The 72,089-nt window shown below is 39.7% G+C and overlaps 4 protein-coding genes and 1 long non-coding RNA gene across 5 annotated transcripts; 4 read left to right on the top strand and 1 right to left on the bottom strand.

The window, feature by feature from the left end:
• The first annotated feature begins 967 nt into the window (after positions 1 to 967).
• LOC143621072 (pentatricopeptide repeat-containing protein At1g80550, mitochondrial-like) lies at positions 968 to 2,172 on the top strand. Its single transcript, XM_077092599.1, has one exon. The coding sequence runs from the start codon at positions 1,044 to 1,046 to the stop codon at positions 2,100 to 2,102; it is 1,059 nt and encodes a 352-aa protein (XP_076948714.1). The 5' UTR covers positions 968 to 1,043; the 3' UTR covers positions 2,103 to 2,172.
• A 19,234-nt stretch (positions 2,173 to 21,406) lies between these two features.
• Positions 21,407 to 21,940, top strand: LOC143621073 (uncharacterized). The gene is made up of 3 exons (XR_013151450.1): positions 21,407 to 21,540; positions 21,606 to 21,789; positions 21,844 to 21,940. It is a non-coding gene; the product is annotated as an uncharacterized LOC143621073 (long non-coding RNA).
• Positions 21,941 to 24,290: 2,350 nt separating this feature from the next.
• On the top strand, positions 24,291 to 24,989 carry LOC143621229 (uncharacterized). The gene has a single exon (XM_077092727.1). The coding sequence runs from the start codon at positions 24,291 to 24,293 to the stop codon at positions 24,987 to 24,989; it is 699 nt and encodes a 232-aa protein (XP_076948842.1).
• Positions 24,990 to 27,778: 2,789 nt separating this feature from the next.
• On the top strand, positions 27,779 to 29,432 carry LOC143621074 (uncharacterized). Its single transcript, XM_077092600.1, has 6 exons — positions 27,779 to 28,006; positions 28,251 to 28,292; positions 28,410 to 28,457; positions 28,585 to 28,668; positions 28,748 to 28,986; positions 29,066 to 29,432. The coding sequence occupies exons 1-6, from the start codon at positions 27,797 to 27,799 to the stop codon at positions 29,403 to 29,405; spliced, it is 963 nt and encodes a 320-aa protein (XP_076948715.1). The 5' UTR covers positions 27,779 to 27,796; the 3' UTR covers positions 29,406 to 29,432.
• A 2,942-nt stretch (positions 29,433 to 32,374) lies between these two features.
• Positions 32,375 to 33,268, bottom strand: LOC143621075 (zinc finger protein ZAT1-like). The gene has a single exon (XM_077092601.1). It carries the CDS (start codon positions 33,166 to 33,168, stop codon positions 32,464 to 32,466), a length of 705 nt encoding a protein of 234 aa, XP_076948716.1. The 5' UTR covers positions 33,169 to 33,268; the 3' UTR covers positions 32,375 to 32,463.
• Between the last annotated feature and the right edge of the window lie 38,821 nt (positions 33,269 to 72,089).

The following is a 72,089-nucleotide window of genomic DNA, read 5'->3' on the forward strand; positions in this document are numbered from 1 at the left end:
TTGAATCTAGAATTCACATCTACAAACGATCCAAACGAAAACCAGCACTTGAAAGTTAAAACCTTAAATTCAGCTTCTAGATACCAATTCACAATGACAAATAAGTTCTTAATGATTGTGCTTTAATTTATAAAATTCATTTTCACAACTCACAAGGAGCAATTACATATGTACCTTCTTTAAACCTCTTTAAATACATATATACACAACACTAAATTTTAATTGCATATTCCCATCTAAATTTAAATAATTTGCAATTTTATCCATTTTGATTTATTTTATAAAAAATATTTCATATAATGACTATTTTACCCCTACTTATACTAAAACTTTAAAAACAACATATTTACCCATGTTAACTTATGATGTTTTTACTAGTTTTGCATTTAAATAAGCACTTATTTATATTTTAATAATTTATTATTTTTCTTTAGACGTCAACAAACAGAAAATTGTCAAGGTATCCTGTACGGGTGACTCGGTGACAAAAGATCACCAACAGCTCGCGCAACTCATCCATACAGAGCTCTTAAGCGCCTCTAAGTTATCTACAGTTTCAAAGAAAACCCACTGATAATAAAACTCAGATACCCTTGAGATCAAACCTAAAATCATAATTCACAAAAATCTTAGTGTTTTTTATTGAATCATTCACGTCCTCATAATGTTTTATGCAGATTGCATAGATAAAACCGAATCTCCATTAAGAAGCACATACTTCCTACCAATAAATTATTATAATAACAAAAACCTGAACAAGAGACCAAAGCCACACTCGTCTTCATCACCTCACCATATTCAATTCAATGCTTCCATTAACATCCCGTATTATTACCAGCATCCGACCATCATTCATCCTCCAATTACACACTATAAAATCCAAACACTTTGATCGTCATCAACAACAACAACCCATTATCAACCAGACCACCATACTCGAAACACTAGCATGTTACACCAACGACTGGAAACAAGCAATAGATTTCTTCAATTGGGTCGAATCCGAACATGGGTTCCAACACACAACCGAAACTTACAACCACATGATTGACATTCTGGGTAAATTCTTCGAATTCGATCTTGCACACCAACTGCTCGACAAAATGCCCGAAAGAGACCACGCCACGTTCCGTGTCATGTTCAAGCGGTACGCTGCGGCACACCTTGTTACAGAAGCACTCGCGTGTTTTAACAGCTTAGGAAAGTTTAATTTGAAAGACGAAACGTCTTTCGTGAACCTTGTTGACGCGTTGTGCGAGTATAAGCATGTTATCGAAGCGGAAGAGTTATGTTTTGGGAAAGATAATGTACATAATGTAGCATGCTTTGAAATGGGTACGAAAGTTTATAATATGATTTTACGCGGGTGGTTTAAGATGCGGTGGTGGGGAAAGTGTCGAGGGTTTTGGGAACGAATGGACGAAGACGGGATTCATAAAGATTTGTATTCGTATTCGATATATATGGATGTTCAATGCAAGAGTGGGAAGCCGTGGAAGGCGGTGAAGTTGTATAAAGAGATGAAGAAGAAAGGGATTAAATTGGACGTGGTGGCGTATAACACTGTTATTCAAGCGATTGGTGTTTCGGAAGGTGTTGACGTAGCGGTTAATCTTGGTCGTGAGATGGTCGAGTTGGGTTGTGAACCGAATGTTGTGACGTATAATATTATTATTAAGCTTTTGTGTGAAAATTTTCGGGTTAGGGAGGCGTACAAGGTGTTGGATAAGATGTATAAGAGAAGGTGTGCGCCGAATGTTATTACTTATCATTGTATTTTTAGGTGCTTGGAGAAGCCGAATGAGATTCTAGCGCTTCTTGATAGGATGATCGAGAGTGGTGTGAGTCCGACTCTTGACACGTATGTAATGCTTATAAGGAAATTTGGGAGGTGGGGTTTTCTTCGACCGGTTTTTATAGTTTGGAAGAAAATGGAAGATCAGGGTTTGAGTCCGAATGAGTTTGCTTATGATGCTTTGATTGATGCGTTGGTGGAAAAGGGTATGATTGATATGGCTAGGAAATACGACGAAGAGATGTTGTCGAAAGGGTTGTCGGCTAAGTTGAGACCAGAGCTAGTGAAGGGCGAATGTGATGATTGATGGGCCTTTTACAAGCTTGAAATTACATGTATTTATGTAAGTCTCGAACGCTCAATAAGAATTAAAGTTGAGCCTTTACAAGCACGAGTTAGGCTTTCGAGCTCACTCCAATGAGCTCGAAGATCAGATAGCTAAATTAATGATTCTTAAACATGGTGTGTCTTGTTAACGAATTAATAAGAAATTGCTTCAATTTCCTTGTCTCTAATTTCATTTAAAACATTGCAGCAGAATATCAAAGTCATTACATAATAATCCGTCTTTACCATAACAAAAGATGTCTTCAACAAACACAAACTATCAAACTAAGATGCCCGTCTTGAACCATGCTGGGAACCTTTTCAGTAGCTACATCGGCCAATATCCTGAATATTTAAGGCAGCCCGTAAACTTTTCATTAGCTAATCTCATAATCTCATCTTTATTTTCATCATCTTTGAAACTGACTACAGCATGCCTACAATAGAAAGTTAAACATTACCAAGTGGACAAAAGTCACAAAACATAACTATATATAAATAATTTGAGAAAATAATAATGATATACAAACCCGTCATAAACCCCATTTCGATTATGCAAGACGCTAATTGTTGTGTATTCAAATTGATGAAATGCGTTCTCTAGCTCTATATAGGCCTGTGTGTAACCAATATTCGACAATTATGATTTTTTAAAAGAAAACATAAAAAATTGTAAACAATGTCGAAAGTGGATTTCTACAAACTTACGGCTTGAGCTGATCTGTTATTGTCATCCCTGTTAGATTTTACAAAGGGACCCGGCTCGAACAAGCGTTCAAAGTTTAAACGGTAACTTCCCAAAACAAATTCATTTTCATGCACGCCCTTCCTGTTAACAAAATGGCCACCACTGTTAATACGATTTGTCAAAACAATGATTACCAATATATTTAGATTCTAAAATAATTAGCCTACCCACGGAAACTCATTACTTGAATCGGTTTCCCATCAACAATATGCGGATCTTTTTTTTCCAAAATCTAAGTTAAAGATAAATAGCACTGATATAAATATAACACAACTTTATCGGAAAAATATAATTCAAAAGAAGAATTAAACCTTTGTGACCGATTCTGATAATTCCATTTCTACTTCTGCGCTCCTCGTATAGTTACCGTCTTTATGTATGAATCTAACTTCTTTTACGATGCCAAAATCACTAAAATAATTTTTCCTGCAAGATTCATATCAAGCTTCTATAAATATTAAAAAAAAAACAAAACATAAACGCTTCAAGGTGCTGAGAAAACTTACAAAGTAGTGTTTGATGAAAAAAACGGTAGATTTTTCACTAAAACTGAGCATTTATACTGCAACAACATAAACTAAATTCAGCAAAAGTAACATTAAGTAAAACTCAAAGCACAAAACATACGTTTTCACCGCTAGATGATTGCCCCACCGAGTTTGTAGACATGATTGCTATAACGGTTTGAAACTTTAATCTGTGTACACTTCCTCCAAATAAAATAGAGAAGGATAATATTAGCGACACATATAGCAAAATATACAATTCAAACAATTATTTATTGAGAGGTCAAATTATCCTAAACATTTAACTCAAAATCCAAAACTTGAAGTTAAAACAAAAGAAGTGTTCTTAATTCACTACTACATATTATAGAAGCCAAATTAGATAAAAAAAAATCATATTAATATTTATGTATTATAAAAGCTTCTATGAATATTCTTGTAACAAATACAAACATGGTTTAAGTCACAGATTCTAAAGTAATGAGGGTTACCTGTGGCGGAAGTAACGGCCGGAGATGGTTTCGGTTCACCGGAAAATATGAACTAGAGGAGTTTAAGGAGGTTGTTGGAGAGTTAAGTTTTTGTTTTAAAGTTGGAAGATTGAAAGCTATGAGGTTGTACTCGTACCTTTTATACACTTTTATGAGGATGTACAAAAAATCCGGACTAGAGAAAATGAAAGATGACATTTTTAACTCACAAGTAAGGTAAAACATTAGTTAAAGACAAATTGTAACAAATTTTAATTTTGTTTTAAATCCATTATTTTTTCTTTTCTATTGCTATCGTCAATTTCAGGTTAACTCCGTTAACTCAACTCCGTCAATTCAAACTTAAGATCACTGAATCTATAACACACACTTCATTACATTTAAACTAGGGTTTAAATGACGCTTAACACTTACTACATGTGTAGTCTTTCGGGATTTGCACCGAAACGCAAACGAGTTGACGCAAACGATTGATGAATAAACGAAAAACGTCAAAACAGTAATTATGTGATAATTATGTGTTAGACTTATGTGTTATGTGATAACATGATTATAAACGTTAACTTAAGATGTAAACTAGTTAGTTAAGTTAGAAAAACAACAATTGATAGTGGAGGGACTTGAGTGTAACTTATTATTATTATAAATATATCCTTAATAACTTAACCCTAACTTATTATCATAACCCACAAGTTCCGATCGGCCTCTCCCCTTGGCTTCACTTGGCTGCCGTCCACTATACACACACATACAATCAAGAAATCAAGTGTTTGATTGAGGAACTAGGTGCTAGGAAGGTATAATTGATTATCCTATACATTCTTATTACTTGATTTTGATGTTTGTTGGGTTAATTGTAAACCCTAAGCTGCCGATTTCATATATACATGTAATCAATATGATTGTTGTTGATTGAGTAATGATTTGATGAGTAGAATTGATATTGTAACATGTTGATTGTTGTGTCTTTGATTTGAGTTCAAACAAAAACCCTAATCATGTATGTAATGGGTAATTGATGTGCATGGATGGTGTTTATGGAGTTTAGAGTGTTATATGAATGCATGATAGTTCATAGGTTGTTAATATATTGAGTTTGGATGCAAACAGTTTCTGGACAGAATGTGTATTTGATGTTTAAGTGACTGTAACGAAGTGTAAATGTAAAAATTGGTTGGGATTATTGGTACTACAGTAAACTAGGTTGAGTCTAGTTTCTATAGAGTATAAATTTGTAATTTTTGGACAAGTAAAGGTTAACTTTTATGATTTTACAAAAACGTTGTGCAAAGCTGAGCTGTTAGACCTGCTGTTAGGTTGTTTTGTAAATGTTATATCTCATGAACCACGTGACCAATTGGGTTGGTTCCACTTCTGGAAGTTGACCCATTGAGTTAGGAACCTAACCCAAGTGGTCTTGCATTTATTGGATTTTTCGTTTAACGGGAATTGCAAATAACATTCTGTTGCGTATGAATTTGACTGTTATGAGTTTGCTGTAATGATTTGATGATTGTGAGAAAACTATGTGGAATAAAAATATAATAAAATATGTTCTGGAAACGTAAGACATATATACTTCTGTGATGATTTTTGGTAAATTAATTGAGATTCTATGATCGGTGAAATAGTAGAATCTTTCTAGTAGGATTTCTGTCTCGGTGAAACTAGCTGCTGAAATGTGTGAAAATGCATGAAACATGATACTTGCTATATAATTGTTATGTTTTGACCAAAATACCCTTGCGGGGAATAACTGCTAATTGATTGTCATAATTTGACCAAATTGCCCTTATGGGGAATAGTTGCTACTTAATTGTTATGTGTTGACCAAATTGCCCTTACGGGAAGTAATTGCTAGTGATGTACTTTATGAATACGTGACACGTAAATGATTGCTTACACATGTAACGTATCACAAATACATTGTTAAAGTCACACACGATTCACAAACAAAACACGAAACATGTTATGTGCATAGGTATTATGTGCCGGGTCTAGAGACTCGATAATATTCCGACACTTAGAAAAAAATCTCTTTGTTGTTTTAGAACGCTAGAGAGAGTTTTTCTGTGACGCGCATCTTGGTGATTTAATTTGGGAAATTCTTCGCAAACAGTGAGTTTCACTTTCCCCTCTTTAAACTGTTTTCAAACGCTTTTCACTTGGGGGAGATAACATACTCCACAACGCATTTAAGATTTTGTTATAAATTATATATCACTTGTAAAGGCTAAGTGGCAAACGAAACATTTGAAGTCCTACACATCGAACCGGTTAATATTTAGAATAGCGAGTCACTGTTGAGTAGTACTACTGGGTTTGACAAACCCCACCCAACGCTAAACTCGACTGGAGGTCGAGCGGGTGTAATTTTGGCTAACACGTACCATGGTCTGGAGGACCTGGTGACAAGGCACTTAATAAACGAGTCAGCTTCGGTGTCGAACACTTAGTAATACTTGCTTTATAGGCTAGCTACCTATAGATATGTAATTGACGTAACACGCTGTAACGCAAAACGCTGTAACGCAAAACGCTGAACGCAAACGCTAAACATTTATTTTTACATAACTTGTGAACTCACCAACCTTGTGTTGACACTTTTAGTATGTTATTCTCAGGTAGCCGAGGCGGACACGCTGTTTAGGACATGCATTGCTTGAAAACGCTTTTATTATGCAAACTTATTTTTAACGGTTATCATTGGTTTTAAGTCGTCCTGCGTGACGCAACTTTAGATTGAAGGTTTTTACGCTTTCGCATTTAATTACTCGTAAACGTTCTCATGGTTTTGAAACTTTATTTTATGGTTTGATTATAACTGATGATTCCGATCCTGTTAGTTCACACCCTCTGACGGTAAAACTCCGTTAGTGGATTTTGAGGGTGTGACAGATTGGTATCAGAGCCATTGGTTATAGCGAACTAGAAGCTGCATGCATACTAGACTATAACCGCGACGACCCATTAGTTATAATGATACGCACTGCATAGATTTGTGTAGTCTTTGTTATCCTATCTCTTTACCTCTTTCACTCATACGCGCGCGCATACACGGCTTACCTGTAGGAATGTCGACGCCACCCTCATCATCATCCGATCCGATGACTCACGCTCATGGGAAGGAACCGCAATTACCTACCGCATCGCCACCCCGAGTAGTCCCGGAACTCGAAACTCCCGCACCGAAGAGGTACCGCTTATCCGGAGGCATATACGAAAACGACGTTAGCTGGGATTGGTACCCTAACATGATCAGACGTATGGTCTATCGCGAACAAGTTCCCCCGTTACCTCACCCGAACCATCCTGCTTATCCCAACACCCTACCACCCATAACCGAACCTGTAGAGCGAGTTCTCGCAGCTGTTGTTTCATGCTTGGAGCGTGACGTGGGTTACATGCGCTATACGAGAGCGAACGTTTCCGGACTGTTAAAAGACGGAACCGAGACTAAGGAGGAGATTGCCCGCATGGCAGCGGCAATGAAGGAAATGCAAGAAGCTAGTGATCAACAAATGAAGATTATGAGGAAGATGCAAGCCGAGATGATAGACTTGCAAGAGCAACTCCAAGTAGCAAGGACCCGAACCGAGATAGCTCTAAAGCGTTGCAATGTCTTACAAATGCAACTTGCTCAGAACGCAGCCGAGCCTGAGGCCGAGCCTGAGGCGAAGCCTGAGGCCGAACCTGAAGAAGATCCCGAAGAGGAGCCTGAGGAGGATCCCGAGGAAGATCCCGAGGAGGAACCCGAAGGAGAACCGGAGGAAGAACCGGCTGAGGAGGAGGCACACTCGGAGGTGTCCTCAGATGATGACATCTAGTGATGATGACACCTAGATGGAGGGGTTGTCTCCATCCGAACTATTATTTTTCTATGATTTTAAGGATTGATTGGAAATACTTTGTAGCGAATACAATGGTTTTAATCATGAATTATTAATTAGATTAATATGTGGTTGTGATGTGATGTTGTTTCTTATTTCTTTCTTACCTATCTTTTTATACATGTATGGTGTGTTGTATATGAAAGAAAAATTCATGTTTAACATTTTATACTGTGATTCTAGGAAATGGCTGGAAGAAACGCTGGACGTGGACATGGTAGCATCAACTTGACTGCAGCTGAACTCCAAACTCTGCTGAACGACCATGCAGCGGCCGCTTTAGCCGCACACGTTCAGAATCAAGCTGGAGGTCCAAGTGGAACGTGTACATTCAAGAACTACCTTGACTGCAAGCCCAGTACGTTTAAGGGCACTGAGGGAGCTATAGGCTTCCTGCGTTGGGCTGAGAAGGCTGAGTCGGCATTTGAGATGTGCAATTTTCCCCCTGCCAGTAGGGTCAAATTTGCTGCTGGAACACTTGAGGATTCTGCCCTCACTTGGTGGAATTCAAACGTGCAGATCCTTGGATTGGAACTGGCTAATGCTATGAACTGGGAGGAGTTCAAAAACATGATGCGAGAGGAGTACTGTCCGAGAGAAGAGATTTCGAAGTTAGAGTCAGAATTCTGGTCACTGAAGATGGTGGGCTCGGAAATTGAAGCCTACACTACTCGTTCTCACGAGTTGGCTGTGATGTGTCCGCGGATGGTGGATCCGCCGAGTAAGAGGATTGAAATGTACATCGATGGGTTAGCACCGCAGATTCAGGGCATGGTGACGTCTTCCAGATCAGCCACGATACAACAAGCGATCCGTCTAGCTCACAAACTGACGGATCAGGCTGTGACCCAAGGTGCGTTACCAACTAGGGGTTCAACCACTAAAGCCCGTGACAACCCGAGTAATGACAACCACAGCAACAGCAATCCGAGCAGCGGAAAGAGAAAGTTTGACAACACCAGATCCTCGTCCTCGAACCTCCCACCGCAACAACACTACCGTAAGCCCGAATTCACTCGGAGCTTTAACAATCAAAGTCACAACAACAATAACAACGGTAGCGGGCAGGGTTCGAGCGGATATGCTGGGAAACATCCGAAGTGCAATAGGTGCAACTATCATCATGTTGGCCCGTGTGACCGTGTCAAGTGTCAAAGATGCGGAAAGATGGGTCACCAGGCGAAGGAATGTAGAGGAGACCTTGCGGCAACGGGTGCTCCTAAACCACCTATGACGACGAAGGGATGTTACGAGTGTGGGCAGGAAGGTCATTTCAGGAAAGATTGCCCCAAGCTGAAACAGAACGACAACAATGGAGGTAATGGAAGTGGCAGTAATGGTGGAAGCAATGGCAAAGGAAGAGCTTTTGTGATTGGGTCGGGTCAAGCCCGCAATGATCCGCACGTGGTGACTGGTAAGTTCCCTGTGAACGATTGTTTTGCTTCTGTATTGTTTGACACTGGAGCTGATAGGAGTTTTGTGTCGAAAGCCTTAGCCAACTCTTAGACTTAACTCCAACTCCGTTAGATGCTAAGTTTCCTGTTGAATTAGCTGACGGTAAGACTATAGTAACGACTCATGTACTTGCGGGATGTAAGTTAAAACTGTCAGGTCATATTTTTGATATCGACCTTATTCCTTTTACGCTTAGTAGTTTCGATGTCGTTGTCGGCATGGACTGGTTATCCGAGAACCGAGCGGAGATTATATGTCACGACAAGATAGTTCACATTTCTACCCCTTCCGGCGAGATCATTTCGGTCCGAGGTGAGAGGAGCGGCATGACCACCAGCATCATTACCCTTATGAAGGTGCAGAAGTATCTACGAAAGGGTCATCCGGCAATTTTGGCGCAGATTTTTGAGAAACCCGCGGAGGAGAAACGAATTGAAGATATACCGGTTGTGCGAGATTTTCCGGAAGTTTTCCCGGAGGATTTGCCCGGACTCCCTCCTATTCGTCAAGTCGAATTCCAAATCGAGTTGACACCCGGTGCAGCACCCATAGCACGAGCCCCGTATCGGCTCGCACCGGCGGAACTTCAGGAGTTGTCCACTCAGTTGCAAGATTTGTTGGATAAGGGTTTTATCCGACCTAGCTCATCACCATGGGGAGCCCCTGTCTTGTTTGTCCGAAAGAAAGACGGGACTTTCCACATGTGTATCGACTACCGGGAGTTGAACAAGGTGACGGTCAAGAACCATTATCCTTTACCCCGAATCGATGATTTGTTTGACCAGCTTCAAGGATCGAGTTACTACTCGAAGATCGATCTGCGATCCGGTTACCACCAACTGAGAGTGCGCGAAGAAGATATCTCAAAGACAGCTTTCAGAACACGGTATGGTCACTACGAGTTTTCGGTTATGCCTTTTGTCCTAACCAACGCACCAGCCGTATTTATGGATCTCATGAATCGAGTATGCAAGGCGTACCTCGACAAGTTTGTGATTGTTTTCATTGATGATATTCTCGTCTACTCCAAGAACGAAGCTGACCACGAAGAGCACTTAAGGGTAATTCTGGAATTATTGAAGAATGAACAACTGTATGCTAAACTCTCGAAGTGTGAATTTTGGCTTCGCGAGGTTCACTTTTTAGGGCATGTGATCAACGAGAATGGTATCAATGTCGATCCCGGTAAGGTAGAGGCCATCAAAAACTGGGAAGCACCTAAGACTCCGACTGAGGTGCGACAATTCCTAGGACTGGCCGGCTACTACCGGCGTTTCATCGAGGGATTTTCAAAGATTGCTCAACCCCTCACCGCTTTGACTCACAAAGGTACTAAGTACAATTGGGGTGATGCGCAAGAATCCGCTTTTCAACTATTGAAAACCAAACTCTGCAGCGCCCCTATTCTAGCCCTCCCCGAGGGAATGGAAAATTTCGAGGTACACTGTGACGCATCTATACAAGGTGTCGGTTGTGTGCTGATGCAACTCGAGAAGGTTATAGCTTACGCCTCTCGACAACTACGGGTTCACGAGAAGAACTACACGACCCATGATTTGGAACTTGGAGCTGTGGTGTTCGCTCTTAAGATATGGAGGCATTACTTGTACGGTACCATGTTTACCATTTACACCGACCACAAGAGTCTCCAACATATCTACGATCAGAAGGAGCTGAACATGCGACAGCGTCATTGGGTCGAGCTGCTCAAAGATTATGATTGTGCCATCAAGTACCACCCTGGCAAGGCCAATGTGGTGGCCGACGCCCTCAGCAGAAAAGAAACAGATAAACCCAGACGGGTGAGAGCATTGCAACTCACGATTCATGCCAGCTTACCCGATCAGATTCGCGATGCGCAACTTGAAGCTTTGAAAGATGACAATCTTCCATCGGAACTCATGCGGGGCATGAACAAGCAACTTGAAACTAGATCGGACGGGGTCCGATATTTTGAGAACCGGATTTGGGTTCCATGATTCGGAGAGTTGAGAACTCTAGTGATGGACGAAGCACATAAGTCCCGATATTCTATCCACCCTGGCTCAGATAAAATGTATCATGATTTAAAGGCACTTTACTGGTGGCCGAACATGAAAGCCGACATTGCCACCTACGTGAGCAAATGCTTGACTTGTGCCAGAGTCAAGATAGAATACCAGAAACCATCTGGTCTACTGCAACAACCGGAACTCCCAATGTGGAAATGGGAACACATCTCAATGGATTTTATTACGGGTTTACCTAAGACACCGACGGGATGCGATACCATCTGGGTGATCGTTGACCGGTTGACTAAGTCTGCACACTTCTTAGCGATTAAGGAATCGGACAAAATGGAAAGACTAACTCGTGTTTACATGAAAGAAGTGGTGTCTAGACACGGAGTGCCTGTCTCGATCATTTCCGATCGAGATTCTCGTTTCACGTCGCACTTTTGGAAGTCGCTGCAAAGCGCGCTAGGCACCCGTCTTGATATGAGCACAGCATACCATCCTCAGACGGATGGGCAAAGTGAACGAACTATTCAGACCCTGGAGGATATGTTACGTGCCTGCGTATTGGATTTCGGAAAAAGTTGGGAACCTCACTTACCTTTGGTAGAATTTTCGTATAATAACAGCTAACACGCAAGTATTAAAGCAGCGCCGTTTGAAGCGCTGTACGGACTGAAGTGTCGATCACCACTCTGCTGGGCAGAGGTGGGTGACAGCCAAATCACTGGTCAGGAACTGGTACTCGAAACTTCGGAAAAGATTGTTCAAATCCGAAATCGCATGGCAGCAGCACGAGATCGCCAAAAGAGTTACGCCGACAAGCGCCGAAAACCTCTCGAATTTCAAGTGAACGATCGAGTGTTACTCAAAGTCTCACCTTGGAAAGGTGTGGTTCGCTTTGGTAAGCGAAACAAACTCAACCCACGATATGTTGGTCCGGTGGCGTACCGACTGGACCTACCAACGGAACTCGGTGGCGTACACAATGTATTCCACGTGTCCAATTTGAAGAAATGCCTATCTGATGAAACCCAAATAGTCCCTTTGGAGGAACTGCAAGTTGATGAACAGTTACGCTTCATTGAGGAACCAGTCGAGGTTTTGGATTGGGAAACCAAAACGCTCAAGCATAGCAAAATTCCAATCGTTAAGGTTCGTTGGAACTCGAGACGTGGACCGGAGTTCACGTGGGAACGCGAGGATCAAATGATGAAAAAGTATCCTCACCTTTTTGAAGGGCTAACCAAACACAGAAAACCGCGAAACCCGGCAAACCGTCAGAAATCACCGGAGGTATGAATTAAATTTCGGGACAAAATTTCTTTCTACTAGGGGAGGATATGACAAACTGAAAATTTTTCTTACTTTTTTCAGACACTCATCACGACTTGACTCAAATTTTCGGGACGAAAATTCTTTAACATGGGAATGATGTGACAATCGTCAATTTCAGGTTAACTCCATTAACTCAACTCCGTCAATTCAAACTTAAGATCACTGAATCTATAACACACACTTCATTACATTTAAACTAGGGTTTAAATGACGCTTAACACTTACTACATGTGTAGTCTTTCGGGATTTGCACCGAAACGCAAACGAGTTGACGCAAACGATTGATGAATAAACGAAAAACGTCAAAACAGTAATTATGTGATAATTATGTGTTAGACTTATGTGTTATGTGATAACATGATTATAAACGTTAACTCAAGATGTAAACTAGTTAGTTAAGTTAGAAAAACAACAATTGATAGTGGAGTGACTTGAGTGTAACTTATTATTATTATAAATATATCCTTAATAACTTAACCCTAACTTATTATCATAACCCACAAGTTCCGATCGGCCTCTCCCCTTGGCTTCACTTGGCTGCCGTCCACTATACACACACATACAATCAAGAAATCAAGTGTTTGATTGAGGAACTAGGTGCTAGGAAGGTATAATTGATTATCCTATACATTCTTATTACTTGATTTTGATGTTTGTTGGGTTAATTGTAAACCCTAAGCTGCCGATTTCATATATACATGTAATCAATATGATTGTTGTTGATTGAGTAATGATTTGATGAGTAGAATTGATATTGTAACATGTTGATTGTTGTGTCTTTGATTTGAGTTCAAACAAAAACCCTAATCATGTATGTAATGGGTAATTGATGTGCATGGATGGTGTTTATGGAGTTTAGAGTGTTATATGAATGCATGATAGTTCATAGGTTGTTAATATATTGAGTTTGGATGCAAACAGTTTCTGGACAGAATGTGTATTTGATGTTTAAGTGACTGTAACGAAGTGTAAATGTGAAAATTGGTTGGGATTATTGGTACTACAGTAAACTAGGTTGAGTCTAGTTTTTATAGAGTATAAATTTGTAATTTTTGGACAAGTAAAGGTTAACTTTTATGATTTTACAAAAACGTTGTGCAAAGCTGAGCTGTTAGACCTGCTGTTAGGTTGTTTTGTAAATGTTATATCTCATGAACTATGAGACCAATTGGGTTGGTTCCACTTCTGGAAGTTGACCCATTGAGTTAGGAACCTAACCCAAGTGGTCTTGCATTTATTGGATTTTTCGTTTAACGGGAATTGCAAATAACATTCTGTTGCGCATGAATTTGACTGTTATGAGTTTGCTGTAATGATTTGATGATTGTGAGAAAACTATGTGGAATAAAAATATAATAAAATATGTTCTGGAAACCTAAGACATATATGCTTCTGTGATGATTTTTGGTAAATTAATTGAGATGCTATGATCGGTGAAATAGTAGAATCTTTCTAGTAGGATTTCTGTCTCGGTGAAACTAGCTGCTGAAATGTGTGAAAATGCATGAAACATGATACTTGCTATATAATTGTTATGTTTTGACCAAAATACCCTTGCGGGGAATAACTGCTAATTGATTGTCATAATTTGACCAAATTGCCCTTATGGGGAATAGTTGCTAGTTAATTGTTATGTGTTGACCAAATTGCCCTTACGGGAAGTAATTGCTAGTGATGTACTTTATGAATACGTGACACGTAAATGATTGCTTACACATGTAACGTATCACAAATACATTGTTAAAGTCACACACGATTCACAAACAAAACACGAAACATGTTATGTGCATAGGTATTATGTGCCGGGTCTAGAGACTCGATAATATTCCGACACTTAGAAAAAAATCTCTTTGTTGTTTTAGAACGCTAGAGAGAGTTTTTCTGTGACGCGCATCTTGGTGATTTAATTTGGGAAATTCTTCGCAAACAGTGAGTTTCACTTTCCCCTCTTTAAACTGTTTTCAAACGCTTTTCACTTGGGGGAGATAACATACTCCACAACGCATTTAAGATTTTGTTATAAATTATATATCACTTGTAAAGGCTAAGTGGCAAACGAAACATTTGAAGTCCTACACATCGAACCGGTTAATATTTAGAATAGTGAGTCACTGTTGAGTAGTACTACTGGGTTTGACAAACCCCATCCAACGCTAAACTCGACTGGAGGTCGAGCGGGTGTAATTTTGGCTAACACGTACCATGGTCTGGAGGACCTGGTGACAAGGCACTTATAAACGAGTCAGCTTCGGTGTCGAACACTTAGTAATACTTGCTTTATAGGCTAGCTACCTATAGATATGTAATTGACGTAACACGCTGTAACGCAAAACGCTGTAACGCAAAACGCTGAACGCAAACGCTAAACATTTATTTTTACATAACTTGTGAACTCACCAACCTTGTGTTGACACTTTTAGTATGTTATTCTCAGGTAGCCGAGGCGGACGCGCGGTTTAGGACATGCATTGCTTGAAAACGCTTTTATTATGCAAACTTATTTTTAACGGTTATCATTGGTTTTAAGTCGTCCTGCGTGACGCAACTTTAGATTAAAGGTTTTTACGCTTCCGCATTTAATTACTCGTAAACGTTCTCATGGTTTTGAAACTTTATTTTATGGTTTGATTATAACTGATGATTCCGATCCTGTTAGTTCACACCCTCTGACGGTAAAACTCCGTTAGTGGATTTTGAGGGTGTGACAGTGAGTCTCAACATCTTCTTTGTTCACAACTTCACATCTATAATGTCTTCCACATAAAATAAAATAAAAGGTCACACGACTTAACAATCTAAACCAGAGCTCATGAGTAGTTTATTAAGCTTGACTTTGGCTCTTTTAGTGTTTGTTAATTACCTTTTATAATTATTTATATATTTTTTTAATTATAATTTTAGATATAACCTAGTCTATATAGTTTAGTTATTTTTCATAACATTATATATATACACACACACATACACACATAATCTTTAACGTACAAAAATGTACGCAAATCAAACTTTAAGGCAAAAACAAAAAAAAGCTCAAGAAAATAATTATACACTCAAATCGGGGAATATGAAGAAAAATAAAAAATTGATCAATTAACGATCTAAACCTGTTTTTTTTTCCGATGAATCGATGATTAATTAGGTATGTATTTATGATTCCGAGATGTTGGGATGTGAATTCATGGATCAATTATGGAAATATAAGTATCTTTGTTCTTATATGGTGTTAAAAATGTTGATCAACAGGGTCGTCCCTGAAATTCACGTGCCCGGCAGAGCCCGAAAAATATGCCCTTTAAGCCTTAGCAAATTAAATAATGTAAACTAATTTTTTTAAAGAACGATTAAAGTTATAGTTATAAACATAACAATTATCAAAATCATGATATTAGAATAAGTTTATGACATACCAAATAGCTAAAAAGTGTTTTGATATTATTAAATAGCGAACTTATAAAAGTTCGGGTATTCTAAATAAAAAATATAATATCAGAACTATTTAAAATTTATGTGCCCCGTCCGAGCTCCCACATTGCCCACCCTCTGAGTCTCCAATGTCGATGGATGCTTAGTTACTTGCTTATTAGAAATAATTAAAAAGAGACTAATAGTTATAAGACACCTACTAAATTTAAGTTTATTTAAAAGGAATTTTAATTGATTTTTTCGAATCATTATTTTCTTTTTAGTTATAAATTGGCTGATATTTTAAGATTTTGGCATGTTGTGAAAGGTAGACTGTGTTTCAAAGTAAGTTTAGTACAAAACTGTGGTAAAAACTTATACCCATGGGTAAAAACGATGGTTCAATTTAACTACAGACAAGCAAAGGTTGTACCTTATTTAAAAAATACTATCGCTTGCAAAAAGCTGCATACCTTTGATATATACTAAACAAAGTTGTACAAATAATTCAATATAAGTAAAGTTGGTAAGTAGTTTCTTATTAATTATTAAGAAATTTGTTAAGTAAATATATAATAATAGCTACTTGATGCACGTTTCTAACTTACTATTATGCGAACTCGGCATGTGTTTTGGCGTTTTTCTCAAACCGGGTCACAAAATCTTCAAATCGAGTTTCACCGATTTTTTTGTGCGTCAAGAAAGAAATGAAGGATAAAACGTGGGGTCGGAATTTGCAATATATGTAGTTATTTAAAAAAAACAAAAAAAAAACGTTAATTATATTAAACTTCAAAATAAAAAATAAAATCCACGTCGTCACTCAACGTCAACATTAAAAAAAGATTAAAAGATTTCTTATGTGAAAAAATAGAAAAAAGCTAAAAAAATATGTTAATTTAATTTAATAAAATATGAAAGTTGATTAACTTAATTAGAACGTTTTTTAAAGTTGAGTGACCTAATTGAAACACTTTTAAAACATGGTTACTATTCTATGAAAAATTATTTAGTGAAGTATTTATAAACCACTCGGTTACAAATCAAAGTTGTTTGAAAATCTAGTGGGTTATTTCTCTATGTTGCGAAAACCCGGTTTTAAATAAATTTAAATCAAAATATAAATAAAAATATAGTTTTTGAATATAAAATAAAAATCAGAACCGTACCATACAGCTGAAACTCCAAAAGTCCAGATGAGTAAAAGCACAAAATTATACAACACCGGTTTATATAGACTAACATATTTTTTACGGCTATTTTGAATCACTGACGAGCCAACCTCAGGAGGAAACCCACCGTGAATGAGAAAACCCACCGCCCCAACCTGAAACACCTTAATTTTTGTCACATGTGAGACTTTTACTTAAGACCTTTCCGTTTTTAAATTGATGTACTTGAGAGGTCTCACATTAACCACTTGAGCTAGAGATCATAAGTTATATAGAATAACATAAAAATAAAAAAATTGCTAGTCAAGGCATTGTCAATTTTAATTATAGTGTAATTAGAACAATAACAAATCATGGCCTATTTGTTAATATTGAATCCTCAAGTTAACCAAATCATAAAAAGAAGTATGAAATTAACAACATAAAATCATGACCTATTTTTACGCTGGTTCCAGCCTTTATATCCATGCTTTGTACAATGCATGCTTTGTACAATGTACACACAATGTCATAATTTTATATATAAACTCTTATTATCACTTCTACATGATTTGTACCATCATCACGGGTTCCAGCTTTCATTTGTTTTTACCTACTCTTCCTTTATCTAAAAAGTAAAAACTATCTTCTTACAAGAAAAATATTAAAGGCAGTCAAGCTTTTTGTTTCATTGATGGTCTTGGACTCTTGGTCACTATAACATTTATGTGGAAGTTATAAGTAAATAGAGATGGCAGCTCACGAGTAGGTTTCCATTTATTATGAAAGCTAGCTTATATGTAATTCTAATTACACAAGCCAAATTGTTGGTGATGAATTTGAATTATCAAAAACCTAAGCCAAGCGATTAAAAATTAAAACCGAACCCATATTTTCTTTTAAACAACGGCCTTTCGCTAAAGAAAAACCGAAACCACTCCTAGTAGGGTGCTAGGAAAAGGCCGAGACTTGGAACTTCATGACTTGGACTTTGGAAGAAATTCGCCTTACTCTTTTCTACAAGCATTTACCAATCTGTTTTGCCGTGACTTGGAACTTGGAAAGTACACTAATATGTTATTATACTGGCTTGGAACTTGGAACGACAGTAATATGTTATTATAGTTGCCATAATATGTTAGACTGGTCCGCAAATGGCTACCACAATCCAATAGGATTACGCACAAAACAACACCACCGCTTCAGCGTGTGGCGCAAACGGCCTTCGCGACCCAACTCGCGTGAGCAAACTAGTCATTGGCTAGTGGAATGTGTGGGGGAGCGTGTTGTTAACCGCTAGACCAATAAAAAAATTGGAGTTTCTATATATATCATTACTACTCTTAATCTTAAATCTTAAAAATATATATATGAAACCTTTAAAAACCCTCTGGTTCATCCTCACTCCCTATCAAACTACCATATTGTTTCATTTGTAAACGGAGACTTCTAATGCATTTAACTCGAAACCATAGGTATGAGTCTCACCAAACATATATAGCCCTTAAACGGGTTATAACATCTCATTAAATTAAAAATTAATTTCACCAAATGCTGCTTGTTAATTAATAAATCTTATATATATATATAAGCGAAACTTTCCTATATTTTCTTAAACTATCAGATTGCTTTATTTCACAGGTATGAGTCTCACCAAACCCAAATATCCCTTAAATGGGTTATAACATCTCACTAAATTAAAAACTAATGTAACCAAATATTTGCTATAAAAATCTTATAAAATAGGGATATACTAAAAATTAGTATCCGTTTTTTTAAATAAGTGATTATTTATAATTAAAAAACGTTTTATAGTAAAAAATTAAGCGGGTCAAGAGTCTCACCAAACCCAAATAACTTTTAAATCGAATTATAACATCTCATTTATTTGTAAAACTTTTTCATTACCGAATCTTAAGTATTTTATTGACTTATTTACAATAGATAAAATTAAAATCTAAAAAACTATATATATATATATATATATATATATATATTAGAAACGAATAATGTAAAAAAAAATCCTGAAAAGCCAATGTGAAAGCCAATAAAAGCAATTGTTACACATGTGAAAGTCAATATAAGGTTTATTTCAACAACTTCAACAAGTGCTGAAAATGCATGCTGAAGAGGAAGTTTGCCAAATTATCCTTTACATCCAAGTTTGGTATTTAGCCTTTTGTTCACGTAGTTTCTTTTCAAATATTTGATTGTTGGTCTTTGAGGAGTAATCGACAATTCTTCTAGCAGAGTGGAATCAAGATAAAGTAGCTGCCATTTTGAAACAAACAAATACAGTCAAAGTGAAATTCAAATACATATGAACAACTAATAATGAGTAATACAATAGCATTTGCACAAGTGAAAATAAAAATAATACGAATTTACACATGTGAAAACGGTAATGGAATTAAAATTACTTGTAAGAAAGTCATGGGACCCGTAAAGTGGTATTCCCCATTTTCTTTTGATGGCCAATTATTCTTGCACATCTTCAAATAGTGGATCAATAATCCACACCAGTCAATATTTTGAATCTCAGTCTCTTCATCTATCCGACCAACAATATCATCTTGGCAAAATTGAGTACAGTTACCCGCCATATCACAAATCATCATTGTGCTCACAAAGAGCAAGAAAAAGTTAACCCTGAATAACAAACCGGTGTCCTCAGAGCTAAGAATAACATTAGCCAGATGGCTTAGACAAATGGGCTTTTGATCAAACTGAGATTTCCAATGCTTTAATAAAGTTTTAGTAGTCTCCTTTAAAGGTAAAGACAGAAAGTCAGTATCACCCATCGGAATATCAAACATGTCATGTACAACTTGACGGTTGATACTGATCGGTGGTTCAACATAAATCTTCAGGGTAGTGGGCTGAAGACACGAAAAAAACGTGGCTTTAATTCAATACCATCATCAGCTAGATTTGATCCTTCACATTGAAAATTGACTTGATTAACTTCTACTCCAAGAACGTCTCCTAGAAAGTCCCCTTAGGCGGTCCACTTCATTCCAAAGTCTTTGCGAACTAGGGGCACCGCTAAATGTTACAACATCCCTACAACACGAAATCAATGTTACCAAGTAGAAAGAGAAAACTATAAATAAATTAACTAAAAAAATTATTAATAATAATAATATACAAACCCGCCATAGAAATCGCTTTTTTGTCATAAAAAAGAACATGAATTCTTCGGTAATTAAAGCGATGAAGTGCTTCTTCCAACTCTACACAAGCCCGTGTGTAACCAACATTTGACACTTACTATATTTTGAAATAATACATATAAAATTGTAAACAATGCAATTTGGCTTTCTACAAACTTACTCTCTCTCCCGCTAATAAATTGCTCTCTAAATTGTCCTCGACAAAGGGACCCAGTTCGAAAAATCTATAAAACTTCACTGTCAGATCACCTTCCTTAAACAAGTGTTTGTGCTCGAGCTTGCTGGTAAAAACGTAGCTATCAGTGTAAATATGTTTTGTTGAAGTAATAATTACAAATATATTTAGATTTTAAAGTATTAGCTTACCCGTGGTATGTATTCACTTCATTTCTTTTCCTATCCCAATCTAGTGAGCGACCTTTAATCTAAGTGAATTATAGAACCGCATTAGATACAACACGACTTAAACCAATAAATTTAGACAGAATTACAAATTTTGTCCTTAAAAAAAGCCAAATTACGGTTCGTGTCCTTTTTTTAGTTTCCTTGTAGGCGGTGTCCTTTAAACATTTTTTCCTACACGTTACGTCCTTTACGCTAACTGGGTTAGAAAAACTCAGTTAAATACCCTCACGTGAGACGTATGTGATGGTATATTGGTCTTTTCAACGAAGTGGTTCAAATATATTATTGTAAAAAATAAATAGTAATTATTAGATATATACTATCTCTCTCTTCTCGTCTTCTTTCTCTCTCTCTCTACTCTTCTCCCTTGTAGCACAGACTATCCTAACCCAACATCACCGACCAGATCGCACTCGTTAACGTCAACGCAGACAAGCTCTGAGGTGAGATGCTTGACCTCCAACACGTCGCCGCTTTCCTTCCTCGTACCAACATCACCGCCTTCGTTGACTACTCCAACATCGTCAGATCTGATCTTGTCATTGTCACTGCTGAGGCCCGACAGATCACAGGGGAGTCCAGGCTTAACTTGCTGTAGAGGAACCTGTCTCTGTATAAGAATATGGTGCGGCGGGTTTACGGTGGGTTTACGGCGGCGGATCTGCTCATGGATATCCAACAGGGTATCCGGTGGGTTTACGGTGGCGGCGGAGCTGGTGGTGGGAACTGGGGGTGTGGGTTTCGTGGGTCAGTGTTGGATTGTCGTCGGAGTTAGAGAAATTGGGTGATTTGGTGGGTTTGAGATCTAGGGTTTCTAGGGTTAATGATTTGGTGGTAGTGGAGGTAGAGGCGAAATGGTTAGGTGGTGGTGGAGGTAGAGGCGAAATGGGTTGGAGTTGGCCAAATCCGGTGGTGGTGGATGGGTTGGAGGTGGCCGGATCCGGTGGTTGTGGATGGGTTGGAGGTGGCCGGATCCGGTGGTGGTGGTGGCCGGGTTTCGACCAGGAGGTTTAATGGAGAGTTGACCAAGTGGTGGTGGTGGTGGTTGTAGATGGGTGGTTGACGGCGGCGGTGGGAATGGAATGGAATCTGCAACGGGGTGGGTGGGGGTATGGTGGCCGGAGTGGTTGTGATATGGTGATGGTGGCGGCATAGAGAGAGAAAGAAGAGAGAAAGGAGGGGGAAGGTGTTATAAATTTGCAGGTACATACGAAAAGACAAAAATGCCCTCACATGCGTCTCACGTGAGGGTATTTAACTGAGTTTTTCTAACCCAGTTAGCGTAAAGGACGTAACGTGTAGGAAAAAAATGTTTAAAGGACACCGCCTGCAAGGAAAGGACACGAACCGTAATTTGGCTTTTTTTAAAGGACAAAATTTGTAATTGGGTCATAAATTTATTCAAAAGGAGAAGCAAACCTCCTTGGATGCGGCTCTTGTTTCTAATCGAACCTTGGCACGCCGTGTATAGAAAGCACCACCCGTGTGTATTAAAGCTACAGATCTCAAGGGTACATAACGATTAAGACAGTTTCTCCAGTAATATTCACAGAGCCTTACTAGTGAGCTAATACTGCAACAAAATAGAAGATTCTCCACTAAAAAGGTGGTTAGAAAACTTACACGTCATCAACGGTTACACACAAGGGAAGATTCTCCACTACAACGCAATGCTTTCGCTACAATAACAAACATATTTTCAGCAAACTTTAACATTAGAGAAACTTAAATCACAATACTTACTCTGTTTTCTTTCCGTATCCGTTTTAGGGATTGTGACATGATTTGTAGATTCGTTGTTTTACTATGGTGCGGCTGCTGCACATAGATAAATAGAGTTGATGTTGGTATTGTTGTAAAAATAAAAGCTGGTTATTTCTTTATATAAACATCATTAAACTACTTTATTTCTATCTATAGATAAAAGTCTATTTGGATTCATTACCATAAAAAATAAACTATTAAAACTTACATATTAAAGCTTCGGAAAACGTTATTTTGTCACTTTTCCCTTACGTAGATCATGCTGAAGAGGAAGCCATTCATAGTTGGCTACATAAATTCTCCTAAACATCATGCTTGTGGTGAATCAGCCTACAAAATAAAAAATAAATGTAAAGTAATTATGTGTTTAGATTTTTAACCATATCCAATAATGAAATTTGGTTATTAACCTTGTATAAAAAAAATTAACTAAATCACGAAGTCTCAGCCCAAAAAATGACAACCTAACATTAGGTTAATAATCTTGTTTTCTTAGTTATTTATATATCATGAGTATATTATAGACTTATTAGAGCATTCACATCCTCTCCCGTAAGACTAAATCTAAAATTAACATAAAAATGTAATATTTTCTCTTTTCTTTTCAACTAATCATACTTTTTTATACCTTTATTTATTCTTTCTATTCATAACCGCTTTCAAAAAAATTTAAAAAATGGTGAACATTAGTTTTTCAAATATACAAAATTATCAATACATTTTCTTTCTAATCTACTCACAACACCTTAAATCACTCTTTACACTATAAAAAACTCAACTCATAAAACTTGAAAAATGGTGAAATCACAAATTACCAATTACTTGAACATATATAATATTTCTCTTTTTACTAAATAAATATTTGCAGGAAAGAAATACTTAAGTTAAGTACAAGAAAAACTTAGTTATTTATACATTATAAGCATATTATTTTCGAAAAATGAAAAGGTTGAAACAATTTTTGAAGTAATTAAGAGTATGTATAGATGAATAATATACAAGTAAATTAAACAAAAATCATATTATTCCTTATATTTTATAGAAGCTTTTGTGAATGTTCTTGTAACAATATAAACTTGGTTTAAGTAAGAGATTCAAAAGTAGTGAGGGCTACCTGTTGTATTTGGAGGTGTTGAGGTGATGGCCGGAGATGCTTTCGGTTTGCCGAAAATATGAACTAGAATATGAACTAGAGGGCTTGAGTAATTAATAGAAGATGTAGGATGATTTGTAGACCAGAGGAGTTAATATATAACAGTAGATATAGAATCATTTGTAAGTAGGTTGTTGGAGACGTAAGTGTTGTTTTATGTTTATGGTTTTGGTTTGAAAGCGACTGAGCAATGGTAACTTATGGATCTATGACAATAATACATCACCAAATATACTTATCAAATTAATAATAATTAATAAACTAGCGTTGCTATCCGACATTTTGAAACCCGAATCCGATATAAAAACGTGAAATTCGAAATATTTAGGACGGGTAATACACACGTCTCATGAGGGTATGAGACAGGTTTGAAATTACCTTCGCAATTTTTCATGGGTTTGGGATTTGTAATATATCCAATTACCCTACCCGATAACATAGCCCTTTTACTTGATTATATACCTGAGTAACCTGACAAATTATATAGCTTAAAAATTATTATTTATTTTTTTTGTTGATGTGTTTTTTTGGGTAGAATTGGAATTCTCATATTAAACTTGGTGGTAAATTTTTTTAAAACAACGGCTTTCTTACAATTAGGTTATCGTACACTCCAAATTTAAATAGTCTCATTGTCTCACTCTGGCAATACTAATTTGTCTTTGGTGAATTAATTATTCATCAAACTTGTTTACAACATGTTTGATTGGAGATGGATAGATGGTGAGAGGAATAGGATAGTGTTGGATGAAATTGGCAGTATGGAAGCTTCTATTACACCGATGGTGTTTCCGGATGGAGAGGATTATTGGAGGTGGGTCGGTGGTGGGTCTAGTGGTTTTTCTGTCGGAACTGTTAAAAATCTTATTCGGGCCGAGAGTGGGTTCCGTGGCTCGGGGTCGTTTCAATGGTGTAGATGGGTTCCGGTTAGATGTAATATTTTCGCTTGGAGAGCTGTTTTGGGTAAAATTCCGACAGTGGACGCGTTATCGTATAGGAAGATTTCGGTGGGGCGCTCGATTTGTGTTTTATGCGAGTTTGGAGACGAGTCAGTTGAGCATATTTTCACTTCTTGTTATGTGGCTTCGATTATTTGGCAAGCTATTGCATCATGGTGTGGTATTAATAATTTTTTTGCCTTCTCCATGGATGATCTGATGGAGGTGCATAATTATGTTGGGCTTAAAGGATATGCTAAAACTGCCTTTCAAGGTATTGTTATTATCAGCTGTTGGCGAATATGGAAAGCTAGGAATGAATGTGTTTTTGATCGTAAAATTGTTAGGGTGGGTGATTTAATTAGTGAGATTAAATCCCTAAGTTTTTTCTGGTTTTCCAATAGGTTTGATAAGTATTCCCTGTCTTGGGATTCGTGGTGTCGGTTTACGTTTATGTAATTGGTGTTTGTGAGTGGTTTTGCCTTTTTTTTGGGCTGTGTTTATAGAAATTTTCTTGTCAAAAAAAACTTGTTTACAACAATTATTTGTGATAATCAATTTAATTTTTGATAATTGATTAACTTTAAAACTAGATATAACTCGTGTCCCTCTTAATAACCCTAACTCGATATGTTGCTTTACATCTATAGTGTTATATAATATCTAACCGTAACTCAGTTTATATAGATTAATTTTAATTTCCTAGTTAATACATTAACAATTTTAATTATAATGCAATTAGGAAACATAACTAATTATTTTGTACTTCTTAGTATCGAGCCCTTAAATTCATCAACTTATGACTTAAATATGAAATTAACAAATAATAATAATAATAATAATAATAATAAAAAAGAAAAATAAAAGATAAAAAACCCTCACATGCCTGTCTACATTGGTTCCGGTCTTTACATCTATGCTTTGTATAATGTACACACTTTGTCACGCTTTTATGTATAATATAATCTATATGTGTGAGGCTACTCTACCTGTTTTCTATCACATTGTATAGTCTTTTCTTATTTTACTACTACTACTACTTATTATTATTATTATTATTATTATTATTATTATTATTATTAATGGCAAGCTAAACTTATCAGTTTAAAAAAATAATAAAAATTGTCATTGCCCCTTTGGACTAATGGTTTGTAGTTTTGTACATATCAAAACATTGTTAGTTGTTCTATTGTTCCCACGGATTGATGGGGTTTTGTTTGTGGTTCTAAGTTTATTCAAGGTCATAAATCTATTTGGGTGCCATTGTGTGAGTAAAAAAAAAAATACTTTCGAGCCTAGATTTGATAGAAGATTGACAGTTTGGATGGTGAATTTTCATTGTGAGGTTGGTTTGAATGTAGGGTTTTCATATACAAGGAATATTCAAATATTCGGGTAACTCGGTATTGAATTCGAAATTTTTTGAACTATAGTGGAAATATGAATCAATGGCCAACAATGATATATACATGAAACTAAAACTTACCAACAAGGATGAATCGATGCCTAGGTGGGTCAAATAGGTGGGCAATGAGTTCACAAAACCCATTCTTTATTAACTTTATACCGCACAAAGCCACTATTGATGAACTTATGGGCAATAATGAAGTGAAGGTTGCATATGTGTTAGGTCGTTAAGGAATTGAGCTTGTTCATTCGTTAATTTTGTAAACGGACACAAACAAATATAATTGGACACTAACATACACAGATGAACATAAATAGACACAAAATAACATATATTAAATTGAGAATAATTATCATTAAGTAAACACAAAATCACCTGGAAGTTAGGAAATATACCATATAATATCAAAAACAATAATAACAATAACATAATAATCATAAATATAAATACAATTACATCAATAATAACATAAATAACTAAATAAAAATAGTAAATGTAAAAGGCTAATAAACAGACAGAGGTCAATGAACGTAACGAGGCGAACGTTAACGAATAAACATAAACTAACACATTAGCGAACGCTAACGAACACACTCGAATGAGTGTGGCCTTAGTTCGTGTTTGCGCGTTGAGCTTCAAAATTCTTTGTCCATTTATTAAACGAATGAACTAACCACCAACATTCGTTTCATTTCCTAACCAGACAAACTTGTTTGTATAAAGTTTTACTTGTTGGTATTTCCCATATTTTTACCTTTAGAATACCCGGTTCTTTACCCGACCCGAACCCGACGCATAGGGTATGGTTTTTAGAGACAGTACCCAGACCCAAACCCAACCCGGGCATGGCAAAGTGCGGCCCAGGTTACAAATAAAAGAAAAATTAAATATAATTAGAAACAAGATCATAATATAATATACTAACGTACGTAGGGTGTTGCATGCTTAATTAATTTAGGGTTTCATCTTCTTTTTCGAATTCCGGCCAGCCAATGGTTATGATCAGGAAGCAGATCTCGGAGAGGTTCTGGACCGTCGAATGGAAGTACTCTTCCATCACCAACAGGAAGAGGCACTCGTTCTCTTCGATATGGTTCAACAGGTACGTACTAGTTGTTATTATTATTATTATTATTTCATATTCTTCACTGATTGATCAGGAAGAATAAGAAGACAGAGAAGAAGAGGCTGATGATGAAGGTAACAATAATTAATATTATTAATTTTTTATTTTTTTATTTTAAATTAAAATGTGAATTTCACATCCATTTTTAGTAGTTACTAGATTACAATAATTAATGGGAAAATTTCCCAAACTAGACATATTATTCTGTCTGATCCAACTGAATTTGTAGCCTATCGCGCCATGTTGCCTGCGTTTTATGATTCTGCCGACCAATTAGCCGGAAGAACCGTCGTAGGAGAAGATAGTCGGCCCCAAAAGAAAAACAATGTCTGAACAGTTGGATCCGACTGTTTAATTTGTCCGACGAATCCTAGATTTTTCAATTCGGGAGCTTTTGATTTTGTGTTCTATAGTGAAATTAAACATTTGTGTTCTAATAAAAAAAATTAAGCGATTTGCACTATTTATTTAGCTTGATTTTGTGAAGAAATAAGAAAGATGGAGAGGAATGTTGGTTATGGAGGTTTAGGGTTTGAAAGCCTAAAAGGTAGAAGATGAAGAATTCAGTCGGAAAACCATGGTAAAAAATGGTTTTTTTGTGAAATTTCTCTTAATTAATTTGCATAAATTACCTTTTTTACTTCTTTGTTTTAATTAACACAACATCCATCTATATTTATGTTTATATATGATTTGAAATAGGCAATCAAGTTCAATGGTGGATTGAATGACATGAGGAAGCTTACTACTAACGACGAGGCCTTTCGTCTTTCATTGAAGGAGGTTGCTGAAATTATAAACATTATTTGTTCACTGAAGACGCCTAGTCGGAAGACATACAGGCACTGGGATGAGTATGCCATATCATTCTATCTCAAAATGTGTACCTGCTTTCGTGTTGATTATCGGCATTTAGAGGCGGCCACTCCTGATGAGCAGCAGGTAGTACTTTTATCTATAGTATATGTATATCATCAATCACATATATAATTTTTGAGTGAATCTTTTGCCATATACTATAAGTACAAAACGATTACAATAAAGTGGCAGACAACCGGGCAAAAAGCTGCGCCGCAACCCCCTTTTGAATAGCAAAGCCTATATATAATCAAACATCTGGTAACTAATTCTAATTTATTATTTGCTAATTCTAGTTTTTAATTTTTATATATATGTATGTATGCAGGGGTGCACCCAATCCTACTATTACTTGGACCATCTAATGAAGGTACTATTACAATTTACTTACATAGACTCAATTTTGTATCATCTACACTAGAGGCTATTGGACTTTGTTACACTATATTCTAATTTATTTGCTTTGATTGTTTTTGTTTATATGTAGACTGGTGTGAGCTATATGTTGAAGACCCTCCCTTGGGCATATGAACAGGTACTATTATTAATTAATTAATTTTTACATGATGCTTAGTCTTATGATGTTTGAACCAGCACTCAACATTAGTTATTCTATTTTGAGGCCATTGTTAATTAATTGATCTTTTTTTTTGATTGTTAAGGAAAAGCATATGGAGTACAAGGGCCAAAAACAATACATACAGCCAGCCACAAAAGAGATGTCACATGACGACTTTGTAAGCCAGGTAAACTGATACGCGTAGTATGAATCTTAATATAGTCTTATTTTTATTGTTTTAATCTTTTTTTGCTCTGATTCTTTAGGTATATGGGGATCTTCGGACGGGCAACAGGAGGCTTATTGTAGAGGGGGTATTCGACTTCGGTTTGTATTCTTCTGGGACTGGACCTGATCGTATTCCGTATCATTTGTATTTGTTGCTTAAGGAAGCTGGTGAGATCATGAGCAACACTAATGATTCTAATGATTTGAAAATGATTGAAGCAAAAATATACTTCTTTATGACCTACTTTTACTCTCATCTGCCTCATAACTTTCAATAGTATGCATCCTTCAATTGTTGTTTTTTTTAAAGTCTTTTCTTATTAGTCTACTGACATTGCATGTTTCCTTTTATGCAGCAAGAGGGGCATAGCGGTCGGATGCTTTAATGGCCTCAATGACAGCATGTGTGAGTACCGTTTGGACGGTTACACCTTTTACCGTTATGTTTGCTTGCTCATGTCGTCGGCCTTTGATCCAAGGACCCGTCTCACGCCGCTAGAGATGGTTGATATTATGAATGTTATCTACTCACGGAAGACACCTACATTTTGGGGGATGAGTTGTGAAGAGATATCATTCTATTGTAAACTATGTTCCTGCTTTGGGATTGAATACCATCGTTTAGAGGCTGCTTCGGAGAATGATGTGTGTTTGATGAATATGAGACAAAAGGAACAGCTAGCTTCTAATGAGTGAACGCGTCATATGTCGTGTTTATGGTACGTACTAGTGAAAAACTATATCTTAATTTTGGTATGTTTTCTTGTTCAATGGTAACCTTAAGATGCTGTATTTTGTTCTTGGGAACATGTAAAATCAATATCATCAGTTTGTTTTTGTATTTGTGTTTTCTAATTATATTGTGATTGATGTTGAATCTTAATCATGGTGGAATTAGTGATTAGACATATGGTGGTCACTGGTCGGAATTCGAGCACAGATGCAAGAGTAGAAGATACTCAATATGCAATTTGGTTTGCACCGGCAAAAATCGTAGCAAATGGTACTAATGAAAAACCAGATGTTATCTTAAGATGTTATATTCAAACAAAGTCTAATACCCGGGTACTGGGAATTTCAGTTTCACCTTGCACATTCTGCAAATGACACGTCACAAGGTTACAAACGCGTTAAATTACTTATGGTCATAGTTGACCCTATTCATTATTGATAAACAAAACGTGACAATTTTGACCCATTTACTCTATTATATTTATTATAAGTGTGTTAAACCGTTTTTGCCACCAGTAATGCTAAAAATTGACGGTCATCCAACAATTATTACCAGAAAGGATATAATTAGAAAACTATAAATTTGTCATTGCTTCTTGCAGCAGCTCCTAAAGCCCAAATCTATTGTCAATTTTTAGCATTACTGGTGGCAAAAACGGTTTGACACACTTATAATAAAAGTAAATGAGTCAAACTTGTCACGTTTTGTTTATCATAGGGTCAACTATGACCATAAGTTTGGTCCGGCATTTATAGACCATAAGTTGAACAAGAATATCCTTTAAAACCGACTACGTATAATGGTTTAACTAAAAAGTTAAAAAAGTTATTGTCACGTCAATGCGGGGTTTTCACTAACTTTGCTCCTAAAAGTGCGTAATGACTCTCACGTCACTACCAACGAGCCTTCCACCTAGCGGGCCAGCCATAGACGCCCTCGGCCCTTGGCGGTCGGCATGGGGTTTCCGATGGGACCCTCATCCCACCGGGCCCACCTTAACCTCACTGAGCTATGTGGGGTACACTGCATGGGCTTATACTCTGATGGTTTCACTACACATATGTTTTTAATATTTGCAAATTGCATTTGGTATAAACCTCCCCATTACTTCGTCCCAAGAATATGGACCTTAGCTAAGCTCTTGGGGTCCTAATGTCCCATTTGAATATGAATTAGATGCACCGAAGGGTGCTTATATAGAGGTGCACAAAAAACCCGAACCCGGAACCGGTTTTTTTAATACACGAACCTGTACCCGACCCTACCCGTAGGGTACGGATGGGGTATGCATTTTTGGCACTAAAACCCGAACCTGAACCGGACCCGATTTGTACCCGGTAATACCCGAAAACCCGAACCGGTTCCATACCCGGAACTGGGTTTTTCCAATACCCGTAACCGGGTATTTAAATTACCCAATGTATACCCGAAAAATACCTTAAAAATACCCGAAAATACCCCTAAAAGTGCAAAATTTTAAAAAATCCAATCTATACCCGAAAAATACCCAGAGAAAAACCCAAAAAAAAACCCGTAAATAGGGTTTTTTCAATACCTTGAATACCCGGTTTTAGAATACCCAGTTCTATACCCGACCCGAACCTGATGAATAGGTATGATTTTTGGAGACAATACCCGACCCGATTATTACCAATACCCGGTTACACCCGTAACCGGTCATACCCGAATCCGATTCCATATCTGAACTCGAGTATTTAAAAAACCCGATTTGTATAGGTGGAGTACTCACTACTCAACCAATACTAGAGTGGTGAATTATGTGACATTGAAATAGGGGTTGTAACTTGTATTCATATACTTATAAACTGAATATCATATTTACTCCTTTTTTTAATGTGTTTTAAATTTTATTTGTAAATTTCTTTTTATTTTTTATTTTTTCTTATTTCATTTATTTATATTTTGAAAGTAATATATAATATAAAAAGATAATATTCCTTAAAACACAATCAACCCCCCTATAAGAATAAAACTACACCAAGCTAGAGGTTTCTTTATAAAGTGAGCTCTCAAAGTTTGAAAAAGCATAAGGTCTATACAACTTACCACATGGACAGATGGACTTCTAATGCAAAAACTAGTGAAGTTCATAACTTATAAGGCTATTTATAATAGGGCGTTTATCAACCTACGTGTCAACAAAAAAAAACGCCCCAACTCTACACTTCAACAAAATGTGTGTTAACCTTTTAAGCGTCTATAAAGGCACGGAGTTGCCTCATCTTGAATCCTACTTTCCCGATCACCATCATACATATATTTTTCTTATAATTACTTTTTAAATTAATCTAAAAAATATTATATGGTATCATGGAGTAAAAGTGTAAAACCGTTACTCATCTTTTTTCTTAAAGTTTTCTATTTACATGACATCAACGGGTTTTTTTTTTTTTTACTTTTTGTTGAAATCATTACGGATACATAACTTTTTATTTGAATTCATAATGCAAATGGAAGTCACAACATTGGTAGTGAGAACCAATTTCCTGGTGATACATGGAACTTAAACATGGGTGTCTATAATCTGACCAAGTGTAACATTAAAGTCAGAATTAAATGGTTTCAATCAGTTACAACTAACTTGACTTATCTTTAAGAAAATAATCAAAACATCATCATATCACAATCTAAAAACTGCTTGATCTTAACCACACATCCAAACACCCCTGTAAATTGTCATAGTAAAGCTTCAACAATTAACACAAATTCAAAAGAAGAAAAAAACAGACATATGAACTATGAAGCACACAAACCAAAACTAAGCAGAAAATTTTAAGTTCTCCATTAATTACATCTCTTTAAATAAAGCTGTAACACTAGCAGATAAACAACTTCTGGAATTGAAAGAAAAAAAAACATGTTTGAGCATCTACGAGACGAGATTTGAACCCTTCGTCACATTAAGAAAAAACAAAATCTTATCCAACATCTTGATACCGTTAGTCCAAAGGCCCTTTAGTAAAACTCTGAACTATAATCTTCACTTTGACTAACTTCAGATTAATAATAATCAACATCAGCATCACTCGGAGCCGGAAGATTAAGATCAATAAGATTAATACTCTTTTTCACAACATGTTTAGCACTAGCGTGTGATCTCTTATGCCCACCAAGTGCTTGACCGGAAGCAAACACTTTGAAACACACATGACATTCATGCATTTTACTTTCAACTTGTGTTTGATGATATTTATTATACTGAAACCGGTTATTCGGTTTGATTCTCTTGTGACTTGCTATGTGTCCACCAAGTGCTTGATATGATCTAAAGATTTTGTTACATGTTTGACATTTGTAATAGTTTCTTCTAGGAAGTCTTCTAACTTTTGTAACTAATTCCGAATCAGATGATTCGTTTGATTCGGAATCAGATACCAGTTCCTCTTCAATTTCTTGTTTTTCATCATCTATCCATTTATCTCTTGATAACATCATTAAACAGTATGCAACAGCTTCTTCTGGTGAAGCATAGGAGATCGAACTAACCGGCTCGGGTGTTGAAGATTCATTATCATTTTTGATAGTTTTCATTTCATGAAAATGTTGTTGATCACCGAACCATGAGCTCTCGGGTCTCCGAAACCGTCTGGAACGTTTCCGGACCGAAACGTTTCTAGACAATTCATTTTTTATTCCTTCAACCGAAGAAAACGACGACGACGATGACGACGACAATGGCTTAAGTTTGCACTTATGGTACTCCATTTGTGCAATATATTTTTCTCACTAAAAGTATGTTTGTATGTATGTGTGTGTGATTTAGGGGTTTGAATTAAGTTTAAGTAAAGAGTGTGTTGAAACTTAAAGGAGTAGGTGACAAGCATTCCTTTACCAAGAGTAGAGTAATATACTACCAAAGTAATTAACAAAAGTAATTATAAAAGTAAGTTGATAACAATGACATTAATATGAAATTAATGCTCTACTTTGACTATTAAAATAATTGAATATTTCCATTATACACAGTTTCAAAACTAGTGTTAAATTAAATAGATATAAAATAACACAGTTTCAAAGATATTTAATTAATATCTTTTACAACATATGAAATTTCCATGGTATATATACATCTAGTTTAGAAAAATATTAATAGTAGTAATAAAAATAGTTTCATTATATCATATACACAGTTTAAAAACAAAGGTTAAATTAAATAGATAAGATAACACAGTTTCAAAGATAATTAATTAATATCTTTTAAGAAAGAACAAAATATAAAATTTCCATTGTACAATATATATAATTTAGAAAAATATTAATAGTAGTAATAACAATAGTTTCATTATACCATATGGACATTTTTAAAACAAGCGTTAAAATTAAATAGATAATTTAAGTATTTAGCACACAGTTTTAAAAATATTAAATTAACAGCTTTTAGCAAACAAAATATAAAATTTCGCTAGTACAAAAAATGGTTACATGAAAAGGTTATATATATATATATATATATATATATATATAATTAGCTAAAGCATGTACACCCACACCAAACAGGTCACGTGCGTGCATGGATATATAAGTATGGAGTATGTTGTTCACCGACGATGATGATCCGGAAATAATGGATTTGGTCCATGGTGACTCGCTCCAGCAAGTTTAGCTTTTGTTACTCATGACAAATTTTTAGTGTTATGTTAAAAGAAAAATACTCAATTTTTAATATTGATCACATGTTCATTGATAAGTTTTCTATAAATAATAAATATAACTTTTTGAAAGTAAGTGAAGTAAATGAAATGAGTGATTATTGTTTGAAAAGTTGGATTTCTATAATCCAAATCATTATCAGTTAGCCGACATTAATCTAACTTAACTTATTTTATATTAAAATTTTTTTTTGGGATGCGTCGTCACCCCCCTTTGGAATGATAAACCCGATCCTACTGAAAACAAGGTTATAGTTCTTTGGCGTTGATAAGACCCGCTGAACTCTTTTAAAAAACATAATAGTTTCGGGTGCAAGGGACCCAAATGTATCAAAAGCAAAATGAATGAAGACGTGTTGATTCTCGGCACATGTTTTCTCATGCTTAGCATTTTTTCTTGATTCCGCCGTCAACACAGTGTGCCTAATAACAAACCATGTATCCCTAAGCCCAACAGGGGGGGGGGGGGGTACTTCGGTAAGGTCTATACAAGTGTGCTTCGACCCTGCCCATCCAAACACAAAAACGTCTGATGGCCGGAGAGTAGCCCTCCCTTACGTCTTGTTCTTGAGAAAATGAAAGGAGAAGGAAGGATAAGAAAGGGAAGGGAAGGGAAAGAAATATTTTTTAATTAGATGTGTTATTGAGTTGGAAGGAAATTAAAGGAAAAGAAAAAATAACTATGTTAAAAAATAGTTATCCTTAGTAATTATCCAATTTTTAAGAGAATAATTTACCGGGAAAAACATCAATTTAATCTCTCCTAACTCCTCATACTCCTTTCATTTCCACCCTAAAAAAAACTTAAAAACACCCATTTTTTAACTATTATTAATTTTCCTTTTCTTTTCCTCCTTAAAAAAAATTCAAGAATAGGTTGTTAAAGTGATCCAATTATTTGTGGCATATATATAACTTTTTTTTAAAGTTGTATCCGTTGAGATGGAGTTTACACACCGAGTAAGTGTGCGATCAGGTGATGTCAGTCAGATCTGCTCTTTCACATGCTTCAATCATGATCTAACGACTTAGTTTCCCTTCTTGTGAGACTCTTGTTGGACAGCCGAACTAACTAGGTTTTCTTGTCTTTGCATAGAATGTATCTTTTATATTTTTAAGGTGGAATTTTATAAACCTGTTTGATAATATTGCTACTTGAGTTACAAATTAATAATCAACACAAACTAGCACACTTTCAGATCATACAATAGCTTTTAGTGATGTCGTTAGATAGGATAAAGTTGCGTAATTATTCAAATTACATGTATGTAAGTGTTCATATTGCACATACATTTATATATTTTCATATTATGCATTTGTAATTGTTCATATTATATATACGTATAATATGAACAATTACTTATCATAATATCTCGTATAAACAATTAGATGCATATATGTATTGCGAATATATAGTTGTTTATTAAATATATGTAACCATTTAAGTTGTTTTTTTCCTACATTGGCAGTGGTTCTCAGTTTTAATTTAAGTTGTTTTATTATTTGGAACCGGCTTAACTCGAACATGGTGAAGAGGTATGTACCCGCCTCAACACCGAGCAAGGCGGGTCAACCCACAAGATATAGACAAGAAGCTTGAAATCAAGACATTATGAAGGCACAAAGCCAAAACCTACGCGCATGGCGCATATCACATATGCTCACGCATATCACATATGTTCATGCATCACATGCTCAGGCATCATATGCCCAGGCACCACACATGCTCAGGCATCATATGCCCAGGCACCACACATGCTCAGGCATCATATGCCCAGGCACACATATGCTCGCGCATCACATATGCTCACGCATATCACATATGCTCGTGGCGCATCAGCGCGCGGCGCATATCACATCTGCGCATGAAACATCTGCGCGTGAGAATAAAGAGAAGACCTCGCGCATCCTCAGGATTGGCGCATATCACACATGCACGTAATCAACCTCGTCCTTACCCAAATCAGGATTAGGGCAACCTTGATTGTGCACGTCAGACAACCTTCCAGAAGGTATCTTTTAAGGAATAAGAATATGCTGATGTTGACAGCTGCCAAATGAAAGGTGGACAACTCAGCATAAACCATGTGCTACCACGTGATTACAACCAATGAAAAAGCACCAGGTGTCCCCAAGGACACGTGGCGCCAAGCAATTGGAGGAGGCCAACAAAACCCTAATTGGGTCTGAGCCCAATCAGTGGAAACCCTAGCACTATAAATACAGCATCAACTCCACAAGGAAGGATCATCAAATATCACCTGACAACATACAATCACAGAGTATTCAGCTATTAAGCAATACACTCTAAATTCCTTACTCTCACATATTATTATCTTCTCCCACAAATACTTATTCTCACACCGGAGGGTTACCCCAAAGAGGACCCCTCTGTCCCTTTCTGAGGGGTAAGTTTACGGTGCTGTTCATTTTGTAGGTGGAAGAACCCAGATCCAAGAGAAACCATCTGTGAAATAGCATAATCACACCCGAGGAAAGTAGATCGTCTACCAGTGAGTCGATCCACGCTTCTTCATTGGCCCCATCCACTGATACAACGGCAATCAGATCTCATCAGATCTATATATAAAAAAAATCACCATGGTTTCTGGCATTCATAACGTTGATCAAGTTCTGGAGGATATTGAACGTGAGGATGTTAATGAGGGACAACAGTTTCTGAGGGTGCCGCGTGATTCTACGCGCACCACCAGTAACCGTCCCTTCATCATAACTCCTCACGGCCAGACTGAAACTCCTCCAGACGATCTCACGTTACAAAATCTTGCCGGCGCGAAACAAAAAGGACCAATGGGTCTAGAAGATGAAACAAATGATCCTAAAGAATGGCTCATAAACGAGCAGCGGCGTCTAATGGACAAGTACAATGAGATGGTCAAACAGAAAAAGCTAGCCGACTTAACACAAAGGCAAGCGCTTGATAAGCAAACTGTTCATGGAACAAAAAGGCCGCGCGCGCTGGAAGAAGGACATTCTGTTCACACTGCACACACTGAGTTCAGTGATGAAGAAGTGCACAGCATGAGGAAGACGCGAGATACTCATGCAGGAGGCTCACAGCTCCGCGCGCCTGTGAACATGGCGCCTGGAGCCAGAGCCGATCTGGATCTGCACATGCCGTACAGCCCACCAGTTAGAGGGCAAGTGGACGTAACCACACCGTACAGACCAGCCATCTTGGTGAAACATTCAAAGTTCACTGCGAGCATCGCGCAGGCTCCTATCCAGCACAAAACCAAGATGCCAAGTGGTTTGGGTAAATATGACGGCACAACAGATCCAGACGATTTCTTGCAAGGTTTTTACAACACGGGAAACCTAGAGAGCTGGACGATGCCAACATGGTGTCACATGTTTGCTCGTTGCCTCACGGGCGCGACGCGTGTCTGGTTCGAGAGCTTGCCGACTGGGCAAATTGATGGGTTCGAGGAACTATTGGAAAAGTTCCAAGCCCACTTCGTACAGCAACGCAGACACACGCGCGACCCTGATGACATCATGCACTGCGTGCGCAGGAATGATGAAACGATTGAAGACTACATCACTCGTTTCAATCAGGAGTCTCTGGCAATCGGAGGTATAACTGAGCAACTCCTGCGCGTAGCCTTTATACAAGGCGCGCGCAGTGATCAACTACGCCGAGCTCTCGTAAGCAGAGATGGCATGCCCACCACGTGGGCCAAGTTAATGGAAGCATCGCGAGTTTTCGCGAGGAATGAAAAACAAATTGCACAAGATAGGGCAAGAGAAAGAGCGCATCAAGCTGAGTCACCGCGCAGCAAAGAAAAGAGGGGCAAGCAGAACTCTGTATGGTCCAGGTTGCAACCAACCAGTTTTTCTTCCGCAGAGAAGCAGGCGCAACCAAGCTCACCACAGCCCCAAAAAGATGTTCGTCATCGCGGGGAGGGTGACAAGAGGGAAGGCGGCAGAGATCCTAACAGACCTCTGCCAAGAATATGGACTCCCCTCACTAAAACGCCTTCACAGGTGTTAAGCACTGAGAATGTCCAATTCAAAAGCCCCAAGCCACTACACTACAAGGGACCATCAGACAGTGGCAAATACTGTGAGTTTCACAAGTCCACAGGACATAACACTGATGCATGCCACCACTTGAAGGATGCAATTGAAAAGGATGTGAAATCAGGCAAGCTGGCTCACCTGGTAAAGAACTCAAGATCAGAAAATGAACAACCAGAAGGAGCCTCTGCCAGTAAAAAGTACAAAAGAATCTGTGTAGCCGAGGGAGGAAGGCAAGGGCAAACATCAAGAAAGAGAAGCGCGCAAATCCAAGGAGATTGGCGCGAGCAACAAGTCATCTTCCCGAGAATCAGGGGAGGCCCTTCCATCAGCAGTCCTCTTGTCATCACTACACACATTGCTCATTACGAAGTGTCAAAAGTCCTGGTTGACACTGGCAGCGAGTCAGACATCATGTATGAGCAATGTTTCAGGAAACTGGATCCGGCAGACCAAGCAAGGCTTGAAATTGTGAATGCACCAATCTCTGGTGTTTCAAATGAAATCATTCATCCCCTAGGTCAAATACAATTTGAGCTAACTATGGGGGATGACAAACACAAGCGAGCCGAAGTTGTCAACTTCTTGGTCCTGCCCACCACTTCTTGCCACAATATGATCTTGGGTAGGGGAACAATTGCCCAATTTAACGCCATACCGTCGCCAGCGCACGGCGCGTTGGGGTTCCCAACACCAACAGGTGTAACTTTTGTATACCGGGATCATTTGTGTGCAGTGACAAGTACTCCGCGGGAGGGGAAAATGAAACTTCCAATGGCAGACAACGCGCCAGAGGAATGGATTCTCAACCCAAAATTCCCGGAGCAGAAAATCACAATTGGCGCAACGATATCAGACGACCCGAGGTTGAGAATGAAAAGGTTGCTCACAGCATATATGTCGGTCTTCGCGTGGCAACACTCTGATATGACTGGGGTTCCGCGAGATCTGGCGCAGCATTCTCTAAACACCTTCAAGTCTGTAGAGCCAATTGCTCAAAAGAAGAGAATCATGGGGGATGAAAAGGCGAGGGCCATGAATGAACAGGTTGAGGATCTATTGCGCGCAAACATCATCCGCCCGATACGATACCAGACATGGGTAGCCAATCCTGTGATGGTAAAGAAAAGTAACGGGTCGTGGAGGATGTGCATTGACTTCAAGGACCTCAACAAAGCGTGCCCAAAAGATTGTTACCCCCTCCCAAACATCGATGCAAAGGTGGACTCCGTGGCGCCATTCAAACTCAAATGTTTCCTGGATGCCTACAAGGGCTATCACCAGATTCAAATGGCACCACAAGATGAGGACAAGACCGCATTTAGAACCGACAAGGGTGTTTTTTGCTACACAAAAATGCCCTTTGGTTTGAAGAATGCGGGCGCCACCTACCAAAGACTTATGGATGCCGTTTTCAGCGAGCAAATCGGAAGAAACCTAGAAGTCTATGTGGATGATTTGGTGATCAAGAGCAGGGAGGAAAAGCAAATGCTCATAGACATCGAAGAAACCCTTGGAAGCCTAAAGGAAGTTAACATGAAGCTCAATCCGAGCAAATGTACTTTCGGCGTACTGGAGGGAAAATTTCTAGGTGTAATGGTCACCAAGGATGGTTTCAAGGTGAACCCGGAGAAGGTGGAGGCCATCCTTGACATGCCCTCGCCATCCACCATGAAAGAAGTCCAGAAGCTGAATGGTAGATTGGTTTCAATCAACAGGTTCCTAGCGAACCATGCAAGCAAATCTACCCCGTTTGTCAACACATTGAGGAATTGCTTAAAGAAAAGCCAATTCAAATGGACTCCTGAGGCCGAGCAAGCTTTCAGTGAGATTAAAGAATGTTTGATAAATCTGCCCGCGCTCACAGCTCCACTTCCTGGTGAAACTCTGACACTGTACCTATGGCGCAGTATTGTTGGTGGATCGCAAGGGAATCCAAACGCCAATATACTATGTGAGTCGGGTGCTGACAGATCCTGAGACGCGCTACTCCATCATGGAAAAGTTAGTTTTGTCACTACCACACGCGTCGCGCAAGCTTCATAGATATTTCAATGGTCATCCCATTGAAGTACTGACTGGTTACAACATCCAGCAAGTCTTGCGGCGCCCCGCGCTCTCGGGAAGGCTGACAAAGTGGGCGCTGGAATTAGGAGAGCACACGATCTCCTATAAGCCCCGTCCAGCAATAAAGGGACAAGTTTTAGCTGATTTCATCGCGGAAATTCCAGAAGAAAAAATTGAAGAGGCTCAGCGCGAGGTAGACCCTCCGCGAGCCAATGATGAAGAAAATGTTTGGAGATTGTTCACTGACGGAGCTTCAAACAACGAAGGGTCCGGCGCAGGCCTAAAACTGGTGGATCCAGAGAATCATGAATATACTTACGCCATCAGGTTGGACTTCAAGAGCACAAACAATGAGGCTGAGTATGAAGCCCTGCTGGCTGGGTTGCGCATCGCGCACAAATTTGGAGTTAAAAAGCTAGAGGCCCATGTTGATTCATACTTGGTAGCAGCACAGGTCAATGGCCTTTATGATGCCAAGGAGAACACCATGCCTCTGTATCTAGAGCAGGCGAAAAAGCTCATCGAGCAATTTGACTGCTTCAGAATTATTCATATTCCGCGCAGTGAAAACAAATCTGCAGACGCGCTGAGTAAGATGGCATCAACCAGTTTCGATCACTTTGGCAAAGATGTCAGGGTAGAGGTAATGAGCAACCCGTCGGTGGTAGCGAAGTCTGTCCTTGTAACTCATACAACCCCTTCATCATGGATAACTCCAATAATGGAATTCTTGAAGGAGGGAAGAGTACCAGACGATCGCGCACGGGCGAGGAAGATAAGACACAAGGCGCAGAACTATGAACTGCTTGATGGTACATTATATCGACGCTCTTATCTTGGGCCGCTCATGAAATGCCTAGATGCTGAGGAAGCAAGCTATGTGATCAGAGAGATACACGAAGGAATCTGTGGAATTCATGCTGGCCCGCGCATGGTGGTTGCCAAGGCAATGAGCGCAGGCTACTATTGGCCAGGCATGTACTTGGACGCTCTAAAGGAGATCCAAAAATGCAAAGCATGTCAGAGCTATGCGCCAAACACCATGCGGCCAAAGAACAACTTGATTCCAGTAACCTCAGCATGGCCTTTCCACAAATGGGCAATCGACATTGTGGGTCCCCTACCGCAAGCGCCAGGGCGAGTAAAATTTTTGGTAGTGGCAGTAGACTATTTCACAAAATGGGTTGAAGCCAAGCCACTAGCAAAAATCACAGCCGAAGCAATGAAGCAGTTTATATGGAGCCACATCATATGCCGTTTTAGCTTGCCCATGGAAATTGTGAGCGACAATGGCAAACAATTCACTGACAAGAAGATATCCAGCTGGCTGAAGGAATTGCGCATCAACCAAATTTTCACCTCAGTTTATCACCCTCAGGGGAATGGACAAGTGGAACGCGCGAACCAAAGCTTGTTAAATGGGCTGAAGAAAAGGTTGGAAGGAGAATCCCATTCTTGGGTCGAAGAGCTACCTAATGTCTTGTGGGCACACAGGACATTAAGCAAAACCAGCAATGGCGAATCCCCGTTCAGCCTAACCTATGGAACGGAGGCAATGATTCCAGCAGAAATTGGATGCCCATCCCATAGAGTGCTCATGATGAGCAAGATTGATAACGAGCGCGAAAGAAGGTTGGATCTCAACTTACTTGAAGGGCGCAGAGAGGCGGCTATCATCAGTGAAGCCAAGTACAAGAAAAAACTGGAAAAATATTACAACCAGCGTGTGAAAGAATGTCACTTCAAGAAAAATGATTTTGTCCTTCGAAACAATGAAGCTAGCCGCGCGATACCCCCAGGAAAAATGTCACCCAATTGGGAGGGACCGTATCAAATCTCAGAAGAATTGGGGAAAGGCGCATATGCTTTAAAAGATTTGAATGGAAAGAAGATCCCGCGCGCATGGAACGCGGCACAGCTTAGAAAATGTTTCATGTAAAAAATATCAAGTTTGTAATCAAGGCTTTTTAAGCAATTATGAATAATGATACGCGCTATCTTCTCTTAATGTGGATTCTATTTTGCATACATGTTTCACACTTCCCTTTATTAGTTTTGAGCAATATGACAATATTGTATTGACATCAAAACGAAATAAAAACGAAGTAAAACATACATGCGCGAGCTTCAAGCTCAAACGCGTTAACGAGTCTTAACTCTAAAACGTCAGGGCCTTAGCCCAACTCTATTACCTTTTGCATACATGTTTCACACTTCCCTTTATTAATTTTGAGCAATATGACAACATTGTATTGGCATCAAAACAAAATAAAACGAAGTAAAACATACATGCGCGAGCAACAAGCTCAAACGCGTTAACGAGTCTTAACTCTAAAACGTCAGGGCCTTAGCCCAATAATGTGAGCCTTAGCTCAAATCACTCACAACATCCATTCGACATGCTGCGCAGACAGACCATAAAAATACCTAATCACAACTAAGGCAAAGCGAATGCCAAAACATAGTTGTTAAGGTCTCAGGTCGAGGTCACGCATAAAATTGTAATGGATATCTGAGTAACGCATTGACGCGTAAGGCTAAAAAACTCATAATTCCATAAACGCGCGATAACGTCGCGCAAAAAAGGAATAATGACAGCGCCAAGACACGTGTCAACATAATCAAGATATGGCAAAATCACTTACAATATGACAAGGGTTAAGTATAATAAATTCCTTACAACCTTGGTCTTATTCCAACGTGCAAGCATATCTTATATAAAGAGATGAATGGGAATGCGCAAGATGCGAAGAAGGGAAAAACAAAATTTCATTCCAAACCATTGAAACTTACAAGTTTACAAAATGAGATACAAACTACAAATAAAAAAAAAAATGAAGGGCTTCTCAAGTCTCCACGTTGACATCAGCCTCTTCATCATCCTCATCACTGCCCTCAGTATCTGGCGCAGCCTGCTCCTCGTCATCTCCAAACTGACCATAGTCAAGTTGTTCGTCTTGAATGGAGTCTTCTATCGCAACAATGTCAGGAGCGGATCCTTTGGTCACGCCAGAGCCGCTAGCAACGCCAGCATTCCCCGCGCCATCATCGCCGCTACCAGCCCCTTCGCACTCGTCAAGTAATTTCTTTAGCGCGCCGAGGTCGGGCTGGTCAGCAAGCGCGGATATCTGCAAATCATAAGCAAAAATATGAGTACAAAAAGACTTAGAAAATAAGTCAAGGTAATCTCATTAAGGTTAAAATACCTGCGCAAGGATGGGAATGGGAGTATTCATATACTTCTCCCCCATCGCGGCCATTTCCGCGCAGGCAGCGTCGCTCTGATAAGGGTACTCGGATGGGTTCTTCTTCAACATGCCATATTCATAACCATCCGTGAACCCTTCAGCTCGGCCCACCAAGCGCGCGACAGCGTTGCAATCCATCACCAGGGCCTGAAACTCGCCTGAGTATTTCATCGCGTAAGCGCAACGAGTCATGCCCTGTGAGATCAGCCATTGGCGATCCTGCGCGAGGCCAGCAACAGACGTCTCGAGGGCAGGAACCTGAGAGTTTAATAACTCAACAGTTTCCTTAGTCTTTTTTAGCTTCTCTTTGTCGGACGCTGCTGCCGCCAAGATTTCTTCTTTTTCCGCCCGCGCAGCATCAAGTGCTTCCTGGCTGGACGCTGCCGTCGCCAGGGCTTCATCTTTATCGGCCTGCGCGGCCGCCAGCTCTTTCTTCAGGCGCGCAACCTCACTCTCCAGTGATGATTTTTCAGTGATAGACTGGACAAGAGCTCGGTCACGCGCCTCCGCCTCCAGCTCCAAGTCGCGCGCTCGGCTCGCGTACTTGGCCGCGTCCGCTTCCGCCGCATGCAGCTTCTCCCGCGCAGCCTGAAGCTCATGACCGCGCTTCACGAAGGCGCTGTTGGCACTGGCTCTGTTCTCACTGAGCTCTGCTTGGAGCTTTTCAGCTCTCTCGCGAGCATCAGAAAGATGCCAAGCAGACACCTTAGCCTCTTGCTTGGCTTCCGCAAGAGCATCACGTACTTTTACGTAATCAGAGCGAAGCTCTTGGGAGGCAGCAAAGAAGGCCGACCCAGCAAACATATGGTCGTTGAGCAGGTCGTCGCGAGCGCGGTCCTCCTGGAACCTCCTTTCAGATGGAGGCACAGCATGAGCCCAGAATTCCGCACACACACCCATGGACTGAAAGGTGCTGTCTTCAGTAATATTCCATCTCGGGCGGTAAATGTGATCGGATTCCTGCAAAAGCAAAGTAATTATCTAAGTTATCAAAACACTAAGATGGAAGTCCGCGCAGCGGAACAAAAATTAACCTATACCTGCGGGGATGAAGCAGAAAAGTCAGCGCCAGCCCCACGAGAAGGCTCCGCCGCGAAACATCGTGGCGCTGCAGGGCTGGCGCGGGCGCCTGCGGAGTCTTCAACTTCAAACTCCTCACCCTCCTCTGAAATAGGCCTCTTCTCCTGCGACCTAGAATCAAAATCGGTCTCGCAGGGAGGGCTGTGCGCAGGAGGAGGTGAGGGAGGTCTCGACGCCGCCAGGTCGGCGCGCAAAGCGGCCTCCTGCTCCTTAGTAATCCCGATGAGGGGAGATTCATCGCTTGCAGGAGCAGGAGCAGAGCCAACGGCGCTAGCACCGGCGCCAGAAGTGCCACCAGAAGCTTGTACGCCAGCTACGGCTTCTATGAAAAAATCAACAACAACAAATGGTTAATGACTTGATCTAAAAGAAAGTCAGAAAAAAAAAAGCGCAATACGTACCTTGGCGCAACTCCGTTCGCGAAGCAAACATCGCCATGAAGTCCATTCTACCCTTCTTTGAGGGTAAAACAGGGGACTTCGAAGCGACCTCCGGCGCAGCCTCGGCATTTTGTTGCGCGGTCGCCGGTTCTACAAACATTTAAGTGAGCAAGGATTCATTAGTAATTCTATCAGAATCGCGCTCATAGAACCATAAAAGATAAGCAAAAGATAAGCAAAGTATACCTGTCGAAGGCGCAACACCGCTTCCCTTTTCCGCAGCGCGAAGGGAGGAGGTAGTGGCACCATGCCTCAGGTGGACAGGAGGTCTGCCCACCTTTTTAGGCAGGGAAGACAAGGAAACCTTGGTGGCAAACACCTGGGTTTTCCCAAATCCACCCGCCTGAGTAGGAGGGTCCTGAACAACAGGGGCAACATCTTTTTTCTGTTTCTTACTGGCCCCTGCACCGGTTTTCCCCGTAGCTTTACGCTTTAGTTGGGGCGCCTCCTCCTCCTCCTCATCTTCCGCGAGCTCCAGCTCGTAGTTTTCGAGCGCATCTACAATACATGCAACAGAAGTGTTAGCAAAATTTGGTATTATAAAGGAAAACGCATAAGTACAAAGGCTTACCAGACGCATCGCTGTCAAACAGAAATCCCAGATCAACAGGGATGAACATGTCATCAAAGCGATCGGGGAAGCCAACCTCCCCAGCGCCCAGCGCGACGGATCCACCCTCCATGTGCTCATCATAGGCGGCATGGATATACTCCTTGGTGACTGCACAAAACATGTCAAATGATATCAGCAAAAAGAAATATATTCGCGCAGAAGTAAAGCAATGAGAATAACTTACATAACCCGTCGACTTGGATAACGGGCTCAAGCGCGCTGTCCGCCCACCTATTGCTCATACCAACCCCCACCAGCGCCTCCTCACAAATGTTCTTGGCGGGGGATGGTTCAGCGGTCAGCTTATTAACCCAGGCGCCAGTTGGGTTCTTGAGGACACCCACATCCGCAGGCGCAGATGTGATCGCGCGCATGGTCATGCGGATGGGGATCACACCAGCCCTTATATAAAAAAACCTCTCAGACCAGTCATGAAGGCTCTTGAATGACACAGTGGAGCACTTCACCTTCTGACTGCGAGGAATAAAAGAGAACCAAGAGTCTTGGATCTTGGGCTTGTAAAAAAACTGAAAGCGCCGAGGGGTGGGCTCCTCGCGCTGAGATTTGCACATGAACTCAAAATGAGTCATGCGCACATGTCCAAACGGATGGACTTGGGATATATGAATCCCATAGAACCGAAGCACCGCACCCACAAACCTTGTCATCGGGAGACGAAGGTTGCAGTGGGTGAAAAAATGGCTATACAGGGATATGTAGCCGGTAGGCGGGTCCGCCGCCGTTTGCCCGGCAACAGGCAACATGCAGCCAAACAGGGGGGGAAACCCTGATAGGCGATGAGGCTGTCAAGATCAGCCTGCCTCAGTTTGCAGGGGATTTCATTCCACCTCTTCACGGCCTTGGCCCTCCCTACCTCTTCCGATGAGACCTCAGCAGCCTTCTTCCCCTTGCCGGTCTTCTTCAATGTAGACATTACTAACGATTTTCTACGGCAATGGATGGGGGAGATTGTGTTGTCTGAGCTATCAGACATACAACTGTAACAACAAACAAACGATGCTTCTGAACAACAGAAATCTGGAAGCAGAAGAAAAGTAATAGAATGCAAGAAAGAAAAGCTCAGAAGAATAAACAAGAAGATGAAGGATAACAAAACTCTAAGGGCTGGCTTTTATAGGCCCAGGAGAGAGAAATATTGGTGCTGATCGAACTTCATGCGCCCCCACTCGCAGGTGTAAGCCAACGCGAGCGCGACACGTGTCCCTGACACTGTGTGATGGGACACGAAAAGAAACTCTACAGCTGTTGCCAGAATTCACGTGCCACCACTCGCAGGAACGGACCAACGCGAGCGCGACACGTGTCCCTGACAGCATGTGAGGGGACACGAAAGGCAACTGTAGCACCTCGAGCACACGAAAGGTCTGACACGTCTCCATCACTGGCCCACGTCAGCAACAACCAACTACGTACAGGGACGATTCGCTTGCAACCAAAAGGATAGAATTTCACGCAACGATGAATAATAAGAAGAAAAAGACAAACCCCTACTAAAAGACCAAACTGTTAAGTCTAATATCTATCTTGCCTCGCTCGCGCGAGACAACACACACATTAGACTGGGGGGCTTGAAGAGGTATGTACCCGCCTCAACACCGAGCAAGGCGGGTCAACCCACAAGATATAGACAAGAAGCTTGAAATCAAGACATTATGAAGGCACAAAGCCAAAACCTACGCGCATGGCGCATATCACATATGCTCACGCATATCACATATGTTCATGCATCACATGCTCAGGCATCATATGCCCAGGCACCACACATGCTCAGGCATCATATGCCCAGGCACCACACATGCTCAGGCATCATATGCCCAGGCACACATATGCTCGCGCATCACATATGCTCACGCATATCACATATGCGCGTGGCGCATCAGCGCGCGGCGCATATCACATCTGCGCATGAAACATCTGCGCGTGAGAATAAAGAGAAGACCTCGCGCATCCTCAGGATTGGCGCATATCACACATGCACATAATCAACCTCGTCCTTATCCAAATCAGGATTAGGGCAACCTTGATTGTGCACGTCAGACAACCTTCCAGAAGGTATCTTTTTAAGGAATAAGAATATGCTGATGTTGACAGCTGCCAAATGAAAGGTGGACAACTCAGCATAAACCATGTGCTACCACGTGATTACAACCAATGAAAAAGCACCAGGTGTCCCCAAGGACACGTGGCGCCAAGCAATTGGAGGAGGCCAACAAAACCCTAATTGGGTCTGGCCCAATCAGTGGAAACCCTAGCACTATAAATACAGCATCAACTCCACAAGGAAGGATCATCAAATATCACCTGACAACATACAATCACAGAGTATTCAGCTATTAAGCAATACACTCTAAATTCCTTACTCTCACATATTATTATCTTCTCCCACAAATACTTATTCTCACACCGGAGGGTTACCCCAAAGAGGACCCCTCTGTCCCTTTCTGAGGGGTAAGTTTACGGTGCTGTTCATTTTATAGGTGGAAGAACCCAGATCCAAGAGAAACCATCGGTGAAATAGCATAATCACACATGAGGAAAGTAGATCGTCTACCAGTGAGTCGATCCACGCTTCTTCACATGGTAAAAGAAATTCATCTTTTCATTATTTTACGTTGCATATAAACTAATAAATTGACTCGTATAAAATAAATATAGTGTATATGACGAAAATAAATATAGTGTATATGACGATTAGATAACAGAACGTTATTCAAAAAGTATAAGAGTTGAATATTTACAATTTATTATATATAGTGGAGAACTGAAAGTTGGATTATTGAATAATAAGAGACTAGTTAATACTTAATAGTTCACTTTTGGCCTTTTGGCTTTTGACTTATGATTTATGAAGTTTATTTGTGTCAAAACTTTATTGTGAAAAGAAGTGAAGGCAAAAAAATCTCACTTTTCAACTTTTCAAGTAATTGTTCGGTCAACTATTCAGTTCAACTTTATTTCTATAAAGAGATTAGACAAATGGCTAAATTAAATGTACATTAAAAGAGAAAAAATAACACCTATGTTGTGTCTTGTGGTTTGTAACAGTAGTGTATTTGTACGGACGAACGTCTATTATGGATGAAGATGGTAAGAACATGAGAAGGGAAATCATGGGTCTAGTTGTTAGGCCCGGCTCCGAGAAAGCAAAAAAAATTTGGGCTGAAGACGAAAATTTTTTTTGAGACTTAATTAAAAAAGAGTATTTTGTTGGTTTAAACAATTAAATTTTTATATATGTTTACTTGGTTATAGTTTGGGTAGTGTAAAAAAATTTGGTATAAAATCAGATTAAACATGTCTCAAATGAGAGTTGAACCCATAACCTTTTGGTTGAGAGTAATGCTCATTTTTCACTAGACCAAACTAGTGTTCATGTAATTAAGTTTAAACATTAAAAACACATATTGTTTGTAATAAAAATAAATATAATTAAAAAAAATCGGGCCTGACACTGTGACCGTCGACCACCCCGCCACTCATATGGGCCGGCCCTGCTGGTTGTACAAGTTCGTGCGATTCATCTTAGCAACACGAACATGACTTCATCGTAAGAGCATTAATAAAAAATGCTCGAACAATTGTAATAATTTATGTTTATACTTTTTTTTATTAAGCACTATGACGGATTCATGAGTGAAGCACAAATTCTAGGCCATACTAGCCACTACACATGGATGTAGTTAGTCTTTACTTGCAAGATATGGGCCTTTAGAAATTAGAAGCCATGGTATTCTTCAAGAATAGAAAAAAGCATCTTTTACTGGTACACATTCTTATGCTTTCTTCCATATATGTTCATTGTTAAAGCTTCAAATGTCAACTTATTCCTACAAAAATATTTCAATTTCGATCCTTTTATATTTCATAGAAACATCCAAATGATTTACAATGAAGTGGCAGGTAAGCGGGCAACAAGCTGCGCCGCAACCCCCTTTTGGATAGCAAACCCAATCCGACTAAAAACAAAGTTTGGATAGCAAACCCAATTTCGATTGTATTCTATATATTAATTGATTGTCAATGTCACACAATATGAGAAATGAGCTATATAAAAAAAGGGGAAGGGGGTAGGTTTTCCGTTAAGAATATACTAATACATGCTAATTTAGATCTTTGATTCACTAATTTAAAGAACAGACACCATAACACATGGTTATAAAGGATCAGTATGACTTAGCATAAATGTACGTAAAAAACATCATCGGTCTTACAAACAGTAAATTTTAAAACACAATTAGGCAAATTTACTACATATGGTTGCATGTCAAGCAACGTGAAATATCTTGAAAACGACCCGTGTGAATACACCTCGGCCAACTATCTTTTATAATATTACGTCAAAGAATGCCAATGACCTTATAAAATGTCAAATTAAAAAAACATTTTGATAGATTTATCATATATCACAATGTGCCTCTCACTACAAAGGCACATCTAATATTATAGTTTAGTGTAACATATTATAAGAATTAGCGATGTTATAGTCATCAAAAACAGGATTGCTATTCCAATGACAAGTAGTTGAAAAACTTATTTGGGCCTAACGATATCATTCTACCTTCTAAGCAAATAGTACGGTTTAATAAAGCCCGTAATTGTCAAATAGTATCACAGAACTTCATTGGGCTTTTTAAATATATATTGATATCCTAATAAACTAACATATAATACTCTTTATTTTCAATTTTATTGTTAAGAACAATCTCACTTTAACGAAAAAATAACCTCGTATGCTACAATGAACAACTTATTGACTTTTATTCACAATCGAAATGTTATAAATCATTTTGAAACGGTATAAATGAAAGTAAGGTGAAGGAATATTTTATGATCCTATGAAAGAATCAGATCAATAATTATGCCCTGACGTCACCTCGCGGCCCGTTCGAAATTTTGCCAGTATTGCCAAAGGGGTATGTTCACTGATCCGGAGAAAGAACTGAGTATGGATCGAACAACTGAATCGGATCAGAAATTCGGTCTTAGTGACCTCCATACATTATTTTATGATCCTATGAAAGATTCGGATCAATAAATATGCCCTGAAGCCCCCTCGCGGCCAGTTCGAAATTTTGCCAGTATTGCCAAATGGGTATGTTCACTGATCCGGAGAAAGAACTTAGTATGGGTCGAACCGCTAGATCAGATCAGATATTCGGTCTTGGTGACCACCATACAATATTTTATGATCCTACGAAAGAATCAGATCCATAATTATGCCCTATAGCCACCCCGCGGCCCGTTCGAAATTTTGCCAGTATTGCCAAAGGGGTATGTTCACTGATCCGGAGAAAAAACTGAGTAAGGGACGAACCACTGAATCGGATCAGAAATTCGGTCTTGGTGACCTCCATACAATACTTTATGATCCTACAAAGGAATCGGATCCATAATTATACACTATAGCCACCCTGCGGCCCGTTCGAAATTTTGCCAGTATTGCCAAACGGGTATGTTCACTGATCCGGATAGAGAACTGAGTATGGGTCGAACCGCTAGATCGGATCAGATATTCGGTCTTGGTGACCTCCATACAATATTTTATGATCCTACGATAGAATTTGATCCATATTTATGCCGTATAGCCACCCCGCGGCCAGTTCGAAATTTTGCCAGTATTGTTAAAAGGGTATGTTCATTAATCCGGAGAAAAAACTGAGTATGGGTCAAACCACTGAATCGGATCAGAAATTCGGTCTTGGTGACCGCCATACAATATTTTAAGATCCTACGAAAGAATCGGATCCATAATTATGCTTTATAGCCACCCCGCGGCCCGTTTGAAATTTTGCCAGTATTGCCAAATGGGTTCACTGATCCGGAGAAAAAAATTGAGTATGGGTCGAACCACTGAATCGGATCAGAAATTCGGTTTTGGTGACCTCCATGCAATATTTTTTGATCATACGAAAGAATCGGATCCATAATTATGCCCTATAGCCACCCCGCGGCCCGTTTGAAATTTTGCGAGTATTGCCAAAGGGGTATGCTCACTGATCCGGAGAAAAAACTGAGTATGGGTCGAACCACTGAATCGGATCAGAAATTCGGTCTTGGTGACCTCCATACAATATTTTATGATCCTAAGAAAGAATCAGATCCATAATTATGCCCTATAGCCACCCCGCGGTCTGTTCGAAATTTTGCGAGTATTGCCAAATGGGTCTGTTCACTGATCCGGAGAAAAAACAGTGTATGGGTCGAACAACTGAATCGGATCAGAAATTTGGTTTTGCTGACCTCCATACAATATTTTATGATCCTATGAAAGATTCAGATCAATAATTATGCCCTGACGCCACCTCGCGGCCTGTTCGAAATTTTGCCAGTATTGCCAAAGGGGTATGCTCACGAATCCGGAGAAAGAACTGAGTATGGGTCGAACCGCTAGATCGGATCAGATATTCGGTCTTGGTGACCACCATACAATATTTTATGATCCTACGAATGAATCAGATCCATAATTATGCCCTATAGCCACCCCGCGCCCGTTTGAAATTTTGCCAGTATTGCCAAAAAGGTATGTTCACTAATCAGGAGAAAAAACTGAGTATGGGACGAACCACTGAATCGGATCAGAAATTCGGTCTTGGTGACCTCCATACAATACTTTATGATCCTACGAAAGAATTGAATCCATAATTATACATAATAGCCACCCCGCGGCCCGTTCGAAATTTTGCAAGTATTACCAAACGGGTATGTTCACTGATCCGGATAGAGAACTGAGTATGGGTCTAATCGCTAGATCGGATCAGATATTCGGTCTTGGTGACCTTCATACAATATTTTATGATCCTACGAATGAATCAGATCCATAATTATGCCGTATAGCACCCCGCGGCCAGTTTGAAATTTTGCCAGTATTGCTAAAAGGGTATGTTCACTAATCCGGAGAAAAAACTGAGTATGGGTCAAATCACTGAAGCGGATCAGAAATTCAGTCTTGGTGACCTCCATACAATATTTTATGATCCTATGAAAGATTCGGATCAATAATTATGCCCTGACGCCTCCTATTGGCTCGTTCGAAATTTTGCTAGTATTGCAAAAGGGATATGTTCACTGATCTGGAGAAAGAACTGAGTATGGGTCGAACCGCTAGATCGGATCAGATATTCGGTCTTGGTGACCACCATACAATATTTTATGATCCTACGAAAGAATCATATCCATAATTATGCCCTATAGCCACCCCGCGCCTCGTTAGAAATTTTGCCAGTATTGCCAAAGGGGTATGTTCACTGATCCGGATAGAGAACTGAGTATGGGTCTAACCGCTAGATCGGATCAGAAATTCGGTCTTGGTGTCCATACAATATTTTATGATCCTACGAAAGAATCGGATCCATAATTATGCTTTATAGCCACCCCGCGGCCCGTTTGAAATTTTGACAGTATTGCCAAATGGGTTCACTGATCCGGAGAAAAAAATTGAGTATTGGTCGAACCACTGAATCGGATCAGAAATTCGGTCTTGTTGACCTCCATGCAATATTTTTTGATCTTACGAAAGAATCGGATCCATAATTATGCCCTATAGCCACCCCGCGGCCCGTTTGAAATTTTGCGAGTATTGCCAAAGGGGTCTGTTCACTAATCTGGAGAAAAAACTGAGTATGGGTCGAACAACTGAATCGGATCAGAAATTTGGTTTTGGTGACCTCCATACAATATTTTATGATCCTATAAAAAATTCAGATCCATAATTATGCCCTGACGCCACCTCGCGGCCCGTTCGAAATTTTGCCAGTATTTCCAAAGGGGTATGCTCACTAATCCGGAGAAAGAACTGAGTATGGGTCGAAACGCTAGATCGGATCAGATATTCGGTCTTGGTGACCACCATACAATATTTTATGATCCTACGAAAGAATCGGATCCATAATTATGCCTTATAGCCACCCCGCGGCCCGTTTAAAATATTGCCAGTATTGCCAAAGGGGTATGTTCACTGATCCGGAGAAAAACTGAGTATGGGTCGAACCACTGAATCAGATCAGAAATTCGGTCTTGGTGACCTCCATTCAATACTTTATGATCCTATGAAAGAATCGGATCCATAATTATGCCCTATAGCCACCCCACTGCCCGTTCGAAATTTTGCCAGCATTGCCAAAGGGGTATGTTCACAGATCCGGAGAAAGAATTGAGTTTGGGTCGAACCGCTAGATCGGATTAGATATTTAGTCTTGGTGACCTCCATACAATATTTTATGATCCTACGAAAGAATCGGATCCATAATTATTCCCTATAGCCACCCCGCGGCCAGTTCGAAATTTTTCCAGTATTGCTAAAAGGGTATGTTCACTGATCCGAAGAAAAACTGAGTATGGGTCGAACCAGTTAATCAGATCAGAAATTCGGTCTAGGTAATCTCCATACAATATTTTATGATCCTACGAAAGAATCGGATCCATAATTATGCCTTATAGCCACCCCATGGCGAGTTCGAAATTTTGCCAGTATTGCTAAAAGGGTATGTTCACTGATCCGGAGAAAAAACTGAGTATGGGTCGAACCACTGAATCGGATCAGAAATTCGGTCTTGGTGACCTCCATACAATATTTTATGATCCTACGAACGAATCGGATCCATAATTATGCCCTATAGCCACCCCGCAGCACGTTCGAAATTTTTCCAGTATTGCCAAAGGGGTATTTTCACTGATCCGGAGAAATAAACTGAGTATGGGTAGAACCGCTAAATCGGATCAGATATTCGGTCTTGGTGATCTCTATACAATATTTTATGATTCTACGAAAGAATCGGATCAATAATTATGCCCTGACGCCACCTCGCGGCCCATTCGAAATTTTGCTTGTATTGTCAAAGGGGTATGTTCACTGATCTGGAGAAATAATTGAGTATGGGTCGAACCACTAGATCGGATCAGATATTCGGTCTTGCTGACCACCATACAATATTTTATGATCCTACGAAAGAATCAGATCCATAATTATGCCCTAAAGCCACCCCGCGGCTCATTCGAAATTTTGTCAGTATTGCCAAAGGGGTATGTTCACTGATCCGGAGAAAAAACTGACTATGGGTCGAACCTGTCAGGTCGCTCTAAGAATCGGATCTTAATCAATCATGTCATAACTCACACAAAATTAATCGTGTTGACAAGTGAGTTAATGACGGGTTACTAAGTTTAGAAAGATGACTGTTTGTTAAAGGCGGAATCAATAACAAACATACGGTTGCAATGAATATTCAAAATACGAGGACACATGAAGGATTCACTCAAAAGATTTCCATTTATATAACGGTAATCATACAAAAGGATAATCGATTTAGGGTTTAGGAGGAATCCTAGGACAGCGGTCACACACACAATATTCTCTTAATTAATGTGTCGGTCTTATCCACTCGTATATTCTGTCTATCTCGTATCTCTGGCGGCGTGCCCTAATTATTCTATTTATAGCCCTGCCAACCTAAGACAGGCTGTCATTCCTTCTAGAAACCCTATCCGATAGTACATACTCAATTTACATATTCAAAAATATACTAAGTGTAAAACAAGTCTTCTGGTAAGCTTTTCATTAAACTTCAGTTTCCGAGTACGCAGTGTACTCGGCCTTCCTTCAGACTTGGTAAACATAGAAGTGTACTCGGAATCAGTTTCCGGGTAGACTTTACTTAGAGAATATTTTACCAAGTAAAATATTCACCGAGTAGACTTCAATCTCCTTGGAATTATCAAACTTTGCTCGACAAATCCTCACGAGCAACCTTGTTCTTCTATGATCCTGTTCGGCTCTTTGTTAGTTGAATAACTTATTTGATAAGGCGTACTCGGGAGTACATACCTTACTCGAACAGAACCTTACTCGATATAACTTAGAGATATTCCATCAACTCATCAAGTATACTCGGACCATAATTATTAAATAATACCTTGCCCGGTCTTCCAATTACTTGGCTTCTTGGACTTGGTTGACCATACCTTACTCGGAAGAGTTAAATACTTGGTCTTGAAGAACAACCCTGCTTGACAAAGTGAACCTTACTCGGAAATCACCAAAAAGCATACCTTGCTCGTTTATCCACTTAAGAAGATTCTTTGAAGTAAACCGTGCCCGGAAGGCAAAATCTCGTACTCAGCTAAGTAAAAGCTTACTCGAAGGTCCAAGGTGTACCCGGATTCAATACTTAGCAGTTTCTGAGGAGGTTGAGAAGATTCCAATCTTCAATATTCTTCAATTAGGTCAAATCTTCTCATTTGGGTCAAACTTTTGACCCAACAATCTCCCCCTAGATTGGAACACCTCAGCTGACCCAAAACACTCTATGGTTACTTACACTTAGCAAAATACACATCAAATTTCGTAATTGAATTACATAAGTAAAAAATTACATAATCAAAGGTTTGTCCGAAGACATTACAAAGCAAAGCCTATTCTATCTCATTTGTCTTTTCCTCTCATTGTAGGATGCTTGTCTTCTCAGCTGGATCACAGATGCTGCCCTTTCTCTGAATATATTGAGCACTTGGTAGTGAATGTGTCCTTCTTGTATCACCAAGTCTCTTATATCAGCAAGATCATCATTATGTAGGCATGTCAGATCTGCATCCTTCTTAATTGTTGCCAAGGCCTTCCCATCTGAATTCCTCAGCACATAGTGGCCAGTGTCTTCTCTATATTCAACTTCTGTAATGACACCATTTTTCTGCACTGTGTAATTCGGCCTTCTCATCCTTCTTCCCAAGCTTATACAAGTCTCCATGTTGGACAGAGGATTTTGATCTCGGACTCTCATCTGGAAGTTCAGCTCAGCCCTGTCCATTTTCTTCAGTTTTTCTGACCTCCTTGACTTGTGAAGTTGGATCAGTCTCCAACTTCTCTTTTCTTTTAAAAATTTGAAGCCATCAGCCGCCTGTTCTTGCAGATACTTAGATAAGTCATTTATTTGTCTTCCTGCTGATCTGTCTCTGTCCCTGAAATCATATAAGTGAAGTGACTCCATTCTTCTTAGTTGTTCTTCTTTGTATTCTCTGAAATCACTTCTTACAACAATCTCCCTTAACTGCCTACTTTCCATTATGACTTTCAAAGAATCAGTAACTGAATCATAGTAAAGCTCTCTTGGTAGATCCACACCAGACTGTGGTCTTGTTCTTTGTTGCACTGAGCTACTTGATTCCCCTCTTCCTGCTTGTCCTCTTCCTCTTTGCATTCTTTGATGGATTGGTGGTCTGAATGGAATTGATTTCTTGGGCTTTTGAGGTCCCAAGTTGAATGTCTTCACATATATTGCCTCCACCATCTCAGTAGGAAGGTTTGCAATCTCTACAATGTCATGTCCTGCTGACTCCAGTTCTTTTAACATTTTAATCATTCCCGGAGTTCTAGCCACTCCAGCAGGCACAAATCTGCCATCAGAGTAATATCTGGGATTTTTTCCCTCCCTTAAGGATTTTTCCCACTCATTCTTCTGCAGATAGAAAAGAGTCTTCAGATCCTCTTTCTCCAAAGCATTAAAATCTGCCTCAGTCATCCCTCTTTTGTTTATCATTATGTTTCTTAGGATGCTGATCATTTCCTCATTCACCCAAGGCATAAATGGTTCAGTTTCTTGTTCAGGCTTTACATCATCTTGAGGGATATGAGTTTCAGCAGGTTTGAATTGCTCCTTTTCCATTTCTCTTAATGTCTGAATTCTTCTTTTCTTCTTTTGAGGCTCATCAGATAGTTCAGTTTGAATTGTGCTCTCAGTATAGACCCTTTTCATCTCTTTCTGTTTCATCTTGGAATACTGGTCAAATACTGCCTCTTTACTCAAATTTCTCACAACCTCAGGCTTTATCCCTTTCTCAATCAGATAACCACACATTCCATCATACTTTTTCTTTAATTCTTCCAATTCAATCTTATCATCTTGTTTCACAAATTTTTCTGCAACTATCCCTTTTTCACTGTTATAAAGATCTTGAATTTGTTCAGCAATGTATCTTTCTAAAGCAGCTTCAGGATACCCTCTAACCTTCAAAAAGATTTTATAGTGCTCAGTGTTTTTCTTTCTTTTCTCAACTTTCTTTAGGATTTCCTCTGCATTTATTTCAATTATGCCCCTTTGAATATAAGTCATTTCAGCTTGAGGGGTCTCAACATTAGAGCTTGTGTCAACTTTCTCACCTCCTTGATCAGGGTGATCATCACCCTTTCCATCAGACTCCTCAGAGTCATCCTCCCCATCATCTGATAGATCATTCATGGCATCTATTTTTGGTTCATCAGAGGCAGGATGCTCTGGTTCAGTAACATTCACATCAGGAACCTCAACTTCAGGGACATCAACATCAGGTACCCCTGGTAATTTTTCTCCAGGTTTCAGTGTTTTCAAGGGGATTGCCCTGATTGGTTCATCAACAGTCTGTTCAGCAGATTTCTTTCTTCTTTGATAGGTCTTTTTGTTGGTGTATAATGTCAGTAGTTCATAGTCTAGTGTCTGTAATCGAGTCTGTAATGTTACTTATGTTTTATATATGTCTTAAGCGAAGTTGTTAACAAGTTCGCCTAGGCGAACTTGTTAGTCAAGCGAAGTTATGGACAACTTCGCCTGAACATGCCAGGCGAAGTTGTCGTGTATAAATAGTCCTAGGTTACGGCTGTTTGGTTAAGAATCAGTTGTTTTAGTGTTCGTTGTTCATCGAGTTCATTGTAACGTAAGGACGAGAGTCTGTAACAGTGATATTACATTACGTGTTTGAGTTATAATACATAACGTGTGTTCGTTTATTCGTGTGTTTGTTTAATTCGTTTTCTACGCTCGTAACGATCTACGCAGGGATTCCGCACCTGAGTAGATCGAGATATCTCGTGCGATCCATCCAGGGAACCTACAATTGGTATCAGAGCTTTTTCTCGATTGTGTGGTTCGGGATATTCACGCGGGTGTAGAAATCGTCCCGTTTTGACTATTCGCGGGACGTGTTTTCTGTGTTTTTGAGTCAATCTTACCTCCTACCATCATATTCAAGCCTTTGCACCGTCAAAAACCTCGTAAAATCCAGATTTCAGATCTGCAAAAACGTCCGTGTTCATCAGGCGAAGTTGTCGTCAGGATACGTAGGGTTTCGGCGAAGATATAAGGTTAAGCGAAGTTATCCACAACTTCGCCTACCTTCTCAAGTTCGCCTAACTCAGCGAAGTTCTCTACAACTCCGCCTACCTCCTAAGTTCGCTTACCTTAAGCGAAGTTAATCATCTGCGAAGTTCTTCAGCGAAGTTAATCAGCGGCGAAGTTAAGGCTTAAGTGAAGTTATCCGTAACTTCGCCTACAGTACTTTTCAGAAAATTTTTTGATTTTTTGATTTTTTTTCGGGTTTCTTTGTTTTCGAGAAAGATGTCGTCAATTAACATCTCTGAGTTAGTAAAGATGGAAGTAGAAGCAGGGTCAGCTACTAAGGCCCCAAGGTTGCTGAAGGGAACCGATTTCGTTGCATGGAAGGATCGGTTCATACAATATGTCAAATACCAGGATGCGAAGATGTGGGTGTGCATCCAGGATGGTTATATTCCACCAGTTATGGAGTATGAAGGTCGTGATCAAATCAAAAAGTATAGCAAAATGGAAGAAGAAGAGAAAAAGATGTATGAGGCCGAGAGCAAGGCTCATGCTGCTATTACTATGGCTCTTCCACAAGAGATCCTTCATACGTTTAGAAAGTATACGTCAGCAAGAGAGCTTTGGGAAGCTCTTGAGAACAGATTTGAAGGGAATGTAGGAATCCGTGCTTCAAAGATAAAATTGCTCAAAACCCAGTTCTCAGTCTTCAAGTATTTGAAGAATGAATCTTTAGATGATATTATCACTCGATATTACCATCTGATGACTGAATTGAGCAACTATTCAATTTCCTACCGAGAAGAAGAAATAGTTGAGAAGCTTCTAGATGCTCTCCCACCAAAATGGGAGATGTACACTGTGCTGATGAGGGAAGACAAAGACTTTCCCACATATGATCTAGAAACGGCAGTCAACAAGCTCAGAACCTTTGAGCTTAACATGGTCAGAAAAGAGACACCTATGGATCAGGTTCAAGATCCAGGTATGTATGGAGCTAAAGTCAACACTAGCTCAGGATCGAAGACTGAATCTGCTGCCTACTACTCGAAGGGAGAGTCGGGCGCAAATTCATCACATGAGGGGCATGTGTCAGTCAACACAAATGGTGATGTTTGCTATGTAGCAGGTGGATCGAGTGGTTCTCAACCCCAGGTAAGCAAGAGTAGTTGCTCTCCAAGTATTCCCAGCAACAACTACTCCAAGATGCCTATGAGTGTCAAGTCTGCTGAAGAGCAGTTTGGTCTCTATGCTTCTTTTATTGCTTCCTATGAGAACTACATTCAGGGGAAGATTGTTGATCCAGCTATGTTGGATGAAGATTATGACCAGATTGATGCTGATGATCTGGAAGAAATGGATCTACAATGGCAGATGGCCATGATCGTGAGAAGAGTGAAGCGGTTTATGAGAAAGACCGGAAGGAAGTTTGTCGGTGGAAGGCTAGGGTTTGACAAGACGAAGGTAAGATGCTACAATTGTCAGCAAAACGGTCACTTTGCAAAGGAATGCAGGAATGAGCGTGTGGAACGAAGTCAGGGCAGGTCTACACAGCAAAGTGGGGGTTCTAAAGATTATAGTGCAATGATTTCCAGAGGAGATGGTGAATACAACTGGAACTTGCATTCTGAAGAAACTGTCGAACAGGCCAATTTGGCGAAGGTTGAAACTGAAGGAAATGAGAAGGTTACCGGTGAAGAAAAAGCTTTTATGGCAGATGTTAAAGACCAGCTCTCCGAGGTATGTTCTAAACCTACTTATTCTAAATGCGAAAACTTGTCTGAGCAATTAGCTACTATAACTGATCAGTATGTTAGTTTGGATGCTGAGTTTAAAACTTTAAAAGAAGATCATCACTATACTAAAACAAGAGAAAATAGTTATAAAGTAAAGATAAAAGCTTGTGAAAAAGATATTAAAAGTCTAAAGGCAAAACTTGCTGAAAAAATTGAAGTGATTGATCTAAGCTATGAAGTTTTGGAAGAAAAAACCAAACTAATCGCTGATAGAGAAAAACAGATTGCTGATCACCAGGTGAAAGTGGTGGAATTGAATAGAAAACTTGAGCAGTTCAGAAATTCCTCTGCTATTCTTGATCACCTTGTTAGTGATCAAGGTTCCTCTGCTAAGAGAGGAGGAATCGGTTATCATGAGGTTCCACCACCTTATAATCACAATTACACTTTTAACCCTAGTGTTCAGAAATCTGTTGACTTTAAGGTTGCTCAGACAGTACCAGTTAAAGTAACTTGTAAAGAACCAAATGTTAGTGGAGGCGAAACAAGTTCGCCTGTTTCAAGTATTCAAATTTCTGATCCAAGTCCAGTCTCATCGGATTCGGATAAGTCATCCGAGTCTGGTAAGGCAAAAGAGGAGGTGGTATTACCCAATGGTGGAGAGAAAGATAAGACGAATAAAAAGAGTACTCCACTAAACCCGTACGTCGCACCATATGTGAGACGAACGGGCGGTAATAAAGCCTCGACATCTAAAACACCGGTTGATAAAAAAGTTGAGCATAGGTGTTGTTTTAGGTGTAATCAATTAGGACATCTTGTTGCAGATTGCCCTCTGAAGCAGCGATTCAGAGGTGTGAGGCCTACTAAAACTGAGAATAAGCCTAATAGTAATTATCATACTGCTAAAAATGAAAACCATTCAAAATTCAAAAATGTGACTAATTCAGGTTTTCATAGAAACAAATCTCAGTTTTACACTGCTAATAACCAAACCACAAGCTATAATTCTTTCAATTCACAAAGGTTTGGAAGGCCTCACAATCAATCTACAAGGAGGTATCCTAATAGGACTTACAGGAATTTTCCAGATACTAACTTTGGAAAGCCAAAGTTTGGGATGTATAGATCCAAGACCAATTGGTCTTGGGTCCCTAGATTCTAATCTTTTGCTTTATCGTGCAGGAACAGTTGAACAGGGCTGCCAATAATCTTTGGGTTGTGGATAGCGGCTGTTCCCGGCACATGACAGGTAACAAATACTTGTTACACGATTTGAAACCTGTTCAAGGATGGAGAGTGAGTTTTGCTGGTGAGAGTGGAGGAAAAATTACAGGAATGGGAACGGTGTCTAACGGGAAGATGACATTAGAAAAAGTAAACTTTGTCGAAGAATTGAAGCACAATCTGCTGAGTGTGTCGCAGATTTGTGATAAGGAGTACACCGTACACTTCACAAAGAACGAAGCAATTGTGTTACATCCTGGTTTTCAGATACTAGAGGAGTGGATTGTGATGAAGGCTCCACGTGAGAGGAATACGTACATTATGGATATGAGGTCGACTGAAATGGCCACAGAAGAATCATGCCTTATGACAAAAGCGAGCGAATCTGAGTCCGAATTGTGGCATAGGAGAATGGGGCACATTCATCTTCGGAAGATGAACCACATTGTCAAGAATGGACTTGTGCTGGGCGTTCCCTTGAAAAGTTTCAATTTTGAAGACAAATGTCTACCGTGCAAGAAGGGAAAGCAGCACAAGAAATCCCATCTCACCAAGAAAGTTAATTCAATTGCCAGTACCCTAGAATTGCTTCACATGGATCTCTTCGGTCCCGTGAATGCAAAAAGTCTGGGAGGTACTTCTTATTGCTTGGTGATCACTGATGATTACTCACGATATTCGCGGGTATATTTCCTGAAATCAAAAGATGAAACGGCTCAGATGGTGAAGAATTTGATTACCGAAGTTGAGAACGTTATGGATAAAAGGGTTAAGTTCATCAGGAGTGACAATGGAACGGAGTTCAAGAATTTTGAGATGGAGATCTTCTGCCTTCAGAAAGGGATCGAACACCAATACAGCGCTCCGTATACATCGCAACAGAATGGAGTGGCTGAAAGGAAGAATAGAACATTAATTGAAGGAGCCAGAACTATGCTGGCTGATTCAAAGCTTCCTGTGGTGTTCTGGGCTGAAGCTGTTGCTACAGCCTGCTATATCCTCAATAGAGTCTTGACGGTTAAACGACTTAATAAAACGTGTTATGAGCTTATGCATGCGAGGAAGCCCAACTTGAGTGGTCTTGAACCATTCGGGTCCCCTTGTTCGATTTTAAAGACAAATTCTAAATTTGGTGAAGTAGCCGATGAAGGAATCTTAGTCGGTTATGTTGTTGGGACACCCAACAGACGTGTCTTTAATACATCGACCAGCAAGGTTGAGGTGGTGTGTAACACCGATATCACAAGTTACCAACCGCCAAAACCAAGCAACGGACCTGCTGAGTTTTTCGACTATGTTAAACTTTTTAAGTCTTTTAACATACCGTATTTGGATATTGCTGAAGAAGAAGAGATAGTTGCTACGAAGATGATCCTTGATGAGGAAGAAAATCTATTGCAAAGACAGCTGATCGATAAATGTCAACCTTCCTCATCAAATGCTATCGATACCCCTGCTGCCTCGACTGAAGAAGAATTTTTCAATCCGTTTCACTCTCAGCAAGAAACAATCATTGACGAGCTCTCTTCTAACTTGGAAGACAATCTGCATGTAGGTTCTGTTCCGACCACGAGAATTCATAAAGATCACCCTTTGGAGAATGTGATTGGTGATGTGTCCTCCGGTGTACAAACAAGACGTAGCTTGAATGAGCACACCTGTGTTTACACAAGCATTAAGGAGACAGGCATAATCAACGAATGCTTGTACACCTGCTTTATCAGCCAGATTGAACCGAAGAATTATCAAATGGCTCTCAAGGACAGCTCGTGGGTCGAAGCCATGCAAGAAGAGTTGGCTAAGTTCAAGAAAATGGGAGTTTGGACTTTGGTTGAAAAACCAAAGAATGTGCATGCGATAGGCACAAAATGGGTGTTTAAGTGCAAGAGAGATGAGAAAGGGATTATTATCAGAAACAAGGCGAGGCTAGTCGTTAAAGGTTTTAATTAACAAGAGGGGATTGATTATAATGAAGTGTTCGCTCCTGTGGCAAGATTGGAAGCCATTAGATTGTTTTTGGCATTTGCTGCTTATAAAAAGATGAAGGTTTTTCAGTTGGACGTAAAGAGTGCATTCCTAAATGGGAAAGTTGATGAGGTTGTGTATGTTGAGCAACCTCCGGGTTTTCCTGACCCAGACTTTCCAGACCATGTGTACAAATTAAGCAAGGCGTTGTATGGACTACATCAGGCACCTCGTGCCTGGTACTCAACTTTATCAGATTACTTGCTTGAAAATGGATTTGAAAGAGGTCAGATTGATAGCACACTGTTTGTGAAGAGACAAGGAAGCGACTTCCTGCTAGTGCAAGTCTACGTGGATGACATTATTTTTGCTGCATCAAAAGTCTCCATGTGTCAAGATTTTGAGGCCGTCATGAAGAAAAGGTTTGAAATGAGTGCTATGGGTGAACTAACTTTCTTTTTAGGATTGCAGGTTGATCAGAAGAAGGAAGGGATGTTCATTCATCAGACCAAGTATGTCCATGATGTGCTCAAACGCTTCAAGATGGAGGACATCACTCCATTCGATACTCCAATCTGCGTCAACCATAAATTGGGTGCTGATTCTGACAATGACGCAGATGTGGACCCAACTCAGTATCGGGCTATTATAGGTTCTTTAATGTACTTAACTGCTTCTAGGCCTGATATTATGTTTGCAGTTTGTCTTTGTGCTCGTTTTCAGGCAAACCCAAAGGAATCTCACATGAAGGGTGTGAAGAGGATCTTGCGGTATCTCAAAGGCAAACCGAAGCTGGGGTTGTGGTACGCAAAAGGAGGAGACTTGGAGTTGGTCGCTTACACAGATTCTGATTATGGAGGGTGCAATCAGAGTCGGAAGTCAACAACTGGTGGATGTCAGTTTCTTGGTGGCAGATTGGTGTCGTGGCAATGCAAGAAGCAGACTTCAGTCGCAATTTCAACCTGTGAAGCAGAATACATGGCAGCATCCAACTGCTGCTCCCAGGTTCTTTGGATTCAACAACAGCTGCGCGACTATGGTCTGAATTTCTTACTTACTCCTATTTGCATTGATAACACAGCTGCTATCTCAGTAACTAACAATCCCGTGAAGCACAGTAAAACTAAACATATTGACATACGTCATCATTTTATACGGGATTGTGCTGAGAAGAAACTGATTGTGCTTGAAAAGGTGGATACGCTTGATAATTTCGCTGATTTATATACTAAAGCGTTTGACAAAACAAGATTTCAAAACCTTATTGAGCTGAATGGGATGATCAATCCCGAGTAACCATGCTTTTTATGTTCGTTTAAAAAAAAAAAAAAAAAAAACGTCACTATCGCTTAGAATTATGTCGGTTGCCCCAGTTTGAAGGACATGTCTTAGGATATGTTTGGTCCTCATTTCTACTTGTAGAATATGCAGATAGCCATTAACCAGATGACTGAAAGTGACCGGGGCAGTTTATGATGTGTTTTCATTCTTTCGCTTAAAATTAGTCGATCATACTTAGTTAGAAGGACACATACTAGTATGTGGTTGGTCCAGCTGATCCATTGGATCTTCGGGATAGCCGTTTCCCTGAAGACTTTGTTTTGGTTGGGGCGATTGATGTTAAAATTTTTCTTTTTGGGAAATGAAATTATTTTTCAAGTCTACTACTTCGTAAGAAGTTCTATTTGCTATGTTTTAACAGAAAATTGATCCAACCTTGGAAAATGATACATATACTGATTCTGTGTGCTTAACTAGTGAAGTTATTAGGCTTAAAAGGCTTTAGAACAGTCATTGTCTGTCATGGTAACTTTTTATGGTGCGTAAAAGTAGACGTGATACGAACTAAATCCTCGATTTTACGTGGAAACTCCTTAAGAGTTTTGCTTGTCTTCATATATATCTTTTCGAATGATAGGCAGAAAAGCGATTACCCAGTCATACACGAGCCCGTGAGTGTTCTGATTCCCGTGAAGATAGCGTTTCAAGAAACTGCAGTGATCCAGATTCGGGACTTGCAGTTGTTTACTACTCTGAAGTCTATGTAAATGTTTATCGTTAAAAAAAAAATAAAAATAAATAAATAAAAATAAAAATAAAAATAAAAAATACCTTATGAGTTATTGAAACATTTTAGAGCTAACAATGTCAAGACTTCTCAATCATGAAGTACGAAAGAGAGCGGGAAGCAGATGAAGAGTACTTACAAACTTAATCAGACAATATGGGTCGAAGTCAATTCGGGGTGACTTGGGAAAAGCCAAATACGCTTTGAGAATAGATAAGAGGCATCATAATCTCTGAGTTGTTGCCCACTTAAATTTTGAGGCATAATTGAACCTAACTTGTATCACAGAAATGATGAAAACCATTTTAAGTTATTTACCTGCCTACAACCTGTTTCTTTATGTCATAATACAGCTAAACACGGATCTATGTGACAGTCACGTAATTAGTATGATTCCTGTTCGGATATTTTCTAAAACGTAGTAGTCCCTTGTAAAGACGGAAATTTGATCCCTTAAACTTTAATTGTTAAATGTTTTCTTTTTATGTAGTTGTATGCTTTTATATCTGGTTACTTGGACTTGATCGTGTCATTTAATTCTCAAAGGGAAGTTTTAAAAGTTAATTGAAAAATGTTCAAATTATAAGGTTTGATTTTGTAAATATAGGCGAAGTTGTTAAACAGGCGAACTTGTGAATAACTTCGCCTAGGCGAAGTTAACCGTAACTTCGCCTGTATAACATCGTCCCTATATAAGGATTTTCAAAGGTCAAACTGTTCATATTTTTCAAAATCAGCGAACTTGTCTCCTAAAACCCTAAGCGAACTTCTCGATAACTTTCGCGAAGTTATCTGTCGATTCATCTGTTCATCTTTTCTTAGATTTCTTTTCAAATTAAAGGTGTGTTTGGGTTCTTATATCTTATAATCGATGTTCAATGTTATTAACCCTAGGTTGTTTCGACACCCGGTTAGTGACCTCGGACGTTCGATCCTTAAACCGGATTTTCAAAACTCGTCTTTACGTGGTCATGAACAAACTGATCGTCCAGATTGCTTTAATATCATGTGTTTTAGACTCCTCAATCGTCAAAATTGACTGAAACACCAGATTTTCCGGAGTTGAATCGATCTTACTGTTGCCGTTTCAGATTCAGGCGAACTTATAGGTTTAGCGAAGTTATCCGTAACTTCGCCTGATGCTTAACTTCGCCTGAGGCGATGTTGTGGTGAGGCGAAGTTATCATTAACTTCGCCTGGACCTTTTTAACTTATCAGTTATTAGACGAACTTAAAGCTGAAGCGAAGTTGTTCCCAACTTCGCCCCACCTTTAACTTCGCCTATACAGATTTTTTCACAACTTCGCTCATGGTAACAAGCGAACTTGTGTTATGCCTTAACGTTTATCTAACTTGGTTCGTTTGTTGCAGATATGGCTGCAGTAGCAGGTGCTGGAGGTGCTGGAGGAGATGACGGAGATAATCAGAGGCAATTCTTCCCGGGTCACAACATGTATATCACCTTAGACCCGGAAGCAAGCGGTGTTGAGGATTACCGCGAGATAATCACATTCCTCCTTCGCTCAAGGATATTCCACGCAATCACTACGACTCTGCCGATTTCCTTACCCAATATTGAGGATTTTTGGCAGACAGTGGAATACGATTGCCGCGTTGAGCCCCCGGTTATGCGAGCAACCGTCAACAATCAAGAAGTTCAGTTCTCTTCTGAACAAATACGGGTGGCTTTACGTTTCGGTAATGAGACTCGGGATGACCCGACGGACTTTGTGGCTCCTTTCCGCGATGGAGCATTTCTACGAATGGGCTATTCTGGTCCATTGGGCGATACACAACGGAGGAAGGGTTTCCTACTTGATCAGTGGCGCTTCCTCATGCACGTAATGATTGTCTGCATGTCTGGGAGGAAGGCGGGCACTGATGGTATGGGTGCGACCATGCAGTCAGCAATGACTGCTCTGACTTATAACAAACGTTATAGGTTTAGTCAGATGGTCTTTTATGAGATCGATAGACAGAGGAGAGCGATGGCACGTGAAAGGTTCATCATGTATCCAAGATTCATTCAGATGATCTTGAATCATGTTGCTCCCACGTTGCCTCAACGACGTCCAATAAGATACGTGGAGAGTGTGAGCAAACGTATCTTCGCTCAATGCCGAACATCCAGCGCGAGGAGCAAGCCTGAACTGCGTCCAAGGCATACTCCACTCTTTGGGTACTTAATAAACCCGGGGTATGTGCCAGCTCGTGGGGATGAGTTCAGAGACCCGGCACCACAACAGGCAGAAGCATCTCAAGCTATACGTGCTGCTCCTGTTGTGTCACCGGAGGAGGAAGTGGACCTTGATGCAGAATTCGGAGGTCAAGGATTCTTCGATATGGATCGGGTGGATCCAGAGGAGAACGTTCAGATCCCAGTTGACTGTGTCTCGACTGTGCGTGTTACTAGAGCAGCTACGACAGTGGCTGACTCAGATCTTGATGATGTTATGGATGAGGCGAGAAGGAGGTTGGTGACTCAAGAGAGGACGTTTGGGAAGAGAAATAGGACAGATGATGATAGTGAGTCAGAAGAAGAAGAGGATATTCACAAGTTGATTAGACGTTCAAGACGGGAAAGGACAGGTGCAGGTATGGGAGCTGGAGAGACTTCAAGAGTTGTACGTTTCGCTCCGCCCGCACTGTTAGGTATGTCGATTGTTCCTACATCACCACAGGTCACAAGTTTAAGAGCCACCGATGTACCCGTGGTGGCTACAACATCATCTGTTGGCCTCCCGTCTATCACACTCCAGCTGATGACTCCAGATATCGTATCGTTGCCGCCTCCAACGCTTACTCCATCGGAGGTTGTTGCACAATTTGTTGAGTCGACAGTCGTTGCAACTGCAGGGTTGTCGGTCGCGATACCACCTGCGGTTACGTCCACAGCTGCTTCTGATGTCCCGGTTTCATTCGAAATCCCTGCTGAGTATACTCAAGACACATCTCACATGAGGTTTGATTTCGATGCAACCCTCTCAGACTCGGAGAGAATAGCTGCACTAGAGCGGGTCGTGGCAGAGCAAACAAAGATAAATCTTGTCCAGACCCAGGCTATTCAGCGCCTTGTAGCAGAGAATCAACTACAGTCGTCCCTCCTGGTTGAACATGGGAGAATTATAGATGCTATGAAGGAGTTCTTGGCATCTCAGGGGGAGACAAGCTGTAAAGCCGACGAGTTAAGGACAAAGAAGAGAAATGATAGAGACGATGATCCCAATGCATCGAAAGGTGCAGGTGGTGAGTTGCCAAGAACTACTCAAGCTCTTGGGACTTCCACAGCTCAGGGGGAGTCTGCAGGTGCGGCTGGCAGTTCTGGTGGTGATGAGGTGGTGATGGTTGATGATGAAGAAATGGGAGATGATGTGATTGATGCTTTGAAAGAATTAGATGATGATATGTTCAGTGATGATGTGTTGTTTGATGATGATGTGCTGCCAATTGAGGAGATTGAGAAGATTGGCGCACAGATTGTGATTGAAGAAGATGTTGAAGAAGGTGAAATAGTAGAAGAGAATGTGGAGCATGACATTCCAGGTGTGGAGAAAGCAGATATGGGTAATGAGACAGTAATCGATGAGACTGAATGGGAAGAGCAGCCTAGGTGGAAGGAAGGCTATGCTCAGTGGTTCGTCAAAACGAAGAAACCGGCGGTCCCTACAATGTTTAAGAAGAGTTACAATATTAAAGGCTATGCTGAAGCGAAGAAAGGGATTATTTGCTGGATCTATGATGAGCAGTTGAAGCTCTTTGTGATTAAACGGTATGACGGTGTTCAGTATTTTAAAAGAATGTTAAGGTCGTTGAATACACTGCCGGAATGTGAAGTGAAAGACTTAGCCAGATTGGGGTTAATCAATCGAAATGACGATAATATGGCTAGAGTCATTGGGAAGATTGTATGGAAAGAGAGTATAAAAGAGAAGAAGTTTGAGCTATTGAAACCGCATAAGGGAAAACTTGTTGAAGATAAAGAAAGGGGAATGAGAGCAGATGGCAAGCCATGGATGGTGATGAAATACAAACCGATCCGATGCATTAAGGAGGTTCCAATGAAAATTATACCTCAAGATGTGTTGAAGAATCTTAAATGGTGGTATGTTGATTGCCAGACTGCTGAAGCCGTGATGGAAGACGAAGACGAACAAGAAGTGCTACAAGTGTATGATCCGATGCATCTTGTTAATTTATCGAAAGCTGATCTGCAGGTGTTAAATGAAAAGAAGATATTTTATATTCCTGCTTGGAAAGACGAAGCGAGGAAATATCAGCGAGTAGTCACGGTATGTGTGAGAGAAGGAGTACATGCATGAAGACAAAGAGATTGAAGGTTACAAGACACGTGCTTGAAGATCAAGACATGAAGCTACTGCCAAGGGGGAGTCTGTTGGTGCATAATGTCAGTAGTTCATAGTCTAGTATCTGTAATCGAATCTGTAATGTTAATTATGTTTTATATATGTCTTAAGCGAAGTTGTTAACAAGTTCGCCTAGGCGAACTTGTTAGTCAAGCGAAGTTATGGACAACTTCGCCTGAACATGCCAGGCGAAGTTGTCGTGTATAAATAGTCCTAGGTTACGGCTGTTTGGTTAAGAATCAGTTGTTTTAGTGTTCGTTGTTCATCGAGTTCATTGTAACTTGAGGACGAGAGTCTGTAACAGTGATATTACATCACGTGTTTGAGTTATAATACATAACGTGTGTTCGTTTATTCGTGTGTTTGTTTGATTCGTTTTCTACGCTCGTAACGATCTACGCAGGGATTCCGCACCTGAGTAGATCGAGATATCTCGTGCGATCCATCCAGGGAACCTACACTTTTCATATCTTCTTTCTCCCCAGTTACTAGCAGGGTTCTTTTTCATGTCTTCTTTTACTTGATCATCCCATTTCTTAGCAGCTTCAGATGCAATTGACTCCCCAATCTCTTCAGGTATAATCATGTCAGTGTTAAGATTGGTTGATGGTTCAGCATTCTGCTCTTGTTGCTCTTGAAAATTGTTAACCACCTTTCTCAAAGAGTCATCAACCTCTTGAGTTTTGTTCATATTCACCAATATTTCAATAACCTCTTGATCTGCCACATCTTGAAATATTTCTTTTGCTACATTGGCTTCATTGATCAATAGGTCCTGCTGTGCCAACTCTTCTTCCGTCAAGGAATGGGCAATTGCTTCCCTTTCCATTGACTCTTTAATCAGTCTTTCTCTCTCAGCAAGAGCAGCGACAGCAGTATCAACAAAGGATACATCTTTCTCAACATATACAGTAGGCTCATCCTCTGTTGCTATTCCTTTGCCTTTTTCTTTTCTTTTTCTCAACTGCTCTTCATTTTCTTGCTCATCACCAGTTTCATAATCATCAATTTCTTTGAACAATTGATCTAATTCCGAATCATGCTCTGCCCTCTTGGAACTAGCTTCTTGATCATCTTCAGGTTCAGTGTTTATCAGTTCCTCAGTAGTAGCATTCTCATTCACATTCTCTACAGTCATCTCCTCATCCACAATATCAGTCAACTCTTCTGTAATCACATTCTCATCATCATTTGTTTCCTCTTCACACACCTCTTTTTCATTCTCATCACTAACATCATAATCATTCATAATCCTCATCAAACCATCAATATTTTCAGCACATTCAGCATCAGTCATACCCACAACATCATCATAAATATTCTCCCCCTGTTTTGGGGCAGCTGAGTTCTTCTCAACCTCCTGCCTTAGGGTTTGAATCATCAGTTCAGCTTCAGCTAACCTTATTAACACCATTTCATTTTCATTTGTTAGCTCTTCATTCTTTCTACTCAACTCAGCATTTTCATCCCTAACCTCATCAACTCTCCTCTTCAACTCATCATTCTCCAACATTAGTTCAATATTTTATTGAAGTGTGTTTTCTTGTTGGCTTGAGGGTGGGGTTGTAGGTAATGGTTCATAAGTGGGTAGTTCAGTGATGGATGGGGATTGTGTGTGTTGTGTGGAGGTTTCTGGTTGTTCTAAGTTGAAAGATTGAGGTGGTGTTTGATGTGGTGAAGTATGTGGTGGTGATTGTGGTAGTGTAGGGATAGGTTGTTCAAGTTCTTCATGTTGCCCCCCCCTGTACTTGTGCCATAATCTCCATATCCAGACCATCTCCCCCATCATTTCCATCTACATCATCATCAGAGTCTCCTCCAGTACTCTTATCATCACTCCCTTCTTCCTCCTCTGAGCTCAGCTCAGGTACAGGCATAACAGCCAAATCATGGTTTAATAACCATGGCAGAATTTCCAGTGGAACACTTGCATCAAAATTGTTTGAAACACCAGGATTCTTTATTCTCTTGTATGCATCGGGATCTTGCAGTTTGTGGGTGGTTCCAATTGTTGGTAAATCATGCACT

This window comes from Bidens hawaiensis, unplaced genomic scaffold, assembly GCF_021521415.1.
Source record: "Bidens hawaiensis isolate Kalapana, Puna unplaced genomic scaffold, B.hawaiensis_p1.1 tig00002772_1, whole genome shotgun sequence".
NCBI lineage: Eukaryota > Viridiplantae > Streptophyta > Magnoliopsida > Asterales > Asteraceae > Bidens > Bidens hawaiensis.

Coding starts and splice junctions, on each gene's coding strand:
- LOC143621072 (XM_077092599.1), top strand. CDS start 1,044: ATGATTGACATTCTGGGTAAATTCTTCGAATTCGATCTTGCACACCAA.
- LOC143621229 (XM_077092727.1), top strand. CDS start 24,291: ATGTTTGATTGGAGATGGATAGATGGTGAGAGGAATAGGATAGTGTTG.
- LOC143621074 (XM_077092600.1), top strand. CDS start 27,797: ATGAGGAAGCTTACTACTAACGACGAGGCCTTTCGTCTTTCATTGAAG. Junction 28,007..28,250: donor CCACTCCTGATGAGCAGCAG/GTAGTACTTTTA, acceptor GTATGTATGCAG/GGGTGCACCCAATCCTACTA. Junction 28,458..28,584: donor TCCCTTGGGCATATGAACAG/GTACTATTATTA, acceptor TTGATTGTTAAG/GAAAAGCATATGGAGTACAA.
- LOC143621075 (XM_077092601.1), bottom strand. CDS start 33,168: ATGGAGTACCATAAGTGCAAACTTAAGCCATTGTCGTCGTCATCGTCG.